This window comes from Heteronotia binoei, chromosome 13 (genome assembly GCF_032191835.1).
Source record: "Heteronotia binoei isolate CCM8104 ecotype False Entrance Well chromosome 13, APGP_CSIRO_Hbin_v1, whole genome shotgun sequence".
Classification (NCBI taxonomy): Eukaryota; Metazoa; Chordata; class Lepidosauria; order Squamata; family Gekkonidae; genus Heteronotia; species Heteronotia binoei.
The window spans coordinates 74536968-74605771 of NC_083235.1; the positions used below are offsets into that span (position 1 = coordinate 74536968).

General features: G+C 45.0%; 1 protein-coding gene across 1 annotated transcript; it reads right to left on the reverse strand.

Moving 5' to 3' along the window:
* Positions 1-17108: 17108 nt before the first annotated feature.
* On the reverse strand, positions 17109-44850 carry GSG1L2 (GSG1 like 2). The gene is made up of 5 exons (XM_060252600.1): positions 44422-44850; positions 29908-29955; positions 27110-27262; positions 22885-22996; positions 17109-17403 (listed from the first exon to the last, which is right to left on the reverse strand). The coding sequence occupies exons 1-5, from the start codon at positions 44801-44803 to the stop codon at positions 17112-17114; spliced, it is 987 nt and encodes a 328-aa protein (XP_060108583.1). The 5' UTR covers positions 44804-44850; the 3' UTR covers positions 17109-17111.
* Positions 44851-68804: the final 23954 nt, after the last annotated feature.

The following is a 68804-nucleotide window of genomic DNA, read 5'->3' on the forward strand; positions in this document are numbered from 1 at the left end:
CACCTGCAGATGTTTCCCAGAGGTTATCTGTCACCCTTCAGTGGTCACAGTTTGTTTGAAATGCAAAGCATTTGGTTAGTAGGCCTAGCTACAAGGATCTGGGATTAGTAAACAGTTACAATATGGGGTAGGTTAGGCTAATGTTACCAAGCTCAGCATACACAACAGATACAAGTTCTGACAGGCAGCAGCGTCCACAAACAAGAAGGAATTACAGGCTTTCTTGGGCCTCTTGAATTTCTACCACGCCTCCCTCCCCCACAAGCTGGCGGTAGCGGAGCCCCTTCACAGACTTCTGGACAAAAGGGCTCTGTGGGTTTGGGGTCGCCGGCAAGCCACTACCTTTCAGGCAGCAAAGGACATATTGATGTCAAACAGCTTGCTGGTGCATTTCAATGAGTGGCTGGCCAGCGACGCTTCCCTGTATGGGGTGGGCACCATCCCGGCCCACATGCTGCCAGACGGCAGGGTGGTTCCGGTTGCCTACTATTCCCGGACATTGCAAAAACCAGAGCACAATTATGCTCAGATCAACAAGGAGGGCCTGGCCATTGCAGTGGGGGGTAAAAAAATTTCATGATTATCTGTATGGCCAACCCTTCACCATCCAGACAGACCACAAGCCCCTTCTAGGCCTGTTTGCCACCGACCACCAAACCCCACAAATGCTCTCCCCACGGGTCTTGCACTGGTCCATTTTCCTCGCAGGGTACCAGTATGACCTCCAATGCCACCCTGGGATATGCTGATGCTCTGAGTCGCCTGCCGCTGCCTTCAATGGACTCTGATCTGGCCCCCGCACACCTGATCATGGCATTGGATTCCTTGCCAGACCACCCAGTGCATGCCAAGGACATTGCCTATTGCTCTAGGAAGGACAAAATCCTCTCCCGCATTTTGGACTGGGTGTGGAGGGGGTGGCCCTTGGACCAGGTGGGGTCGGAATTTGTTGCTTTTGCATCCCAAAGTGACAAACTGTCAGTCCATAAAGGGTGTCTGTTGTGGGGGAACAGGGTGGTGGTGCCCCCAATACTGCAGCAGCGAGTCCTCACAGCACTGCATGAGACCTATCCGGGGATCATGTGCATGAAGGCGCTGGCCTGCAGTTACGTATGGTGGCCAGGGATGGATGAGGTTATTGAGTCCTGCGTTGCCTGCTGTCAACCATGCCAGGAGACCCATCTGGCTCCACCCCGAGCACAAGCACAACAATGAGAGTCCACACGTAACCTCTGGTCCCACCTGCACCTCGACTTTGTGGGCCCTTCCAGAGACAAATATTTTTTCTCATAGTGGACTCCTACTCAAAATGGCTCAAGGTCATACCCATAGCGTCCATGTCCTCCAAAGCTGCGACAGGGGCCCTATACAGGGTATTCACCACTCATGGTCTGCCTGACACACTGGTATCAGATAATGGAATGGCATTCACATCAGCAGAGTTCCAGGATTTCTGTGGCTGAAACTGGGCAGGAGTCTGTTGCTTGGGCAGTCCCTCCTCCAGCTGATGTTGCTTGGCCTCAGCAGCTGAAGGAGGGACAGCAAGACATTCCTCCTTGGAGCTGAGCTTTGGGGACAGTTTTCTGTCCACATTAATCATCCCAAAGAGGATGCAAAGTGTTGTGGAGAAGCTGGAGAAGAAGCTGGCTGCAGACCAGCCCTTTCTTCAGTTCCTTCAGGCACCAGCAGGCCTTCTGGGGATTGCCAGGTAAGGGAGGCCACAGGGGGTGGAGGAGGAAGAGATGGAGACACACAAGGTGCCTCCATCTCAGCCCCCTTCCCCCCAATGGTCAGCTCCTCTTGCCATCCCAAGACATGGTATGTCTGTCCTGAGCGCCTCACAGGAGGCAGCTGGTCAGCATGAGCATCCATTCACCTCCGCAGTCTGGAAGCACTTCTGACTGATGGAGGGTCCTCGCCATGCACAGTGCCAGCTGCGCAGGGCCTGGATCAGTCATGAGCGGGACCCTGCCCACCTGAGTCTGGTGGGGAAGTGAAACCACCTGCAGAAGCACCACCAGGTGGTGCTTCTTCAGAGGGAGAGACAGGCTGCCACTGGGGTGCCCAAGCAGGCACCACGACCCAGCCAGGAGCAGAGTCCTGCTGCGAAAACCTCCAGAGTTCTCCAGGAGAGTTCCGTAACAGGGCAGGGACACCAGGCATTTCTGCCTAAGATGTTTGGTGGGAGTGGCACTGTTGTGTCAAGAGGGGGAATCAGGTACGGCAGGAGGGTGCTCACCTTGAGCTTTGCCAGAATGGTCGCCCATGGGCTTCCCTTTACAGTGGCTGAGAATCCTGGGATGCTTGAGTACCTGGCGCCCTGGTATGAGGTCCCTGCTGGAAGCACCGTTAGCAGGACTGTTGTACCATCTGTTTACAGGGTGACCAGATCTGTGGTGAAGGAGCATTTGTCCCATGCTGCCTGTGGGGGGGGGGGGGGACTGTTCACTTCACTTTGGATCTCTGGAGCTTCCCACATGAGCTTGAAGGGTATCTCTCCCCGACTGCGCATTGGTGGCAACCCAGTGAGCTTCAGGGTGGGGGGTGGCACTAGCGGTAGGCAGGGACTGGGCCGCTGGGCCAGCCATCACTGCCCTTTGCTGCACGCCAAAGCAGTTGACACATTGCACATAGCGGACAAACTTGGAGCCATCATCTCATGCAGTTAGAGGGCTGGGTAGGCAGGGATGTCTGTTTGTGGTAACAGATGGTGGCACCAACATCAAGGCAGCGCAGGAGACTTCCAGCTGAGCGGGGACCGGCACAGACGCCTTCCAAAGAACTCCGGGAGTTTTATTATTTATTATCTGATTAGATTTTATTGCTGTTTTGGTAACAGCAAACATCGTACAGTTCATCCAGCTCCTTCAGTACTTGAGGTTAATTCAGTTTGTTGGAAAGTGCTGTTAAACATTCTTTTAACCTGTTGCTATCTTTGGAGATTCCTCCCACAAGCTACAAGCCAATTAAGGCAGAAAATCTCGCTGCCTCCTATTGCAGAGAAGTAGACTTTTGGCTGGGCTTGATTTAGAGAGTGCAAGAACTTGTATTGTTCTGAAATGTTTAGACGGTTGTTGTTTGAAGTTGAGTAAGAACTGGGACCTGCGCTTTAGGAGAGACAACAGCTCCAAGCATTAAGTTTGCTAAGCCTTTTTAAAATCAAGTTTATAGCTTGTTTGCTACTTGGAATCCTGCTCTAAGTGTCCACTGTTATTTTAGTAATCAATTTAACCTGCATGTAAGCCCATAATGGTGCCACTTAAATGTCCAAGGGAACCGGAAGAACTCCTCCCCCCTCATGCCTAAACAATTGAAGATAGGAGACTATTTTTCCATCCAAATAAGGACAGGAGGGACGGTGGCTCAGTGGTAGAGCATCTGCTTGGTAAGCAGAAGGTCCCAAGTTCAATCCCTGGCATCTCCAAAAAAGGGTCCTGGCAAGTAGGCGTGAAAATCCTCAGCTTGAGACCCTGGAGAGCTGCTGCCAGTCTGAGAAGACAATACTGACTTTGATGGACCAAGGGTCTGATTCAGTATAAGGCAGCTTCATATGTTCATATGTTCAGATACCTGCTTGCAACAGATTCTCTGCTTTGGCAGATCTCTCTGATTCCCCTTCTGCAATCAGAGCTTCATCTGCTGCAATTTGCATTTCAGCTGCTGGTTCTGAGGAGCTACTCAGATCAAAGGTTTGCTCAGTTTGTTAATTTTACTATTCTGTAAGTGAATCTTATATTTGTACCATTTTACTGTCTAAATCACTGCCTACCAGATAATTTTACTTCACTGTCATTGGTTCTTAAATCTATACCATTTTGCATTCTGGGTCACTGCCTACCAGCTAGGTATGGCTGTGCTCACTGTGCCAGATTCCTCATCTGATTAAGTGTGCTTAGAGAGCACACGAAAGCTTACGTTCTGAATAAAACTAAGTTGGTCTTAAAGGGGGAATCGACTCCTATTTTGTTGTAATGACGGAAGTGACTGCAGTAACAGAGACCTCAACTACAGCTCAAATTCCTTTGGGTGCAAGGGAGTGCCTGTTCAAGCAGCAAGGTCTTACCATGCAAATGATTCTGATAAAGCTTCCAGCTGTACCTTGGCTGATTTCTGTGCTCTCATGGCAAGAACTACAGAGCATACTTATGGTAAACTAACTTTTCTGCATTCCAAACTGGACCACTTAATTTGCCAAAGCCAGAGTCATAAAAATGCAGTGGAGAAAAATACCCTTGTACACCAGCATTGTGTAAGGTCTGGGAACTACCTTCAATAACAACGATTCTCCATGAGTTTAGGATAAGCGTTTATTGTAAGATCTCTCTCTCTCTCTCGGCTTGGCTTCGCGAACGAAGATTTAAGAAGGGTGCAGTAGTCCACGTCTGCTGCAGGCTCGCTGGTGGCTGACAAGACCAATGCGGGACAGGCAGGTCTGGCCACAGTGGCTGCAGGGAAAAGTCTGATTTGGGGTTGGTGCTGGTGCTGTAAGATAGTATTGAGATAGTAAGATAGTATTGTAAGACAGTATTGAGGAAACTGCCTGAGCCAGTGTCAGAACTGGGATACTGTTGTAATACAGATCCCTTTAAAAAGTTTAAAAACAGTTAGAAACACCAAATGTTTGTCCAAGACAGAAGAAACAAGTAGACTTTAGACAAATCAACAACCGTCAACCCTTACCTAAACTCCAAACAGGGCATAGAAACACCTAGCCCTCCCCCCGCCCCCCCCCACACAAATGTAAAGCATTAACCAGACAGTCATCACTAAAAAAAGGAAGAATAACCTAACGAAGAAATGGGCAATTAATATCAATGACTAACATCAGCCCTATAAAAACTAATAACCACAATTATGGGCTAGAATCTGCAGAGGCATTGTTTACCTCCATCGGAGAGTCAGTAAACCACAATGAGCTTTTAGGGAGCTTTTCAGCCGAAGTCGATGATAACAGTCTACATTTAATGGAGCTACGATCTTTATCTGTAGAAATATGAAGGGCTTGTGTGAAGTCACCACATCTTGCAATAATGAGACTCTTTGTATTTTCAAATGTTCATTTATTGTAGGAGAGTATGACATCTCGTAGACACTATTAGTGTGAAGATTGGCTAGCAATAGCAGAGCAAGGATTATATAGATAGCTGATGGCCGTTAACATTCCATACTACTAATATTCCAAACTGCTAAAGGTTACAGGGTTAAACTAATACAACTACATCACTAAAAATACTGTGAGGCATGCAGGAACTGATAAGGTGAGGAAGGAGCTGGGTATGAAAAGGGAGTATCAGAGACATTCTTAAGAACATAAGAGAAGCCATGTTGGATCAGGCCAACGACACACACACACTGTGGCTAATAGCCACTGATGGACCTCTGCTCCATATTTTTATCTAACCCCCTCTTGAAGCTGGCTATGCCTATACCTCCTTTGGCAGTGAATTCCACATGTTAATCACCCTTTGGGTGAAGAAGTACCTCCTTTTATCCGTTCTGACCCGACTGCTCAGCAATTTCATTGAATGCCCATGAGTTCTTATATTGTGAGAAAGGGAGAAAAGTACTTGGACCTCTGCTCCATATTTTTATCTAAACCCCTCTTGAAGGTGGCCATGCTTGTGGCCGCCACCACCTCCTGTGGCAGTGAATTCCACATGTTAATCACCCTTTGGGAGAAGAAGTACTTCCTTTTATCCATTTTAACCTGTCTGCTCAGCAATTTCATTGAATGCCCACGAGTTCTTGTATTGTGAGAAAGGGAGAAAAGTACCTCTTTCTCTACTTTCTCCATCCCATGCATTATCTTGTAAACCTCTATCATGTCACCCCACAGTCGACGTTTCTCCAAGCTAAAGAGCCCCAAGCGTTTCAACCTTTCTTCATAGGAAAAGTGTTCCAGCCCTTTAATCATTCTAGTTGCCCTTTTCTGCACTTTTTCCAATGCTATAATATCCTTTTTGAGGTGCGGCGACCAGAACTGCACACAGTACTCCAAATGAGACCACCCCATCGATTTATACAGGGGCATTATGATACTGGCTGATTTATTTTCAATTCCCTTCCTAATAATTCCCAGCATGGCATTGGCCTTTTTTTGGTAGTTTTGGGGTGTCCAGAATTAAGAATGTTTACAGACATAACATGAATTTGACCAGACTTAGGAGGATGGTGGAAGACAGGAGGGCCTGGCATGACTTGATCTATGGGGTTGCAAAGAGTCGGATTCGACTGTGCGACTGAACAACAACAACAACAGACATACCACACTGCACAAGCACTTCATTGGATTGGACACGTTTATTGGACTGGACATTTTTCAATATATAGGAATTTTTTGTATCTTGAAGGTTCAATTGTTATAAGCATCTGTTATATTGCATGAATGATTTTCAATACATTATGAATAACTGTTAATTGACCACAGCCTTCTTTGTAATTATATATCTGTGGTCTCTCTTCTGTATTGTGTGATTGAGAGAGCCTGGCAAAGCAAGCTCTCTTGCTCTGTAGCTCCTGTGTTATTGAGAGAGCCTGGCAAAGCAACTTGAGATGCAGAAGGATGCCTGTTAAGAGACCTGTGGAACTCCGATGTTTGACATCACAGGCTGCTCAAGATTCCTGATGCCTCTGCTCAAGATTCCCGATGCAATTCCTCTTAATGTGGCCTGGCTTTCCACAAAGGTGATCCCACCTTTATTATTTACATCCCAAGCCATCTGATCAACGTTCAGTTTAATTTCTCTGTCAGACTTTTCAAATCGTCTGTGTTTGTATGTTTCCTCCATCTGATTTATAACTTCTGTTATAGACAGATTACTTTTAGATTCAATCTGAGACACTATATTGTATATAATTCTGGTATGGTTATTAATAGTAACACAATCCCATCTTGATTGGAAATTTCTTTTCCTGAACTTTTCAGTTGCTCAGCCAATCCAAGCATCTCATCCATATGATATAAATTAACCCCCTTTCATATTTTTAATACTGAAAAGTTTCTTTTGTAGATAAAGCTGGCTCTTTAACAAGGAATTTACATGCAGCCTTTCCAGCTCACACCATGCAGCTTTGGCCATTGGCATTTGTGTTACTCTTAACACATTTCTGTCAGTTAAACCTTTGATTATGGCCCCGCTTGCCTTTTCATTGTTGGAGTCCCAGGTTCTCTGTTTTGCCAGATCGTCATCTCTTGGTTAGGCATCCTGGATAATGTCCCATAATCCTGCTTCAAGAAGGTGACTCTTCGTTCTCTCTGAATTAGATAATTGTTCTCTGTGAGCCTATCTAATGTGACCATGCTATGCACCACTAGGTCGCCATCTTTGTTCTCAACTGTTTGTGCCAAGAGCCTTTGGTGATCTTTCTACATTTATTCAGAGATGTGCTTAATCTGAGCCACCATAACCCCTGTTGGCAGAGAAATTAACACAGCAGTGGTACACGACTGGATTAACCAGAAGATAAAGGTTTATTTAGGAATTAACATACTTGATAGGAAAGAGGAAAGACAGAAATAGGTTTGTAACTACATCTCTAGCTGAGAGAGAGAGTAAAACTGAGTGTGGGAAATTGCCCTGAGAGTAGCAATCTGGAGACAGACAAGAAATGGCACTTAAAAGGGGAGAAGGTGCTGACCTCACTAGCCTATCTGATTGTCTTCTTGCTGCCCCCTGCAGGGTCTTCTTATTTGTACATCGGCAGGCCTCTGATTCAGCAGGAGCTCACAGGAGTGCAGCTCCTGAACCTTTTTGACGGTTCCCTCTCCTCCTCCCCACCTACCTTGTCCATTGAATAGTAGGTGCAGCTGCATCCCTGGATTAGGAGAGTGAGCAGCCCACCAGCCCTCATTAATCCCTGGAGCAGCCCACACCAGCCTTTCTCCACTTATGTGATTTTGGTGGTGGATGGCTTGCTGGCTTTTTGACTGGGTGGGGTGACCCAGGAGAGCCCCAGGCAAGTGAGGCCTTCTTGGGCTGGCTAGATCTCTAGCCAGCCCAAGGAGGCCTCCCTTGCCCAGGGCTCTCTTTTCTTGCATCAGGTTGCTTTTGGCTGGGGGGGCAATATGCTAATGAGAGCTCTGCCACCTATTTTTCTACAAAATGACCCCTGACACCAGGTATTGCCTTTTCGAACAGTTAATTCATGGCAGAAGCAATGTTTGAACCACAAGCATCCCCTCTTACAATCAGTTTTTAAAATAGTGAACTATTCTGTCTGCTGTGTAGCATATGGACAATAAGACTGGCCTATTTTGAAGACCTCTTATAAGGATTATCGGAGGAGAGTTGGATTTATACCTTGCCTTTCACTTGAAGTCTCAGATGGCTTACAATCTCCTTCCCTTCCTCTTCCCGCAGCAGACACCTTGTGAGGTAGGTGGGGTTGAGAGAGGTCTGAGAGAACAGCTCTGAGAGAATGGTAACTGATCCAAGGTCACCCAGCTGGCTGCATGTGGAGGAGTGGTGAATCAAACATGGTTCTCCGGATTAGAGGCCACCACTCTTAACCACTACTCCAAAGTGGCTCTTGAGGTGTAAAGTCCTTTGAACACCCGAATCACAAAATACATGCTAAGCAGAATATTAATTCCTTTCCTACAAGTAGCCCAGCAATGATTACTAACTTGGTGTCCTGCTGTCTATTTCAGGGGTGGCCAACGGTAGCTCTCCAGATTTTTTTTGCCTACAACTCCCATCAGCCCCAGCCATTGGCCATGCTGGCTGGGGCTGATGGGAGTTGTAGGCAAAAAACATCTGGAGAGCTACCATTGGCCACCCCTGGTCTATTTGTATGGCCTACTTATAAAGATAGCAAAAGACTGTTGGGAGGCTGGGGACAATTACAAACTCTGTTCCATGCAATGGTAAAATCAGTGATCTCTCTAGGCACCATCTTCCAAGTCTCCATGAATTTCCCAGCCTGGAGTTGGCAACCTAGATGTTCCCTGGCTAGTGGTAGAGGCAGCCCTGCCTAGATGCTAAGAACTGTGTATAATCAGAATCAAAACTCTTATACTTGTATATAATGGTTCTAGGAAAAAAGCACAAAGGAAAAATGCCCAAAGAAAAAAACCCATGGACATAAATGCTCACAGGAAAAAATCCCCCATGGAAACATGCCCACATGGAAAGAAGCCCACACGGAATAGGGTTGCCAAGTCCAATTCAAGAAATATCTGGGAACTTTGGGGGTGGAGCCAGGAGACTTTGGGGTGGAGCCAGGAGCAAGGTTGTGACAAGCACAATTGAACTCCAAAGGGAGTTCTGGCCATCACAACTAAAGGGAGCACCCTCCTTTTAAATGCCTTCCCTCCATAGGAAATAATGAAGGATAGGGGCACCTTCTTTTGGGGCTCATAGAATTGGACCCCCTGGTCCAATCCTTTTGAAACTTGGAGGGTATTTTGGGGAGAGGCACTGGATGCTATGCTGCAAATTTGGTGCCTCTTCCTCAAAAAACAGCCCCCCCACAGAGCCCAAAATGCCTGTAGATCAGTTCTCCATTATACCATTTTTTTATTAATTCCAACTATGTTTATTGATTTCTTCCTTGCAGATACTTGCCAGAGTCAGTCCTGCTTAGCTTCTTAGATCTATGAGGCCTTAATGACTTCTGCTATTTAAGAAAGAGAAGCGATCACAGAGCAGGCAGTAATTTGCCTAACCCAAAAACCATACATTTTGACATTCCTGAAAAGTATAGGCAACTGATACTTCACGATTCTGGTGTGGAAAAATCCAGACAGAATTCTGGTTTTAGGTGATAGAGATCTTATGCTTGAATTAAACAAAAGATACCATCTATGGAGATGGCACCTTTGATAAAGCGCCAAATATGTTTTACCATCTGTACACATGGCATGGCAAGGTGGGTAATTCATATCCACCATGTATTTACATTTCTCTTCAAAAAAAGAACACGGACACCTATAATAGAATGTTTGAAATAATGAATCTATTGATTCAATATCTGTCACCTCTAAAGGTTTTAGTGCATTTTGAGAAGGCTTGTATGAATGCAGTGAGGATTGCCTTTCCACACGCTGAGGTCAAAGGGTGTTATTTTCACCTGTGTCAGAGTCTCATTAGGAAAATCAACCGTGTTGGCTTGAAGACTGAATATGAAACTAATCTCTCTTTCTCTTCTCTCTCTCTTGGCTTGGCTTCGCGAACGAAGATTTAAGAAGGGTGCAATAGTCCACGTCTGCTGCAGGCTATATGAACATAAAAATTACACTGAAATCTCTTGCTGCATTAGCCTTTGTCCCAATCAATGATGTGAGAACTGGTTTTGATGAGCTTGCTGCCACATTTCCAGATTAAGACAGCGACAACGCAGTGCTCATGTACTTCTTTTCGTCATATATTGAAGGTGCAGCAGGTAGAGATCCTCAGTTTCCTATAAGAATATGGATCATCATGATGCAACCCTGGAACGGATACCAAAGACTATAAACTGTTGTGAGGGATTGCAAAATGCTCTTAATTCCTTGTTCCATTTCAGTCATCCCAGTGCGTGGTCTCTATTCGATGGACTGCAGAGGGACCTGGCTTGTCACAAACTAACATTGGCTAATGCACAGGCAGGTTGCCTAGAGGTGAAAAAGAGGAAATATGAGGCACTACATGACATGGTTGCCACTTCTGTGCAGCAATATGAGCAGGTGGAAGATAAACTTAGCTGTTTAAAGAGATTGGCTATTTTGCAGTGAAGAATTATATCTGAGTTGTTATTATTGTTGTTAAATAATTGTTGCTTTTACTATTAGGATTAGATAGTCTTTTGTCGTGGTCACTGAGTGTACCACAATGTATTAACATTAAAAAGTTTGACAAATTGTAAATTAATAAAGTTAAAGTATTTAATTTTATTTAAATATATTTCTATGTAGAGTTTAATTTCTGTTATTATTGTTTTTTCTTCTTAATAAAGTTCATTGATAATAAAATGGTCACTTCTTGTTGCATGTGAATATGACTTATTTTAATCCTAAAATAACAACAAAATATTATTAATGGTTATCCACAATTATAAACATTTATGGCGCTTTACATATTTTTCCATGGGGGCTTTCTTCCTGTGCACATTTATGTCCGTGGTTTTTTTTCTTTGGACTTTTTTCCTTTGTGTTTTTTCCCGGTTACCGTATATAACACTTATTAACAATACAGAATGCTAGTACTTCCAAAAATTGAAATGGTGTATTATTTAAACAAAATGAATGGCACAACTCTGTATGCATAAGCAACTAGAAAGAGGCTGTGAGAGCCTAACATACTTTACACAATATAAATCAAATATACAAAGAACAAAATAAGCAAAAGTCCAATCTCATGGGTTATACCAGTTTGTATTTTAAAGTTCATAGGACTTCACAGGATGCTGAGACAAACTGAAGTTTGAAAGACTACAGGGACCAGTGTTCCCTCTAAGCTGAGTTAGCATGAGCTAGCTCACAGTTTTTTAGCCTCTGGCTTACACATTTTTGTCTTAGCTCAGGAAAAATGGCCCCAGAGCAAACCAATTTATGCAGTAGTTCACAATTTTAATGCCAGTAGCTCACAAAGTAGAATTTTTGCTCACAAGACTCCACGGCTTAGAGGGAGTATTGAAAGGGACTGGTCAAAAATCCTGTTTCATGCGTCTTCTTGCGGTCTTGCAGCTACAGATATCAAAGATTACAAATATAGAAGTCAAATCCATGAACTAATGCAGACAGATGTACAGTTTTTCTAATTCAATTTCAACAAGTGTCATGAAGCTGGCATCATTTACAAAACTGAAATAATCGCCAATCTAACATATGTATGTGGTACTAAACCTAAAGAAATTCACAGCTGGCTTAGATTCTAAACCATGTACATTCATTTGCAGAGTTCAGCTGTACGTAGCTTCATTTTAAAGTTCTCTGGAACAATCAAATCAATAATTTCACCACCTTTACCTTAAAAAAGTACAGAAAGTGATCTTGATGAAGACTGTAATACTAGTAATAATAATTAGACATCCCTACACTTTAAAGATACACTTTTAAACTGACAGTCAGTTGAACTCTGAAAGAAAGTGGGAAAGGGTGCTGCCGAAGGGGTGAGTGTTTGCCTTTTCTTAACTGCTGAGGAGAATTAGCTCAGTGCTACTGTGTGCAAGGAGAGAGTTTGAGTTTGTGTGCTTGCTGGGGAAAGAAGAACTGCTGTTTCGGTTTGTCTGTTTTGACTGGGCTGTAGCTGCATCAGGTGATAGTTGCTTATTGGAAGTGTCTGTGTTACCTGGGGCTGATTGCTGGTGAGAGCTAAAGGGCTCTCGGCCTGTGGCTCTTAGTCGAGGGCAGGGGTGTGAAACATGTGGCCCATGGGCCGGACCAGGCCCCCAGAGGGCTCCTATCAGGCCCACAAGCAACTCACCGCTGCCTGCTTCTTTCTCTCTCTCTTGCTTCTTCTGCATCACAGCTTGCTTTGCCAGGCTCACTCAAGCTACAGAGCAAAGTCTCTATTTTCTCCATTGGCTGACCAGCACATGAAGCAACTTATGAACAAAAGCTTGCAATGCCCAGCCATTTCATGTTTTCTTCTGGCTCATACTCAAAGCATTGACCATGAGAATTCTGTAATGAATATCAGTAAATCAAAAGTAGGTTTGTAACTTACAGACACACACCTGAGCAACATCTGAACAGCATACTCAAGCTTGCTACAGCACAGACATTGTCTCCAGATTTTGATGCAATAATTCAGAGCAAAAGGTGTCAAGTTATCAGGGACTATTAAATAAACAAAATATTGCAAGAGTGCTAATGTTTTGAGCATGTTTTATTTAAAGGTTGTCTATGTCTTTTATAGTTTCTATCTCGGCTACCTGGCATTACATTTTATGACACACGTAGCTCGGTCTGACAAGGTCTCCTTTATGTCAGATCCAGCCCTCATAACAAATGAGTTCGACACCTCTGGTATAGGGGCTCTGAAAAAAGACCAAGAAGCCAGGAAGAAAAAGAAGAAGATATTGGATTTATATCCCGCCCTCCACTCCGAAGAGTCTCAGAGCGGCTCACAATCTCCTTTACCTTCCTCCCCCACAACAGACACCCTGTGAGGTAGATGGAAGATATTGGATTTATATCCCGCCCTCCACTCCGAAGAGTCTCGGAGCGGCTCACAATCTCCTTTACCTTCCTCCCCCACAACAGACACCCTGTGAGGTAGATGGAAGATATTGGATTTATATCCCGCCCTCCACTCCGAAGAATCTCAGAGCGGCTCACAATCTCCTTTACCTTCCTCCCCCACAACAGACACCCTGTGAGGTAGATGAAGATATTGGATTTATATCCCACCCTCCACTCCGAAGAGTCTCAGAACAGCTCACAATCTCCTTTACTTTCCTCCCCCACAACAGACACCCTGTGAGGTAGATGAAGATATTGGATTTATATCCTGCCCTCCACTCCGAAGAGTCTCAGAGTGGCTCACAATCTCCTTTACCTTCCTCCCCCACAACAGACACCCTGTGAGGTGGGTGGGGCTGGAGGGGGCTCTCACAGCAGCTGCCTTTCAAGGACAACCTCTGCCAGAGCTATGGCTGACCCAAGGCCATGCTAGCAGGTGCAAGTGGAGGAGTGGGGAATCAAACCCGGTTCTCCCAGATAAGAGTCCACACACTTAACCACTACACCAAACTGGCTCTCCTAGCCTTCTTGTGTTCCCAATAAGGTAAATAGACTTCCACAAAGAGAGCCATATAAACATGAAGGGTATTAAAAGGGAGTGTGTGTGAGTGTACATATATAGTAACAAATTTAAAAAAGTAATTATGAAGGCAGAAAGCCAGTAGGGGGCTACCCAGTGTTTAGCACTGAGTGTCACATGTACGACTATCTACCTCCTGGAGAGAATCCTTGTGGGTATGCTTGATGCAAGGAGCTCCTGGTTCTCGGGGAATGAGTTTGCAGCCTTGAGGCTGAGGTGGCTGACCTGGAGAAGCAGAGACAGTTAGGCACATGGAAAAGACTCTAGGGCCGAGGTCAGATGCACATAAACTGACGAGATGGGCATGGATGAAAGCCACATGCATGTCGGATTTTATGCAGTTGTCCAAACATCAGCATCCGGCAATGGTCGTTGGCTCGTTCGTGTCCCGCACTGCCACGACTGGGACACGGACTTTTTTGATAGTACATTAAATCCGGACCAAGAATGCTTCCAACGACTCCTGCGCATACTTTCTATGTTTGAACGCTCCATTGTAGCCGACTTGTCGCAAGCGCACATCTGCTTCCCTGCGAGAGCCCACTCCAAATGATATCATTGCGCCAGTAATCGTTGACTCAGCCTTCCAACCTTCTGAGGTCGGTAAAATGAGTACCTAGCTTGCTGGGGGGAAAGTGTAATGACTGGGGAAGGCAATGGCAAATCACCCCGTAAAAGGTCTGTCATGAAAACTTTGTGAAAGCAGCGTCACCCCAGAGTCGAAAACGACTGGTGCTTGCACAGGGGACCTTTCCTAAATGGGGTGGGGGGCGGCAGATCACCCACCTTTGCTGTCTCCCCGCCAGGCAGGGAGATGGCAAAGGCAGTTCCCGGGCTCCCCCCACCCCGCTTTTAAACCCAAGTGCAAAGTAATGCAAATTGGGGTCAAAAATCCTAACTATAAATACATATTGATGGGGTCCAAACTGTCAAAGACCAACCAAGAGAGAGATCTTGGAGTCATGGACCTCACTAAAAATGTTGAGGCAGTGTGCCACTGCAATAAAAAAGGCCAACAGTATGCTGGGGATTATTAGGGAGGGAATTAAAAACAAATCAGCCAGTATCATAATGCCCCTGTATAAATCGATGGTGCGGTCTCATTTGGAATACTGTGTTCAATTCTGGTCACCACACCTCAAAAATATAGCATTGGAAAAGTGCAGAAAAGGGCAATTAGAATGATTAAGGGTTGGAACACTTTCCCTATGAAGAAAGATCAAAGCGCTTGGGGCTCTTTAGCTTGGAGAAACGTTGACTGAGGGATGACATGATAGAGGTTTACAAGATTATGGATGAGATAGAGAAGGGAAAGAAAGTAGTACTTTTCTCCCTTTCCCACAATGCAAGAACTTGTGGGCGCTCAATGAAATTGCTGAGCAGTCGGGTTAGAACAGATAAGAGGAAGTACTTCTTCACCAAAAGGGTGATTAACACATGGAATTCACTGCCACAAGAAGTTTTGGCAGCTACAAGCATGGCCAGCTTCAAGAGGGGATTGGATAAACATATGGAGCAGAGGTCCATCAGTAGCTATTAGCCGCAAGGTATAGATGGAACTCTCTGCTTGAGTCAAGTGATGCTCTGCATTCTTGGTACTTGGGGGGCAGCAGTGGGAGGGCTTCTAGTGTCCTGGCCCCTCTGGTGGATCTCCTGATGACACGTTGGGGTTTTTTGGCCACTGTGTGACAGATTGGTGGACAGGATGGGCCACTGGCTTCCTTTATGTTCTTAGATATCTTCTAGTCAAAGTTACTCATTTCAGTGTGAGAATGAAAAAGCTTTGCTTAACTTTGGCTCTATCGTGCTCTCAAGAGAGAAGCAAAAGGAAAGAGAAAACAAGGAGGAAGTGTCTCCTTGGCTTTCTCATTGTGAGTTTTGTAGTTAGAACAGGGGTGTCGAACTCATTTGTTATGAGGGATGGATCTGATATAAGTGGGTCTTTGTGGGGCTGGGCCATGCATGTCATAAAATGTAATGCTAGGTAGTGGAGATATACATTTTATAAAGGATACAAACACAATGGAAATATTATTTTTAACTTAAAATACAAAGATGCTTAAAACTCTTGCGGTATTTTGTTTTAAATAGAAATGTGGGGGAGGAGTAAGATTTGGCAATGCAATTTTAAAAATAAAACGTCAAGAAGAAGCACAAGGATCACAGGAGAAACGAAAAATATAAAATGCTCTGAGCCTAGGGAAACAACGAAACGGCATTGCAAGCTTCTCCCCTGACCTCCCAGGTCGACTCAGATTGGCTATGGCTCTCCAATGTAATATTCCCATTTAGTTGTGGGTTCCCAGGTTACAGTATTCACGAGGCACCAGTTCTCAGTTCCAATCAGCAGAAACAAGCTGGCTCAAAGCATCAACCCTATATTTGCAAGGAGACAACTCCAGCAAGCAAGCTGGCCATACAAATGCTGGAAAGTGAAACTTCTCAAGCTCCGGTCCATTTAAATATATTGCAGCTGAGACAACGTTGCAAGGGAAATGTAGAATAGATTTTCCATTAAAGTCTCTGGGTTCAGATAGATTACTCCGGGAATAGTCTATCTGGGTGCAGAGACCTTAATTGAAAGTCAGTTCTGCATTTTCTTTGCAGCTTTGCAAGCCCAGAAGAGCTTCCTACTGAAGCAGACAGAGACAAGGCAGAAAGAACTGGGAACTTTGGCAGCCTCAGAATTTCAAAGAGTGAGGACAGGAGGGGGAAGAGGGGGCCTGATTAAAGACCTGGGTGGGCTGGTTGTATCCCACAAGCCGTACGTTTGAAACCCCTGCTTTAGAATGTCAATCCTTGCCAAAGAAAACAAAGCATTAAAAAGTACACATGGACAATTTCCAAAAAATTGTATCATATAATAATAATAATAAATTTTTATTTATACCCTGCCCTCCCCGCCGAGGCAGGCTCAGGGCGGCTTACAGGACATGGTACATACCATGATACAACAATAGAATCAAACAATAACAATATAAAACTGTTCATACATTAATTAAATTACATAAATAGTCTAAAATCCAGTAAAACTTAACGGTGCTACAAACTCAGTATATATAAAGATGGCTTGAAGTTACTGCTAAGATCAACTTAAAAGGCTAGTTGAAAGAGAACTAAAGAGAACTTAAAAGGCTAGTTGTAACTAGAACTGGTTAAAATCCCGCAGGGCCCGCACCTCCTCTGGCAGCTGGTTCCACCATTGGGGTGCCATTATCGAGAAGGCCTGCTCCCTAGTTGTTTTTAACTTAACCTCCTTTGGCCCAGGGATTTTCAGAAGATTTTGTGAACTAGATCTCAGTGCTCTCTGGGGAACATATGGAGAGAGACGGTCCCTAAGGTAGACAGGTCTTCAGCCATATACATTTAGCAATATTCTTCACAGTGTGTCACAGGAATATTATTTAACTCTGCAAATGCTGTAGGATTGGCCAAATTGTGTACATCGGTCAGCTGACGCATGTAGTCCTCAGTTGTGGTGTTAACAGTATCAATGTACATTTTCCATGTTTTTTCTGGAGCAGGATTCATGGGTTTAGCCTTTAAACTTCTCTCCAGCCTTTTCTGTCTATATTTAAATTCCAAGATCGTTTTTGTGTATCTGTTCATTGTTGTCACAGAGGAAGCCATGCAACAAGCAAAGGAGCCCCACGCAAGACTGTAAAGACAAAAAAAAAATCTGGCAGAAAAGGCATACAAACACACAGCTTTTTAAAATGCCTCTTTATAGCCTGCATTGGACTTCAAAGAACTTTTGTGTAGTTCGTGGATATCTCCTCTAGTTCCAAGACTTTAACTTTCATTTTTTAAAAAAGTTTCTGTCTCTCATGGCCATGGTGAACATTCTGAAAAAACAGGAGCAGACCTGATGCAGCAATTAGCATTAGTAAAAGCAATTACTATTAGAATGGTTTAGTATTTACATTTTCCTGGAGCTGCACCAATGTTTCCATGTGAACATTTTTAATATGAATTGTGTGTTTTTAGGAGGCACAGTGTTCCTCCTAAACTCTCCTAATAGTCCAGCTATTCATGTTCCACATTCACGGGAGAAGTGCTATAACTTCAGCACCACTATCACTTCCTTGTTACTTGGTCATCTTACTTTTTCCCTAAATGATCCCAAATAATCAGAAATCACATACAGAATCTGATGACATTATGGAGGGCAGAGGAAGTCGATTGGTCTTATGGGCTATCTCAATCAACTGGGCCACCAATTGCCCTTAAATTCTAAAGCGGCTACAAAGGGAACCAGTTTTCCCCTTCCCCCTGTATATTCCCAAATAACTGCCAGAAGGGAAGGGCTTTTTGCTGTCCTTCAACATGTTTGCAAAATATCCCTTTGGTTTCAAGTAAATCATCAATATTTCTAAGCCCATTTCAAATTTTTAAAGGATGAAGGTAAATATAATGTTTCTAGCTCCAACAATATCCAACAAGGCCTTTGTAGTTAACAAGAGAGTGAGGGAGGCAGCAATGGGATACAATCTCAAAAATGACAGAATGATCTCAGTCCGTATCCAAGGCAAACCATTCAGTATCACAGTAATACAAGTCTATGCCCCAACTACCGATGCAGAAGAGGCTGAAGTGGACCAGTTCTATGAAGATCTACAACACCTTCTAGAATTAACACCAAAAAAAGATGTCCTCCTCATCACAGGGGACTGGAATGACAAAGTAGGAAGTCAAAAGGTAACCGGAACAACTGACAAGTTTGGCCTTGGAGAACAAAATGAAGCTGGGCAAACGCTAATAGAGTTTTGTCAAGCTGGTCATAGTGAACACCCTCTTCCAACAACCTAAAAGGCGACTCTACATGTGGACATCACCTGATGAGCAACACAGAAATCAGATTGATTATATACTCTGCAGTCAAAGATGGAGAAGCTCCTTACAGTCATCAAAACAAGACCTGGAGCTGACTGTGGATCAGATCATGAGCTACTCATTGCAAAATTCAGGCTTAAACTGAAGAAAACTGGGGAAGCCATTAGGCCATTCAGGTTTGACCTTGATCGCATCTGTGACGGAAAGCTAGGGGTTAACCAGAAACTGAAGACGCACAGGGCTGCGTCAGGTGACCTGAGGGTGGGGGCAAAGTGCTCGGAGCTCTCAGGGAGGGAAAGTGGTTGAGTGACAGAAGCTGCTGAGGCAGTCGTTCAGTCAGTTGGTGTCTGACAGAGTTGGTGCCTGTCAGAAGTCTGTCAGTGTTGGGGCCTGACAGAGACTGAGTGGGTCAGTTCGTGCCTGACCGAGGCTGGGAGGGCAGCTGATCCTGTGAAGGAGCTTGAGACAGTGGCAGGAAAGACTTCCAGAGGCTGCAAGCTCGACAACACCAGCCAAGAGGGCTGTGTGTGTGAGTCAGTCAAGACCTGAACGGTCACAGACACCTATAGACAACTCTGAAGATCTAGTGAGGTGGTTGAGGGAGCAGATGTGGGTCTGAGACACCAGAAGGACTGGTAGGAGAGAGACTCCAATCGTGGGGTGAGACTTGGCACATCATTCCCAAGAGGCCAGACCTTGGCTAGCGGTGGAGAGAGCAAGTTATAGGGAAACTGTGAACTGTGTAACTGAGAAACTCAAGGGAAGAATAAGTTAATGTAAAGCCTGAAACAACTGAGCAACGTGTTAGCCTGTGTAAATATCTCCCATATCCCCAGTTTAAGACTTTGTGTTATAATAAATCTGTGGTTTGAGTTAAAGTTCTCGAGAGCCTATATTTTTGGGAGAAAGTAACAAAGCTGCTGTGATCTCCTATGAAGTGAATTATATTTTCATCAGATAATAAAGTAAAATACCCCGAAGAGACTGAGAAAAAGAGATCCAGTGAAGCCGTGAGGCGGGCGCTGCTATAACATCCCTTATGAATATACAGTGGAGGTGAAGAATAGGTTTAAGGAACTAGAGTTGATAGACAGAGTGCCTGAAGAACTATGGACAGAGGTCCGTGATATTGTACAGAAGGCAGCAATCAGCACCATCCCAAAAAAAAAGAAATGCAAGAAAGCAAAGTGGCTGTCTGATGAGGCTTTACAAATAGCTGAGGAAACAAGGAAAGCGAAAGGCAAAGGTGAAAAGGAAAGATTCACCCAACTGAATGCAGATTTCCAGAGAACAGTAAGGAGAGATAAGGAGGCCTTCTTGAAGGAACAATGCAAAGCAATAGAGGAAAATAATAGAATGGGAAGAAAATTGGAGAAATCAAGGGAACGTTTCATGCAAAGATGGCCATGATAAAGGACAGAAGCAGAAGAGATCAGGAAGAGGTGGCAAGAATACAAAGAAGAATTATACAAGAAGGATCTCAATGTTCCGGACAACCATGACAGTGAAATCGATGACCTTGAGCCAGACATCCTGGAGAGTGAAGTCGAATGGGCTTTAGAAAGCATTACTAACAACAAAGCGAGCGGAAATGATGGTATCCCAGTTGAGCTATTCAAAGTCCTAAAAGATGATGCTGTTAAAGTGATGCATACATTATGTCAACAAATTTGGAAAACACAACCGTGGCCATAGGATTGGAAAAGATCGGTTTATATTCCAATTCCAAAGAAGAGTAATGCCAAGGAATGTTCAAACTATCGCACCATTGCACTCATCTCACATGCCAGCAAGATCATGTTAAAGATCCTGCAAGCTAGGCTTCAGCAGTATGTCAATCGAGAACTACCAGAAGTTCAAGCTGGGTTTCGGAGAGGTAGAGGAACTAGAGATCAAATTGCCAACATTCGCTGGATTATGAAGAAAGCATGGGAGTATCAAAAAAGCGTCTATTTCTGCTTCATTGACTAAGCTAAAGCCTTTGACTGTGTGGATCACAACAAACTGTGGCAAGTCCTTAAAGAGATGGGAGTACCAGACCACCTCACATGTCTCCTGAGAAACCTGTATAAGGGTCAAGAAGCAACAGTCAGAACGGAATATGGAACAACTGATTGGTTTAAATAGGAAAAGGAGTTCAACAAGGATATATATTGTCACCCTGCTTATTTAATTATATGCAGAGTACATAATACGGAATGCTGGCCTGGATGAAGCACAAACCAGAATTAAGATTGCCAGGAAAAACATCAACAACCTCAGATATGCAGATGACACTACTCTAATGGCAGAAAGTGAGGAGGACCTAAAGAACCTCTTGTTGAAGGTGAAAGAGGAGAGCACAAAAGTAGGCTTGAAACTCAACATCAAAAATACTAAGATCATGGCATCCGGCCCCATCACACCTTGGCAAATAGAAGGGGAAGACATGGAAGTAGTGACAGACTTCACATTCCTGGGATCCAAGATCACTGCAGATGGTGACTGTAGCCATGAAATTAAAAGACGTTTGCTCCTTGGGTGGACAGCTATGGTGAACCTGGCAGTATAATAAAAAGAAGAGACATCAGCCTGCCAACAAAAGTCCATATAGACAAAGCGATGGTATTCCTAGTAGTAATGTATGGCTGTGAGAGCTGGACCATAAGGAAGGCCGAGCGCAGAAGAACTGATGCTTTTGAGCTGTGGTGCTGGAGAAGAATCTTGAGAGTCCCTTGGACTGCAAGAAGATCAAATCAGTCAGTCCTAAGGAAATCAACCCTGACTGTTCCCTGGAAGGTCAGATGCTGAAGCTGAAGCTCAGATACTTTGGCCACCAAATGAGAAGGGAGCACTCACTGGAGAAGATCCTGATGTTAGGAAAGACAGAAGACAAAAGACAAAAGACAGAAGACAAAAGAAGAAGGGGACGGCAAAAGATGAGATGGCTGGACAGTGTTACTGATGTAAAAAACATGAATTTGAGCAGACTTCAGAGGATGGTAGAAGACAGGAGGGCCTGGCGAGACTTTGTCCATGGGATCGCAAAGAGTTGGACTTGACTGTGCAACTGAACAACAACAAAAGCTCCAACAATAAAAAATTTACTGTCAGTTTGGCCCTTCCTTCAGAGTTCAAATACTTTGTATTTAATTGCCACAGATTAGGGTTGCCAAGTCCAATTCAAGAAATATCTGGGGACTTTGGGGGTGGAGCCAGGAGACTTTGGGGGTGGAGCCAGGAGACATTACGGGAGGAGCCAGGAGACATTAGGGGTGGAGCCAAGATCAAGGCTGTGACAAGCATAATTAAACTCCAAAGGGAGTTCTGGCCATCACATTGAAAGGGACGGCACACCTTTTCAATTCCTTCCTTCCATAGGAAATAATGAAGGATAGGGGCACCTTCTTTGGGGGCTCATAGAATTGGACCCCCTGGTCCAATCTTTTTGAAACTTGTGGGGTATTTTGGGGAGAGGCACTAGATGCTATACTGAAAATTTGGTGCCTCTACCCCAAAAAACAGCACCCCCAGCGCTCCAGATACCCACGGATCAATTCTCCATGATTTTCCATGGGAATAAATCTCCATAGGGAATAACAGAGTTTCCAGAAGACATTTCCCTCCCCTACTCCCGCTTTCTGATGACCCTGAAGCGGGGGAAGGGCCTCCAAACCGGGGGATCCCCTGCCCCCACCTGGGGATTGGCAACCCTACCACAGATGGATTCCCCACAGAGTCACCGCCTAACCTCTACCAACTAGGGTATTTTGTGACTGAGGAATGTGATATATGGGCCTAAACAGAATAGCAGAAGATTAGGAAGGAGTGTGCCCACAGTACCATATGAAGCCACTGGGAGACTCTCTTTGTTCATGGGAAAGTCACAGAGGATGAAATTATTCATTTCCTGTTTGCAAACTACAAGAGTTCATGTCATTTTTAACCTGGAATACAACAGTCCTTTTCATTTTAGGATATCTGGGACCACTAGTTATTTTAAATGAATAAATTAAAATGATTAATTCATCCCTATCTCTTGACATACCTCATAGTTTAAGTAGAAAGATAATTTTACAATTGTCTCTACTAGGAATAGTGTTAGATGGTTCCCCAGGTATTTGGTGATCTCCATATAATTGTTGCTGATAACTTGTTGGTGCTCCGAAGTAGTAATTCATTTGAGAAGCAAACATACATAATGTAGCAAAAGGCCTTCAGACATGTCGGCTTGTGCAGACCCTCCTCTCTTGCCAAAATAGCTCTAAACCAACAAATAAGAATAACTTCTGAACTATATAAATTCTTTATTATTTTAAAAAATTACCAGTAGGACCAGCCATAATCCCAGGTCTGTGGACGCCAGTCTTCTGGACCAAGATTGACAGTCATTTGAAACACAGTTGTGTACATCATGTGAGCAACCATTCCCAGGAGGCCTGAAATGTTAGAAAATATAAAAGTAGTAGGGTTGCCAAGTCCAATTCAAGAAATATCTGGGGACTTTGGGGGTGGAGCCAAGAGACATTGTGGGCGGAGCCAGGAACAAGGATGTGACAAGCATAATTGAACTCCAAGGGAGTTCTGGGCATCACACCTTTTTAAATGTCTCCCTTCCATAGGACATAATGAAGGATAGGGGCACCTTCGTTTGGACTCATAGAATTGGACCCCCTGGTCCAATCATTTTGAAACTTGGGGGGTACTTTGGGGAGAGGCACTAGATACTATACTGAAAGTCTGGTGCCTCTACCTCAAAAAACAGCTCCCCCAGAGCCCCCGAAACCTCCAGATCAATTCCCCATGATACCCTATGAGAATCGATCTCCACATAGGGAATAATGAAGTGCTCAGCAGACGTTTCCCTCCCCACCCCGTTTCTGGCAACTCTGAAGTGAGGGATTGGCCTCTCTACTCACGAGTTGCTGCCAATTTCTTCAAAGTAACACAGACACACCATCCCAAGAGGAAGCCTTTCAATCGCACACTGAAGCCTCCAGAGGTGAAAAGGCACATGGTCCTCTGGGGGCGGGGCTTCCCCCTGCCGACCAGCTGACTGGGGGTGGGAAGGAGCCTGGGAAAGCAGAAGAACCCCTGCTGGGACTTTCTAATTTAGTCTTCCAGTTTATCAGCTTTCCAATTTAGTCTTTATCTAAAAATTTGTGGATTATTGGATGAAATTCCCAGAAAAAACTAAAATATTACTCATGTCTTGGTTTATGGATTTATACTAAGTAGTTTATGGGATCTAACTCCTCTTTATGGCTTACGTTTAACTGACTGAAGAGGCATAGGCCTTGGTGGTTTATCCATGATGAGATAAGGAAGATAAATCTCATACTAAAACAGGAATGTGGTGGGAGGGGGTTACATTTAATCCACCTGAGACACGCAGATGAAAGTTGTTTTGTTTTTTTAAAGGAGTGGAGAAATTCTGGCCTGAAGGTACATTTGCGAAGGATGTTGTGACAGACTGCACTTTTTAAGAGGCTTAAAAGTGCTGTACATAAAACTGGACTGTGAAGGGTTAATACTTCACAGAGCCGGAGATCCTTGAGTGACAGGTTGCTCCAGGCAATCTGATTGGTTGGCATCAGCTAAGAATAAAAAGTCTTGTGAGAGCTGGATGCCGAGGAGAGGATATTCATATTCCTGCCTTAATTGTGACAAGACATGTGTGGAGATCGTCTTAGTCTAGACCTGACAGAAAAAGTAATGACAAAGTCAGAAGTCACTAATGACTTAATATAGTCTTAATTCAGAGCAGGGCTTTTTTTGTAGCAGGAAGTCCTTTGCATATTAGGCCACACACCCCTAATGTAGCCAATCCTCCTGGAGCTTACGGTAGTCCCTATACGAAGAGCCCTGTAAGCTCTTGGAGGATTGGCTACATCAGGGGTGTGTGGCCTAATATGCAAGGGAGTTCCTGCTACAAAAAAAGCCCTTATTCAGAGTCTTAATTCAGCATGAGTTCAGGCAGTGATGTGGGGAAAATTTTGGCAAGGAGATTTTCGTAGAATAAGAAGTCTCGCATTTGGGTCAAAAGGAATAGGAGATATATCTTTTATGGCAAGAATAAGAATTGCCATAATGAGGGAATTATTAAAGAGGGAGTAGAGATTCCTTGGTTTAGTGTGATTGGATACTGATTGTGGAGACTTTGAAAGCCAGTTAACAACTCCAGAAGAATAGTGGTGTTCCAAGAGAAGGGGTTTAGATATTGGGAGAGAATTCCAGCCTCCTGGACACCAAAAGTCTTGTATCATGGCAAATTGTGAATTAGGTGATGTCCGCTTATTGATCTGTTTGGTTATTATCTCCTGGTCCGTTAGGGTCAAAAAGCCTGTGCAGTCTCACTTCCTCTGCTGGTTGTTGACTGTTAGTTTTTGTTCAAACAGAGGCCAGGAAAGGCCCTGCTTTTGTTCCAATAAAACTTTCAATAGTTATGACATGGCGTGCTTGTGGAATTATTACAAAAAGAGTCTGCTGTTATACAAATAAAGTGAACTGGAGTGGTCTTGGAAAACCCAGGAACAAAAGCCTCTCAGAATAAAGAACCATAGTAACTGTGAATAATTCAATAAACTCTCACTAGCCTGATCTATAAGAATCCGGCCCCTTCCCACCCGCACCGACTTCAGGCGGCTTTAGGGCGGGGGCCGAGTTTGCCTCCCCGGATGGAGCGAGGCAACGGCCTCTTCATCCGGGGAAGCGTCGGGCATGGTCTGGGGGCTTTATAAGCCCGGCCACGCCCGAGGCCACGCAGTTCTGCTGGCCGTTTTGGCCCACCCTCCCTCCCAGTAATAGTACAGGCTCCTCCGGTCGCCGTATTTTCAGGGCCAGGTAGGAATTTTTTCATCTCAACTATTTGGCCAAGGTTGGGATGTTTTTCGCCTGCCTTGTACTGTTGCTTTTAGTTTGGGTTATTTTTTAGGTAACTTTATTTGGCGGGACTTGAAGTCAGGTTTGTATTTGGTGGGCACCCACGGTTTTCCCGGTTTAAGGGAAGTAGCGGAGGGCGGACGGCAGCGGGGCTGTACGGCTCTCTGCTGTCTTTCCCGCTACAGGGTTACCTCATCTGGCAGGCCATTCCTGGGTGGGCGGCATGGCCAGTAGAGTGGATACCCGGCCGCTGCCGGCCTGGTAGCAGCTGTTTTCACACCGGCTGCTGCTGAGGGCCGGGTGGCTCGCCCCATCTGGACAGGGAAGGGATTGGGTGTTGTCCCTTTGCCTGTCCGGTTAGTTGTTAGGTTGCCCCAGGCTGTCGGTTCAATAAAGTTGCCCTGTTTTATATCCATATACCTGTGTTGTCTCGTTCTTCCGACTGGGGGGCAATAAGAGTTTATGTTAATACTATTTTACCTCAGTATTTTTAACCTCCGATTTTACCTAACCTTTTCCCTTGATGTTAAATAAACCCTTGGTTTATTTTTTTTTCTGTCATTTAAGTTAAAGTGAAACCCTAACCTTTCCCTCAGGTCCTGGGATGAGGAAATAACCACTACATATTACTGACACAGGGTGGGACTGCTGAAGCTACATGCTACCAGGGCTGCTCAGTTAGTAAAGGAACACAGAAAGAAAAATGGAGGGGAAATCTTGCCTCAAAGGGAGGTAAGTGGATAGGGTCTGTCATTTTCAGGAACTGATGGATGGTATCATCATAGGCACCTCCTCATAGTAATTTCCATTCCTATTGAAATACATAGAACCATTTCTTACATAGAAGCACCATGTATGATGATACCATCATCAGATGTCTGTAAGTGATATTCATTCACGGAAGATAAAGAAACTTCTCATGTCATGAGGAATTAGTGTGAGAAGTTGTGCCATACAGGGCTGCTGAGAGCCACTATGGACCCCCAGACAAAGATTCCACTTGCCCCTCCATACGACCATGATCCAAATTTTATATTTGTACACATGCATATTTGTGTACCAAAACAAGACACACTTCTTGTATTTGATGAAGCGGGCTATAGTTCAGAAAAAACTACATGTCAAATCTGCAGTAAGAAAATAAGTTAAAAATATGTTTCAGTTTGCCTTTGTACCTTTACCTAGTACAAAAGCAAAACAGGTTGATTGTGTAGAACGGCTGGATAAGAAGTATTGGGATAATTAGAACTGATTTTGTTGACATTTTTTCTTAGACTATTGTGTCACTTGTTATATAACATGAAGCTTACTGCTGATATTACAGCATGCATGGAATGAAAAGTTATTACCACCAGGCGACCATCATGGAGAACAGGTGATAGGTAGAGCAGCCCAGTTTCAGCACATCCAGTTTCCATAGCCACTAGGAGGCTTGAGCTGAGCCTGTAGTGGTCTACTTTTCAGTTGACAGATAAGTGAAACCTCCCAAAAATTGCTTACTCAAATTGTTTCTTACATTTGTATATATCAATAGTCTGGGCTTTTTTTGAGCGGGAACACAGTTACAGCTGGCTTGGTGTCAGGGGCGTGTGGCCTAATATGCAAATGAGTTCCTGCTGGGCTTTTTCTACTAAAAAAGCCTTGTCAACAGAGCTAGTACCAAGCTATACCTGCTAAAACAGTGAATATTGCTGCAAATGCATTGAGCTTCAACCCATCCAGGATGCTGATGGAATGGCAGATTTCAATTAGCATGAGAGTGACACCCATCAGAAGAAAAGTAATGTAGAGGAGCTCTGCAGCAATTGACAGCCATAGAACGCCTGAAAAACAAAGGTAAAAAAAACAGTGAGCATCCCAGCTTCTACAAGTCCAGTTTTATATTTCCTGTATACAAATATTTGGTTTTTCGGGATAATCTGATAATAATTTTTTTTTCCACAAGTGGAAGTGAAGGAGTCAGATTTCTGTCATAACTTTTATTTTCTCTCTTTTTTTCTTCCTTTCATTTCCTGGCTCTGTTTCTGCACCTTTATTTAGCTGGCAAAGCTTTTCCTGCGGTTTATCTCCATACAATGAGAAGCTGCTCCATCTCTGAATGTTAAAGCTGTCAGTAAAAGCACAGGAAAAGAACCTCTAGTAGCTAGAATACTTCTTAACTCTAGATTAAAGAGAGAGAGAGAGAGGCAAGCAGACAGGCAGGCAGATATGTGTGCGGATAGGTATGTGTGTAGCTACAATGCAACAAAGTCACAGTCTAATGGCGCTACAGCAGCATTGTGAACTTGGGAATGCTGTGAATGAAGGATTTTGTACTTGCATTTGGGTTTAATTGGATCTATTTAGGAATAAGACTTCTGCTCGGACCTATATGATATATGAGATCATTTATAGGAGCTCACTGAATTTTGGGATGCATATTGAAGCCCATCAGGCTTAGAGCAGTGGGGCTGGTGAATGGGGTGTTAAACCTCCCCCTGTGTTGCTTTATCAATCCAAATCACCCTCCTGAAGTTTTATTAGCCCAGGGACCTACAGAGATTGAGCACTCAATTAAATAAGGTTGGAAGCAGCCCCCACCCAGGCATTCTTGTAGCCAAGCTTGCCCAAGTGTCTTTTATGTCTATCACAGGGCTCGCCAAACTTGCTTAATGGAAGAGCCTCAGAGAATAAACATCAGATGTTTCGTTTGAGAGCCACAAGAAGAGAACATATATTACACACACTTCTGTATTAAAACAGATAGATAAAATACATATGTATGCAGTCTATAACGCAACCATGCTAGGAGGAGACTAAAAAAAAACAAAAGCAGGGAATAACAGTTCACATAAGACCAGCATAAGGAAAGGTTAGGGAATTTTTTTTTTTGCACAAATGGGAGAAGGAAACACACACCATATAAAGCACTGACCACAGTTTGCATCATTATGCATCGCTCTCTGCCTAGACACCAAAGTTAGTGAATACAGCTGCTACAAGAGCTAGGAAACTAAGGGGGAACCCTGTTCCATCCTCCTTAATTCCATCCTTCCTTCCAGTGGCTCCCTCAGTTCCCTTCCCCCACTTTAGGTCTCCAGGCGACCTCTGCAGTGGAGGAGAAGAGCTTGCAAGCCTGCCTATTTCCCCTCTGTTGCACACATAGCAGAAATAGTTGCTTATCTAGGGGTCAGTGCTTAGAGTAAGGTTGCCAATCCCTAGGTGGGGGCAGGGAATCCCCCGGTTTGGAGGTCTTTCCCTCGCTTCAGGGTCATCAGAAAGTAGGGGGAGGGTAACGTCTGCTGGGCACTCCATTATTCTCTAGGGAGACCGATTCCCATAGGGTATAATGGTGAATTGTTCTGTGGGTATCTGGGGCATGGGGGGGGGGCTTTTCTGAGATAGAGGCACCAATTTTTAGCATAGCATCTGGTGCCTCGCCTCAAAACACCCTCCGAGTTTCAAAAAGATTACACCAGGAGGTTCAATTTTATGAGCCCCAAAAGAAGGTGCCCATTATTTACAATGAAGGGAAGGCACTGAAAAGGTGTGCCGTCCCTTTAAATGTGATGGCCAGAACTCCCTTTGGAGTTCAATCATGCCTGTCACACCCTTGCTCCTGGCTCCACCCCCAATGTCTCCTGGCCCCACCCCCAAAGTCTCTTGGCTCCGCCTCCAAAGTCCCCAGATATTTCTTGAATTGGACTTGGCAACCCTAGCTTAGAGGCTAACTGATGCCCCAATGCTAAGCATGCTTACTTGAGAGTAGGCCTGCATTGAGAATCTCCTCACCCTCTGGGAGCTGCTCAATATGCGAAAGAGTCGCATGTGGCTCCTGAGCTGCTGTTTGGCCGCCCCAGGTCTATCATGTGTTTATCCTATCCTTTCTTAAAGGCTTTCCAGGTGGCACACATGGTTTTCCTCTCACCTGTTTCATCCTTCCAACAACCCTATGTGATACCTCATGGTTCAAGATAGAGCCACTGGCTCAAGGCACTTACTGAGCTTCATGACCAAGTGGGGATTTGAGCGCAAGTCTCCTTACTCCTGAATGGGGCAGAAGCTTTCAAAATGAGGTCTGAGACACAGGGACATTGCACCAGGTACTGCCAACTTTTTATTCAGTGGGGCTTACTCCTAGAAAAGTGTGCTTAGGTTTGCAGCCCAGAGCCAGCTTCAAGAAAGAGGATAGGAACCCGCATGTACCTCTCCTGGTAGGTCGTAAACATGCTCAGCATTATTTTTTTTTTTTTGCTTTTCCCAAGGCTCCTTTTGGCTTTTGATATGAGATCCAAATTGGGCTGTTGTGGGCTCTACCCAAAATTATATTCCCTGGAGCTAAAATGAGAGGGTCCCGCTACCGGTCAAAATTCAACAAAAAAAAGTTATCAGAATTTATATTTGAATCATGGAGCTATTTTTTTAAGACCATGATTCAGAAATCAAAAATAAAGGAGCAGAAACCCAAAATATGGCAGTATATAATTACCTCGATCCGCCGGGGGCGTCAGGCTGATAAAACTTCTACATTTCTCACCTATAAGGCATATAAAGTATATACTTTCAATCATCATCATTTAAAAAAAAAAAAACTGAATGTCTCATCAGTCACCGTACCCTTCTCTCTTTTCTATGCTTACAAGAACACAGATTTCCACAAGCAGCAAGAAGGGAGCTGAAAACAGGTGTGGGAGGGAGACCAGAGACATTGAAGTAAAAAATTCTAGTGTTATTTCAAATGTAAAGGAGAGAAATTAAAAGAATATTCACTTATCTTTACAATGCAAAAGAAAGTTTGGGCTGCTTCACAAATGCACACATGTGGCATTAAGTATAAAGTCTACACTGTAATTTGTCAATTATTTCCCATTTCAAAAACACAAGGGAGGAGCTCTGATCTTTTCACACAACTTCTCCCATATATTTTAAAGGGGTAAACAAAACAACAACACCCACATATGGAGATCTCTCAGAATACTCATATTTTATGTATCTGTATCATACAATTGCAAAGTTATTTCACATGAAGGTCCCTGAAGGAATGTATGTAATATTTAACAGCTTTTAATATTTAACAGCCATTGGCCTGATCCAACATGGCTTCTCTTATGTTGGGGCAGTGATGCTCTGTATTCTTGGTGCTTGCAGGGGGGCACAGTGGGAGAGCTTATAGTGTCCTGGCCCCACTGGTGGACCTCCCGATGACACCTGGTTTTTTTGGCCACTGTGTGACATAGAGTGTTGGACTGGATGGGCCATTGGCCTGATCCAACAGGGCTTCTCTTATGTTCTTATGTCTGAGGCAGTGATGCTCTGTATTCTTGGTGCTTGCGGGGGCAACAGTGGGAGGGCTTTTAGTGTCCTGGCCCCACTGGTGGACCTCCTGATGGCACCTGGGTTTTCTAGCCACTGTGAGACACAGAGTGTTGGACTGGAGGGGCCACTGGCCTGATCCAACATGGCTTCTCTTATGTTCTTATGTGACACAGAGTGTTGGACTGGATGGGCCATTGGCCTGATCCAACATGGCTTCTCTTATGTTTTTATGTTCTTAAAATCTTCAGCTTAATGATCAAATGGTGATTCATGAAAACATAAAACCAAGCTTGACTCACTCACAGTCTTTAAGACCACAATTCTATAGACAAATATCTAGCTGCCACACCTGTCAAAATTGTTCATTGGCTCCGTTCTTGGAACTTAACTTTTGTAATGTTATTGGTATAATGAAGTTCTCCTTCCATCAACATCCAGTCTTTTCAATGTCTCCAAAATGTACCTTTTCACCCTGACTCATTCCAATTCTAGTGAAATCACAAAACTGTGTGATTGCAAACTCTTTATCTTGGCTGCTTTATGTGTGTGTGTTTACTTTCATTTAGTGGAAGCACAGCAGCTGGGGGATGAGAAAAATGAAGATTGTATTCAGGGGAACTTCACTGGCTCTTCACTGTGGAGAGCCAGTTTGGTGTAGTGGTTAAGTGTGCGAACTCATATCTGGGAGAACCGGGTTTGATTCCCCACTCCTCCACTTGCACCTGCTGGAATGGCCTTGGGTCAGCCATAGCTCTGGCAGATGTTCCTTGACAGGGCAGCTGCTGTGAGAGCCCTCTCCAGCCCCACCCACCTCACAGGGTGTCTGTTGTGGGGGAGGAAGGTAAAGGAGATTGTGAGCCGCTCTGAGACTCTTCGGAGTGGAGGGCGGGATATAAATCCAATATCTTCATCTACCTCACAGGGTGTCTGTTGTGGGGGAGGAAGGGAAAGGAGATTGTGAGCCGCTCTGAGACTCTTCGGAGTGGAGGGCGGGATATAAATCCAATATCTTCATCTACCTCACAGGGTGTCTGTTTTGGGGGGGAAGGTAAAGGAGATTGTGAGCCGCTCTGAGACTCTTCGGAGTGGAGGGTGGGATATAAATCCAATATCTTCTTATCTTCTTCTTCATCTTCAAAGGTCAGCAAAATTGGCCACCCATTGAGGTCAACCAGAGCCTCCATTATCACCACTTGCTGAAAATATATGAAACGGGGAAGAAGGGCCTGGAACTAGGGTGCTGTGTGTAGGCTAATCAAATGTACTGACACTGGGGCCACTTGTCTTTCAAGTTGGCCATTGGTAATAACCAGAAGAAGATGAGCTGGAGTAGCTGCAGCATTGTCAAGAGCAAGATGCATCTTCAGCCTTATGCTCTAATATCAAACTCACCACACTTCCCTTGGGTGAGGGATCTTTTCCTTCTGCCTGTTCCAGAGAGCTCTCCTTCTCTTAGGGTTGCCAAGTCCAACTCCAGAAATATCTGGGGACTTTGGGGGTGGAGCCAGGAGACTTTGGGGATGGAGCCAGGAGACACTGGGGTGGAGCTAGAGGGGAAACAGCGCCGGGGAGCATGGCGAGCCGCCCCATCTCGCTGCGCAGCTGCCGCCTCTTCTCCGCTCGCCGTGGCTGCTCCTCCGAGATGGGCTCAGCCTGGGCCCATCTCAGAGGAGCAGCTGCGGTGGGCGGGGAGGGGATGGCAGCGGCGCGGCGGCGTCGCCCACTCCGGGATGGGGCGGCTTGCCATGCTCCTTGGTGCCGTTTCTCCCCTCCCCCTGCTTCCGTTTTTTTGGGGCGCGAGGGAAGAGGCTGGAAATCCTGGGGTCCCCCGCCAGGGTGGGAGGGTTGGGAAGCCTACCTTCTCTGTCTGCAGCTTCTCAGAGAACCTCTCTGCCTGCAGCCTCTCCAGAAAGAACACACCCTCCCTGTGCTTGGCCCTTTTTATGCTCTCCGTCCAGGTCCCACCCCTCTCTGGACTAGTTTCCCTCCAAAACCTTGCCATCCAATCAGATGGATAGAGGGGATCCTGGGAAATGTAGGCTTTCTCCAGTAACTCCTATGCAGGCTTCTCTAGAGCCTGTAGGCCTCACTAGGTCCAGGATCATGACAGGTGGCTTGGCATCTTTTAGGTGACTCTTCATCTTTTGCTCTCGTCACAAGCTGGAGGCTGGAGGCAGCTGAGAGGACGGAGTGTGCAGTCTGGGAGTGTATGTATGCTAGTGCTTTCCCTCTGCCGGAGATCTTTTTTTGAGCCGGAGCCCTGGCCAAGCCAGCCAGAACTGCATTCCCAAGCGTTCCTGCACATTCCTGCTCAAAAAAAGCCCTGGCGGTTCCTTTGCAACTTGCAACAGATGGTCTTTTTAAAGTGTGCTGTGCTGAGATGGGGTTTTTTTAGTGCATGGATGGACGCTCCTCTTGCCCTCAAACTCTGGAAGCCAACCACATGAATGCACACATGTGTGCATGCACACACACACACATCAGTTGCAGAAACTTCCGTGGAAGCAGATGAAGTCTAAACTCAGCTCAGCCTCAGCCCAGCCTGAAATAATTCCCAGCAGTGGAGAATGGTGACAGATACAACAGGCTGGCTTGACCTCAGCACTTCCCATATCTACCCATCAGCCAGTCCTGTCAAGGGATCCATCTTACATCTCTGAGGACTTTTAAAACCCTGGTGCTGGCTCAGCCCTCTCTGAATCCTGCCTTGCCTCAGGTCCCTTCTCGCTTTGGCAGTCTTCCTTCTGTCTCTCTCCCAGATCACCTTGAGTTCACTCGTCTTCTGTCCATCCACTTTTTCATCGTTAAATGCTGAAAGCTTATTCCCCTAAGCCTTTTCTGTGAGCCCCCCCTGAATCTGAGGCCTGGTATTTAATAATTCCCATATCTCTTTTTAGTTAAGCCAAGTGTTTTGTAACAATGATCATGCATATCCTCATAATTATAACTATGTCAAAGTTGCCCCCTCCCCAGTTTTTAGACTATGGAGAAGGACTCCTCGCTCATTTCCTCTCATGCTGTTTTCTCAGTTTGGTCTAGTGGTCAACTGTAATCTGGAGAACTGGGTTTGATCCCCTACTTCTCCACATGAAGTCAGCTGAATGACCTTGGGTCAATCACAGTTCTCTCAGAGCTCTCTCAACCCTATGTAGGCCACATGGTGTCTTTCGCAGGGAGAGGAAGGGAAGGTGATTTTAAGCTTGTCTGAGACTCCTTCAGGTAGTGAAAAGCAGGGTATAAAAACCAATTCCTCCTCCTCCTTTTTAGAGAGCTACATTTTTTTCTGAAAGTTCTTGTGTGACTGACAAAATCAGTTTCTCTCTTCATCATTTTCAATATGAAAAAGCTCTAAAAGTAACGGTGGTATTTATGAAGACTAATGTCATTGCATAAATGTCATCTCAATAGTTCACTGAGAGACCTGAGGGCATGAGCTTGTGGCTACTGTTTGTCCTCTTCAGGAAATTAAGTTCCTGGTTCAGAAGGAGGAATAGTTGTTTCCCTTTTTAGAAAACATTCATTTATAAAAGGCAGAAAACTGAATGGACTTTCTGTGGATGGAGGATGAATAAATAAAACCTGGAGGACTAAAATAACAGAAACTACTTGTTAGGAAAGATTTCAGGTTTTCATGGCTGGTAACATCATTAGGGTTTGTAGAATCTTTCGGGATCAAGTGCTGTGTTCTACTGGAGAAAGTTTTCCTTCCAGACGTTTTGTTCTCAGCTGCGGAGAACATCCTCTGAAACATCTGGAAGGAAAACTTTCTCCAGTAGAACACGGCACTTGATCCCGAAAGATTCTACAAACCCTAATACTTGTTAGGAGTATGTTAGTTTGAGCAACAACATGGCAAAAAAAAAGGAAAAGCAGAGAAGATAGACTTTTTCCACATGTGGTGGATATATCAACAGGCAACAGATTATTGGAAACAAGTGATGGAAATAGCAATCGAAGAGAAAGATTCTCTTTAAGCTACAGATCATACTGTTAAATTACTTAGTTGATTTGCATAAAATCTGCAAGCAGTAAATTGATGTATGATTACTACAGCCAGATAAGCCTTTGCTAGAATTTTTTTTTTTTGGGGGGGGGGGAGATCTAAAATTCATTACCAGCTAATGAAAGTAAAAGAGACTTACATATAGGCAGGGGTTTTTTTGTAGCAGGAACTCCTTTGCATTTTAGGCCACACACCCCTGATGCAGCCAATCTTCCAAGAGCTTACAGGGCTCTTAGTACAAGGCCTACTGTAAGCTCCAGGAGGATTGGCTACATCAGGGGTATGTGGCCTAATATGCAAATAAGTTCCTGCTACAAAAAAGTCCTGCATATAGGGGGAACTAATGACATCAACAATATAGAGAAAATTTCAGATTTGCCTCATTAAAGTTGAGGGTTATGCAAAGAATAAAATTCACAGCTAAATGTGAGAATCAAAATAATTAATTTCAAAGAATTCTTAATTGCCATGCCCGGCAACCAACAGGAGACTGAGAAGTGTGGGGAACATGGTGAGGTGGCCATCAGTGATGGCACAACATCTCTTCCAGGAACCCCTAGAAGTGATGTCCCTGCTCCATAGGAACTGCTGGAAACTCTATGGTACAATGATGGCATTTCCAGTGATTCCTAGAGATGACTGATATCACTTCTGGGTTTCCTGGAAGTGGCATTATGCTGTAGACCCAGTGACTGTTAACAAACCCAAAACCAATCCTTGCCACTGTTCCAAACAGCAGCAGGAAACAAGAGCAAGGGACAAGGTATTTCATCCCCCCTTTGGGGCAGTGTAAACTCTGATTTTGCAGAGGTTTTATGGTTTGAGTATACACATGATCCTTGTACCTATTGTGTATACTATTTTTATTATGTGTTTTTATTGTACTGAATAAATAATTTTTTAAATGACAGATGGGCTTCCAGTCTTTTTTTTTTTGAGATTCAGTGGTATAATTCAAATTTACACAACCGCACCCTTACATGGAAGTAATATGAACCATTCATTCAGCAAATTTCAAGTGCTCAAAGCATTTCTGTGACATTATCTCCAGACAGTGCTTAACAACCCTGTAAGGCAGGCCATTAATAGGACATGATTGCACATTATTGAGATTTGTAATTAGATCTCCCGACATATACTTTAAGAATAAAAAGCAACTGCAGAGAGAAGAACTAATTTGAATCAAGACTACAGAAATGAAGAACAGAGTTAACCCTTTCCCTTCCTTCCCTGCAGAGATCCTAGTAGTCCTGGAAGTGAAAAAAGGCAAGTGCCATATGGATTATTTTATTTTAAGTTAAAGTACATTCCTGGAGATCACAGATAGTCATCATAATGTGTAGTTTGGCTTTTATTCTCACCTGATTGTGAAGGGGGACCCCTGAATAATTTATGAATACCCCTATGATAATGAATAAAAGCATGCTTTTGCCTTCAGAACTAGGATGTCTGATGCAACCCTTCGTTAGAAGCACAGACAGCCGCAAGTGGGTGTGAATTCAAGGTTTTATATTAGATAAAGAGACAGTGACTTCATTGAGGCCTCTGGATGTGCATTAGATAACAAAGGGGCCTCAGAGACGCTTCTTGCTGGAACTGATAAAGCATGGAGACAGGAGGAATGAAAAAGTACTAGAAAGAGTTACAAGGGGGTGGGGAATATTGAATCAGATATGCCTATGTACCTGCGCTGTTGGGTATCTGTGTAAATAAAACTGTCTGTATGTTGAATGATTTTAACGTAGTCATTTTGGGGGTCCATGGCTGATTAAGTTCTGCTCTTGGTACCAAAAGTAAACCTCGTTTCATACCAGTAATGTGTGCAGACCTCGTTATTTCTCTGCTTCAGTTGATGGCTGAGTGGTGGTGGCTAGCCAAAGGCCACCTAGAAAGCTTATAAATGAGGCAAGATTTTAACTAAGGATTCAGCATTCTCCCCTCCTTTTTATCTTTACAACATCCACCATATAAGGGTGTACTTAGTGCAAGCGACTGTCAAGTCTGTGTATAACTCTGGCTCAATCAAAGAGCATTCTGGGTAGAACCAAAGTATATTCAAATGCTGCTAGCTCAAACTCTCCCTACCCCCCTTTCCTTTATTATGTAGTGTTGCTTTGAAATGGAGAGATGTGAAAGCCTTATCTGAGCCTTCTCAGGCCTGGCTCGGAAGGGAGTCAGGAGGCTGTTGCGACTAAGGCCAAGCAGGCCTGAGAACGAATTGGTAACATCAATGTATGAATGTTCCCTGCATAATCCCCCCCCCCTTAGGAATTCCTTTGAAGTATCCCTTATATGCTTGTATCTACTGTATGTTTTTCAGTCTTTCAATACTGGCCTAGCCTCAAGTAACAGTATCAATAAACTAGTTTCTTTGTATCAACAACGACTCGTTATTGAACCTGCAGACTTGACAGTGACTGGCTGAGGCTCCAATGTTACCCAGCAAATGTGCATGGCAGAATGGCTATTTGAATCATGGTCTTCCAAATCCAAGTTTGACACCAAACTATGCCTCACTAGCTCTCCTCACATGATTTTGCAAGTATGGGAGGGGAAGGAGTGAGTGAGTGCTGCTCACCTTGATCCATTTCAAGGTGTTGGTACCAAATACCTGGAACAGCCAGGGACCAACCTCTCCCCATATGTGCCCTGCCGAGCCTTGCACTCATTAGACCAACATTTACTGATGATCCTTGGCCCAAAGGATGTCTGACTAGCCTCAACCAGGGTCAGCTGATCAAAGCCACCAAGTATTACACTGTCTTTAAGTTTGCAAAAATATATTATAAGGACTGTGTACAACACATAACAGACAATATAATAATGGTAGAGGCTGGCAGTGCTAAGGCCTTTTAAAGTAACAGAAAACCCCAAGGGGCCAAAAAACCCTGTCTCCAAATGAAAAGATATGTCCAAACTTGGAAACAGTCCAACTGAAATTAACAAGGTGGGTGCTCCTGAGGAGTGTAGCTTCAACACGGCCGCTTTCTTAAAAAGACGTCTCTCTAGATTTTGATGATTTCAATTCTTTCTTCAGTTTGATGGCTTAATTATTTAGGAACTACAATGATAATAATAATTACCAACCAAGGCTTAAACAAAAAAAATATAAATTATACTTTAACATATCAGAACAATAATTATATGCAAAAGCTTACCCCTGTTCTACATTCCCTAATCACAGCATTAAGCTTCTCATTTCAGTGTGAACATCAGGCTCTTTCATTATGGAGCCTACCCCACCTTATTTGCTGCTGCTTACCAGGTGTAGCCAATGAAATTTAGATAAATGCTGTGTATTCTATCTCCTTGTTAAGACCATAAGGTTCATGTTTTAAGTCTAAATATAAATTTTGCCTCCATCCGTAATAGAATCTTTTTCACATTCTCTTTTTTGTATTCTTTGTTTTTATACACATAAATTACACAGAATCTCATGTCCTCTGGGCTATGTCCCATGCTGATGCAATGATCTTTCATTGGGGCATTTTCCACTCCCCTGGAAATTCTGGCCCGATGTTTCAAGACTCGTATATTTACTGCTCTTGTGGACATGCCTGTGTATTGCATCCCACATTTGCAAAAAGCCTGATATATAATGTTCCGTGTTTTACATCCTGCAAAGAAATCACATTGGATATTAAGTTCCTTCATTTTATTAAAAAATGCTGTCCCCTCCAGAAAGTATTTAAAAAGTCATGCAATTTTTGCATTGAAAAAAACCTATTGGTCTATTAGCTGGCTGTAATGGTCTAACAATATCAGCTCTGACCAGCGGATTTTAAAGATTTCTCTCCCTTCTCCAACCTTTCTCTGGTGGTTGATTGCATCCTGACAAATGTGCCACAATTTGCCAATGTTTTCTAATTATTCCACTAATTTTGTTAGAAAAGTGAGAGTATTGAAAAGCACAAGTTAATTTCTTCTTTTTCTCCTTCTGTTTATATTCCAAAAGTTGTCTATTTAGAATGCCTGCCCTATTTTTTGCCATTATAATGCAATCAGAAATATATCTGCTTTCTTTGAGTTGGCAAGCTAAAGCTTGTGACTCCCTTTTATAGTCTTAGGCCGCATTTCGCTTTAAGTGCAGAAATTGCCCATAGGGAAGATTATATTTCAAATGCCATGGATGGAATGAGGTATAGTCTAAAAATGAATTTTTATCTGTCTCTTTGTGAAAGGGTTTTACTGCTAAGTTCCCCCTTTCATCTATGAATACAGCTGTGTCTAAAAAAATTAACCGTTTTTTCATTGGCTGTCATTTCAAACTTGATGGTGTCATGTCTACTGTTTAGCCAGTCAAAAAATCCCTGCAATTTTTCCTTATTGTTATATAAAATAAAGATGTCATCCAAAAATCTTTTGAAGATCCTGATGTGTTTAACAAAAGGATTTGTTGATACATTTAGGATAATCCTATTTTCAAATTGATTCATAAACAAATTTGCAAGGTTTGGGGCCACCGAATTCTCCATCGCAATTCCATGTCTTTGCATATAAAAAGTTTTGTCAAACCTGAAGTAATTTTGTTCCAGGAGAATATCCAAGAGCTCAATTAAGAAATGTGTGGGTGGCTCTTCATTTATTCTGCTTGCCAACACAACCTCAGTTATTGATCTGAGCTCCCCCTGTGGTATATTAGTGTACAAAGCTTTGACGTCAAGTGTTACTAATATGTCATTTTTATTCACCTTCAATCCTTCCACTTGCTTGATAAAAAAGTGGTATCCTTTATATAGGAAGACATAGTAGGTATAAAGGGTTGTAAAAAGAAATCTAAATATTTGGTCAAAGGTTCTAGCACTGGTCCTATGGCTGAAACTATGGGGCGCCCCAGAGGTGGTATTCCCTTTTTGTGCACCTTGGGCAAAACTGGCACTTTTGGGAATTCAGTTGCCAGGAACCTTTTTGTTTTATCTGAAATATATCCTATGTTGTTTGCCTCCACTAAGGTAATCTCAAGTAGTCCAGCTATGTGTGCAGTAGGGTCATTTTGAATTGGTATGTAGTGGTTCGTTTCATTTAAAAAATTATAGACCATAGTTTTATAATCCCATGTGTCTAAAATGACCACTGCCTCACCCTTATCAGTCTCTTTAATAACTATATCCTGGTCATCAGCTAGCTCTTTAACCGCCTGCTTGGCTTCCTTTGTGAGGTTAGAGTAGAATCTGCTCTTGACAACTGCATTCCTAAGAGTGACAGTTTTGTATGTTTTGCCCAAGGTGCAAAACATACAAATGAGAGAGCTCCAGAGAGACGTCTTTTTTAAAAAGCGGCTGTGTTGAAGCTACAGTCCTCAGGAGCACCCACCTTGGGAATTTCAGTCGGACTATTTCCTTATCACCACCCTTCCAGGAAGCCCCACCAAACAATGGGTGCATTCACAAACCAATTGCCCTCTCATCACACCCCCTCCAGCCTAGAAATAGCAGCTCTCCAGCAGCCCTGGCCTCACTCAATGCACAGCAGCCAAGAAGGTCAGAGCGCCTGCTCCGGCTGCAATGCCACTGAGGATGTTCTCCGCAGCTGAGAATGCAACGTCTGGAAAAAAAACTTTCTCCAGTAGAACACGGCACTTGAGCCCGAAAGATTCTACAAACCCTAAGGACTATTTCCAAGTTTGGACATATCTTTTCATTTGGAGACAGGGTTTTTTGGCCCTTTAGGTTTTTCTGTTACTTTAAAGGGCCCTAGCACCGCCAGCCTCTATCATTATTGTATTGTCTATTATGTGTTGTACACAATCCTTATAATGTATTTTTGCAAACTGAAAGACGGTGTAATACTTTGTGGCTTTGATCAGTTGGCTACACCAAGTGCCCTTCAAGCAGCAACCAGGGTGAGGGCATTTTTAGTCCTGGCCCCAGCCTGGTGGAATGAGCTCCACATTGAGATTATTATTATTTATTACATTTGATGAATTATCCTATCCCAGCTAGCGCCAGGCTCAGGGTGATGTACATATATAAAATCAGTTACATTAAAAAATTACAAACCCTGATGGTGTCTTTAAAATGCTCTTATTTGGTCATTACATCACATCAGGGATGGGGAGATCCCCCCAAGACGAGGTGGAGAGGGAAAAGGTGCCAGCACGGCAACCGTCACTGTCCTCATGCAAAGGCTTGGCGGAACATCTCTGCCTTACAGGCCCTGGAAAACTGTAAAAGATCCCGCAGGGCCCTGATGTCTTCTGGCAGAGCGTTCCACCAAGTCGGGGCCAGGACTGAAAAAGCCCTGGCCCTTGTTGAGGACAGCCGGACCTCTTTCAGCCAGGGATCACCAGCAGATTTTGACCAGTGGAGCGCAACGCCCTTCCAGGGACATAGTGGAGGAGGCGGTCCCATAAATACATCGGTCCTAGACCACTTAAGGCCTTAAAGGTCATAACCAAAACCTTGAATCTAACCTGGTACTCAACCAGCAACCAGTGTAGCTGGTGCAGCACAGGTAAAATATGTGCTGTCCATGGTGTTCTTGTCAGGACTTGCATTGCCGCATTCTGGACCCGTTGGAGTTTCCAGATCAGACTCAAGGGTAGGCCAGCATAGGACGAGTTGCAGTAGTCTAGTGTGGAGGTGACCATCGCATGGATTACTGTGGCTAGGTCTGAGTGAGATAGGAGGGGAGATAGCTGCCAGGCTTGACGAAGATGAAAAAATGCCACCTTGGCAATATGCATTAAACCCACTATATCAGGGGTTGCCAACGGTAGCTCTCCAGATGTTTTTTGCCTACCACTCCCATCAGCCCCAGCCAGCATGGCCAATGGCTGGGGCTGATGGGAATTGTAGGCAAAAAACATCTGGAGAGCTACTGTTGGCCACCCTTGCACTATATTATAGTGGTGACGAGGATGGGATTCTGTTGAGTGAGCCCCAGCAACCGGCACCGCACCGAGCATCGCTGCCCTCCGTGTTCCAGCTCCGCGCATCGCATTGCCACTGCTGACTGGAATAGCTACCACTCCAGGATCATTGCCCGAGTTTGATCCGGCTCACCAGGAGATGTGGGCGAAGAGGCTCAAATACTACCTCGTGGCCCAAAAGCTCAGAGGTGGGGAAGAAGACGGGGAGATGAAGAAGGCCTTGCTGCTTAGTTCTTGCAGAATCACCACCCTGAGGCTAGCTGAGAGTCTGGTAGCACCAGCCACGGTCGAGACCTCCACCTACGAACAAATCATCACAGCGCTGACCGACCACTTCTCCCCACAGCTGACCAGGATGACCCGGAGGCTACAATTCTATGATCAGCACCAGAAGCCAAATGATTCCACTGCCAACTACCTCCTTGCAGGAGCTCGCCGTGAAAGGAGACTTTGCACGACTTGAAGAGGTCCTGTTCGACCGCTTCATGCATGGCCTCCATAAAGAGGGGGCCCACCAGAAAATAGTCAAAATGGATGACCCAATACTCCAGAAGGCCCTCAAGATTGCCACTGCAGCAGAGAAGATGAACAAGGAGAAAAGCCGGCATTCGGAAACCCGCGCTCATCAGCTCTCTACCTCAGCATCTGAAGACTCAAATGGCAATGTTGCTCTCTAGCTGCACCATGCGGCCCAGAGACACCTGCCATCACGTGCAACAGAGACTGCACCATCCCTGGGCTTCTGCCAGCTGCGAGGAGTTGCATGAGTGCCACTCATGCAAATTCAGAGATGCTATCTGCCACCAATGCAGGAAGATGGAACATCTTGCATGAGTCTGCCGGTCTAAACTGCCTAGGTCCAAACCAACCGGAACGCCCCATCACAGACATGGCCATCAAGAAAGGCCCACCAGTTTCGAAGAGCTATACTTCCTTGAGGCCTACACTCCCAGGTATGCCAGCTCTCCATGCCCTCTTTGGAGAAACTCAAGACCACTGTGGTCATCAAGAATGCTCCATGTAAAATGGAGATAGAATAGGTAGCCACCTTTTCGGTGATCTCAGCACAGACCCTACAAAGACTGTGCCCAAATGGGGGACCCCACCTGCACCTATCCCCAGTGGTCATGAGAGACTTTCAAAAACAGGAAGTCACGGTGCATGGGTGGGTTTCTTTAGGGTTAAACATGGACAATTTGAGGGCCCTCTCTTCGCGGAGGCCGTGCATGAAGCGGTCAAGCAGGACCTCTTCAAGTTGCACTGTTGTCATATTTATGGAGACATCATTTAAAAGCCAAGCAGAACAGTAAAAAGCTTTTTACTTACCAGCAGTGTTCCCTCTAAGCTGTATTAGTGTGAGCTAGCTCATAGGTTTTTTAGCCTCCAGCTCACACATTTTTGTCTTAGCTCAGGAAGGATAGCTCCAGAGCAAACTAATTTATGCAGTAGTCAAATTGCTCACTCAAAACTTTAATGCCAGTAGCTCACAAAGTAGAATTTTTGGTCACAACACTCCACAGCTTACAAGAGGGGTGTCAAATGTCCATCCTGAGGACCAGAACCAGCCTGCCCAGAGCTTTAATCAGGTCCACAGGGCTCTTTTCTCCCCCCTCCTCCTACTCCTGTCCTCACCTTTTGAAACTCCAAGGCCGATGAAGTTCCCAGCTCCCTCTGTCTTGTCTTTCAGCTGCAGCAGGAAGCAAAGCTTCAAGGAAAATGTGGAATGGATTTTCCATTAAGGTCCCTGTGCCCAGATAGATAGGACCCAGAGACCTTAATGAAAAATCCATTCCACATTTTCCTTCAACTTTGTGCTGCAATGTGTTTCAATGGAGTGGAGGTCTGTTTCATTTTCAGTGTCCCTATAGTATAGCCAGCTGAAGCTCACGCTTCCTGGAGTTGTGTCTTTGCAAATAAAGGGTTGATGCTTTGAGCCAGCTTGTCTCTGCCGGGTCTCTGAACTTCTTCTGAGTAAGTAAAAAAATGTCACTCTCTCTAGGATAAAATCAAATTTTAATACTGCTTTTTGTCATGAGTGGGGATCCACAAACCACTTATTATAATGTGGCTCCTTCTGTATAAGAGTTTGTTTTAAGGGTATTAACTAAAGTTAATAATTTATTCCGGTTTCTAAAGGCTGGTTTCAACTTCTTTGCAGCCTCTGTTGTAATCCAAGGTGTCGTCTTATATAAGGAAAGTCACTGTTCAAGGTGGGTGCTAAGAAATCTCTCTAGAAGATCCTCTGACAAAGCTCATAGCAAAATGCATAGGGATCCATAAGAGTTAAATAAACTCTCTACCTTGCACCGTGTTCCTTTTTGTTTTCCTTGTATTCTTATATGAGACTATAGAGGAGTGTGGGATGGTCAGTTATGGGATGTTATTAACAACAATTTTTCAATAATACCATGTTAAAGATGCTATACCTCACTGCATCCTCCTCTGTAGTCCTTATTTTGCAGTTCCAGAGGGTTGCAGTCTTATTTTGCAGTCCGTGAGAATAGTATTTTAGAACCAGTATTCTATTAATGCTCATAAAAACCATCAAGTGTGAACTATTGTTGCCATTTTACAGAATTGAAAGTGAGGCCAAAAGAGCCTTGCCAAGGCAACAACATAAGTCTGTGGCAGAGCAAGGATTTGAATGTGGGTTTTCTGAGTACAAGCCCGTAACTTGGGACTATTGCAGCTGTTGTGTCTTGTCTTTCTCCCAACCCTTTGTGAGAAACCACATAATAGTCATTCATACACACATACGCACATGCACATATGCACACAAGGTCTAAGAAACTTCTGAAGTGAGTGCTACTCACCTTCTCCACTGAGAATCTCTTCACAAGAATACCAGATGCCTGCATGAAACTTTCGGTCAACAAACTTGTCATCGCCTGTCTCCCAGACGTATTGAACCATGCTGCTGTCATTTGCACCGGAGCTATTGAAGCGGATGCAATGGCTACCACCCTGGAGTTCACTGCAGAAAGGCTTGGCTACTTTCCTGGTTCCTTCGCACCAGTAGCTGCTGCTGAATGCTGTGATAGAAAAGATTAAAGAGAGAAAGCTGAGAGAGAGTGCTGCTGAGGCTCTCTGCTGCCTGTCCACCCCCATTGCCTGAGATCTGCCTACTTGTGGAGCCAGCCGCAGCCTTAAAAGATGCTGGAAACACCCACTGCTGATGCTTTCTTTTCTCAGCATCTACTGAAAACCATCTCTTTAGTACAGTACCGGATTCCACACTAGGAAGCAAGTCTTGGCAGCTCTAAAGTTAAAATGAGTAGTTCAAGAGAAATACTTGGGCAGAGATATTAAAATATTTGACTGGAGCCAGAATTTACCAGAGATACAAAAACCTGTTCCTTTTGCCTCCAGAGCTATTGACCCAACAATGCCAGGGCTCAGACCATGGGTATTTTTCAAAATGGAAAGAATGTCTCTGAGCATATAGATTGCATTTCTTTCTCAGTGAGTAACCACAGCCCACCTTCTCCCCTCCGATACAAGAGGGATTTAGAAAGCAGGCATTCCTGGTCAGAGGTTATTTGCTCCAGAAAGAAATCAAAGATATCAAGAAATCATTGCTATAAATCTTTGCTGAGGGGGGTGGGGAGAGGGAGGGGGGGAGAGAGAGAGAGAGAGAGAGAATGGGGCATAGGTCTGCCTGGCAGGGCTAGGAGAAGATTATAAAGCACAGGAAAACATACAAGCAAAGAACATAAGCACATCTGTTGCTACCTAGGGATTAGATTAAATCCCAGGTAGATTCAGGAGATGCAGACGGATTTCCTGACTAGGGCTGCATCAGGTCCTTGTGCTGTCATGAAACTGTAGCAAACACTTGCAACTGAATTTATTTGTGCAGACAATCCAATTGCAAATTACACTAGAGTGCAATATTTAATGTTGTACAGATGCAGTCCAGGTTCTAGGGGGGGGGGGGGGAAAGGAAGTACTATTTTTAGAATTTGGAATTTAGCACAGTCTTTATAGACTTCTGTAGGGCAAGACAAGAAGCCCAGGAAATGTCCCGGAGGAAAGCAGGGGCTTCCCCCCCCCACAAAAGCTCCCCTTTATTTTCTCCCTGTTAGCTGCAATCAGGTGGTCGCCCAGTGGCCTCAACATAAGGCAGGGCGTTAAATCGAACTGACCCATAAGGCACCCCAGTTGGAAGAGAGTAGCCTCATCTGTCCCAAGAGCGAAACTTCCACAGGAAGTAAGCCCCCTGACTGCAGCTCCAAAGACCCTGAGAAGAGATTTGTCCCATTCCCCACTTCCAGGGCTGGGAACAAATTGGCACCTGTGATCCAGGGCTGGTAGGAGCCGAAGCAAGAGACCTTGAGGCAGCTGCATGACTCCAGGGTTCCCATGGCCAAGGCAGCCCTTGTTGTGTAGAAGCCAGCTTACCTGCCTCCTTGGGAGGGGGGGAGGGCATGATAGCCACAGCCTCAGCTTCTGCTGGATGACTTTATTCACTCATCTCCATCTGGCTTGATTCAACCTGGCTCCCTGCCACGGTGTCATTCCCTCCACGAAGACATGAACCAGACCTGGCCTTCAAAGCCAACAGTCAAGCCAGAATATTTTCTTTAAATTGCATGGATCCAGCCTTTCTGGTGACCCTCAGAATTCCAACCCTACTGTGAGGAACCTGGTCAGAGGCTTTACTCAGGAGGTGACCACTTTAAATTTCTCCCCGGTCACCTTCCCTCAGTCAGACTCACAGAAATCCTGTCAGAACTAGTAATAATTGGCACCAGATGGTTTTAATGTTAACAACCACAAAATATTTATTAGGTAACAAAAGGCAAGGAGGGGGATGAAATAATATTGATTAAAAAGCAAATCAGTGGGCAGCTGGTTGACAGAATAAAATAATTACAGAGTAGAGACTTTTTCAAGCCGAGGTAAAAATATAACAAGACTTTGGCAGAAGATCTTAAAAATAAACCATAAACCAGGCAAGTTTCAGAATCCCACTGGATTCTACTTCACACAGGCTGTGCCTTCTGGGCACTCAGAATGCTGTTCCTTCAGTTGTTTTAGCCCTAGCTTCGGCGGCACCAAATCATATAAATAACAAACTTCAATCACTCTTCCACACATATAGGGCGTTTTCGCACTGACCTTAATCGGCAGCGACGCCCCTCTTCACCGCGCAGGATCTGCGCAGATTTCGCACTAATTGCCGCGGAGCACCCGGAAGAGCCGGAAAGTCCCACGGCTTTTGCGGCGCAAATGGAAACTGGTTTTTGGCGGTTTCCGTTTGCGCCGCAAAAGCCGCAGGACTTTCCAACTCTTCCGGGTGCTCCGCAGCAATTAGTGCGAAATCCGCGCAGATCCTGCGCGGTGAAGAGGGGTGTCGCTACCGATTAAGGTCAGTGCGAAATGCGAAAACGCCCATAGAGAACTCCTGACTGGTGTCAGTATTCTCCCTCAAAGACCCTTTCACACTAGCTATCTTCCAGGACTCGCACCCCTCAATTCCGATGTGTCTCAGCCCCACAGCTAGTCCTCTGGTCTGAGTCTTGGGCAACCCTGCTGACCCACAGAATCCAGTTCTCCCCTCAGTGTGTATTTGTGTGATCTAGTTTGTATTTGGAGATTGCCTGATGCACTGGCAAAATCTCCCTCAGAGTTTCAAACTGTCTGAAAACTCCCTCTTCCAGACAGAGTCCACTCAGCTCTGTCTCCCACAAGGAGCTCAGCCACTCTGGCCACTCTTAGCCCCTCGTCCAGTTGGTTTTACAACTGCCCGGCCTAAGCCCACTGTCTTCACTTCAGACTGGTATACTGAAGACTTCTCTCGAAGACCTCCTGGCTCCGACTAAAAATCGTGAGGTGATTTTATGCTGAGCAAACCTCCAAAAGGATACTTTTCCATTGCTTGGGCAATGTTCCAGCCAATCGCTGCAAGCCTGTTTCTTAGCTGCTCAGGCTAAGGGCCTGAGTCCGTCACACCTACCTCTGGCCTCTTGAACTCCTGGCTGTCCAGTCGGTTGATGATTCCCACCTCTGCCTCCCAGCCCTCATCTGGGGCAGGGTGCCAACATCTCCATTTGCTGCAGATGTGGGCACACCCCTGCTGCTCTGCATTACCTAGCACCAACACTTCCCAAATTGTTTGAGTGGACTGGGGGGGGTGCTGTCAAGGGTCACCATATGACGGCTGCCCTGTGCTCTGCACTGTTCCCTGCCTGCTCTGAGCCGTGAGTGTGGTCTGTGGGTGGGCACTCTGCCTGGGGGATCAGGTGGGCTCTCTTTCTCTTCACTTTGGATGACGGCCTTGCCTCTGCTGTGGAAGAGATAAGGGTGGTCTGCAGGGACATTGGGAGAGGGTTTGGGGGGACACCTTGACTGGTCTTGGACATCTTTGAAGATGTGGGGCGTGATGTGGCACAATGTGGGTAGCCAGTAGGCTTAAGTGGTTTTAATAAATACACTGATGGTTCTCATTGTTGTGTTGAGTTGGACATCAAGTTTGTGGATATAGGAGCTATTGTACCACTAGTGTATTCAGAGGCGGCCTGACGCCCCATTGCGCTCTAGGCAGACTCGCTGACTGATGCCCTCCCCAAGTGCCCCCGTGCCTCCCCCCCATGGCTCTGTGCCTCCCCCCTCCCCGCCACGCCTCCTCCTCCTCCCTCCCTTCAAACCCTTCCCCACCCCATATCAATTTCAATGCCGGAATCGGCTCTAGCACTGCGTTCTGGCTATCTAAAGCCCCTGCCTTCCCTGGCCAATCACTCAATCGTGGTAAAACCGCGCCACGGGGCCGGGAGGGGCTTACAGTCTGTCAGGACCAGTGTTCTGAAAGTGCGACCCCACTGCCGCTGACTCCTCCCCTCCCCACTTCCTGGATGGGAGAGGAGTCAGTGGCAGTGGGGTCGCGCTTTCAGGACACTGATCCTGACAGACTGTAAGTGCCTCCTGGCCCCGTGGCACAGTTTTACTCGCAACTGAGTGATTGGCCGGGGAGGGGAGGGCTTTAGATAGCCAGAGCGCGGTGCTAGAGCTGGTTCTGGTATTGAAATTGACATGGGGTGGGGGAGGGTCTAAAGGGAGGGAGGAGGAGAAGGCGCGGCAGGGGGGGTGTCGAGCTGCAGGGGGGGAGGCAAAGGGAAGGGAATGGAGGGATGGGCGGTGGCAGCAGTGGTGACGGCTGGCGGTAGCAGCCGGCAGTAGCAGCCGGCGGTAGCAGCCGGCGGGCGGAGGAGGCAGGCAAACTAGGTGCTTGCCTGGGGCATCGGGAGGGGGGTGGGGAATCCAATTTGGTGCCCCCACCCTCCCAGTGCCCTAGGCAACTACCTAGTTTGCCTAGTGGGTGAGCCAGCCCTGCATGTATTAATTTATTTTCTTATGGCAGAATTACATACAGAAAGCATATAATAATATAAAATATGTAACCAACTGAAGCACCTTCATCTGCAGTACTATACAACAACCCCAAAGCTGAGAATCTAAATGTTGTAGTAGATGCACCCCGAGCTGTACTACTAAATTTTTGTTGATTGTGGTAAGGCACAAATCAGCTAAAAGAACTGAAGAAATACTGGCTACGGACTTAGAAATTTTGGCTTACTACTGAAAATGTCAGCTTAACCCAAGTCCAGGAAAAACAGAATGCTCCTGTTTCCATCTCAATAACAATCTTGCCACCTGTGAACTGAATGCCTACCTTAATAGCACCCAGCTTACACATAGCCATACACCTAAGTAGCTTGGCATTACTCTTGACAGGACCTTGAACTATAAACACCATCTTACCAATGAAGCAGCAAAAATATACATGTGAAAGGACACGGCTATGGGACTCCTAGGGAAGTCAAGGCATGGAGGGGGGCAGTTTAACTGCCTCCCCCCCCCCCCAGATCAGCTTCTCCAGGTGCTCTATGGCTGTGGGGTGCCTGGTGAACCTGATCGAGGGAGGGAAGGCAATTTAAACTGCCTCCCCTTGTCTTCCCCAAGCACCCTGTGGCTTTGGGGTGCCTAGGGAAGCCAATCCTGGGAGAGAAGGCAATTTAAACTGCCTTACCTTGGCTTCCCCCAGAGCCCTGCAGCTGCAGGTTGCCTGGGGAAGCCAAGCTTCAGAGGGAAGTTATGAACTCTTCCCAAACCTAACAAACCTCCATGGGAGTTATGGAAAGATCAGGAAGGTTCATGGGAAGAACTTTCTCCCAAACTGGTTTGAAACAATTGATCTAATAATAGGGTCCTGTAGGACCAGAATAATCATTTTTTTTAATCCCCTGAGATATTCTATGTACTTGATTTGTATTTATAATACAACTGTAACATTTGGGGGGATTTTGTGACACTTTGTATAATTTCTACACGAAGTAATCTTTGCTAATTGTTTAGCATCTTATGACAACTTTCCTTTTTACTGTAGTTACGCAGCAATGGCTTAGATCCAGGGCTGGGAAACTTGCTTAACGTAAGAGTCACACCGAATAAATGTGAGATGTTTGAGAGCTGCAAAACAAGAACGTTAGAGAAGGAAGGAAGGAAGGAAGGAAGGAAGGAAATAGATGGGGAAGGAAGGAGGGAGAGGTAGAAAGAAAGTTACTTTAACTTTAAATGAATTCTTCTAGCCACCAGCTAGCTTGGCTTAGAGAAGTGATTTAAAGAGAGAAATGCCTTTTCCAAGCCAGCCAACAGGGCAGCCGGTGAGGGCTTCAAGAGCCACACAATATGTGTGAAAGAGCCACATGTGACTCCCGAGCCACAGTTTGGCCACCCCTGGCTTAGACCCACAACCAAAAACAAATTATAGACTTTATAGAAGTTATGAGATATTATTGAAATTTACTTCAGAGTTCATTTCCATTGTAACTCCATTGTGTGAACTTACCAAGAAAAGCTTACCAAACAGGGTAAAATGGACTCCTGAATGCCAAACTGCCTATGAGGACCTCAAACAGATATTAATTACAGAGCTAGTCTTGAAGACTCCTGACTTTATGAAGCCATTTACTATATATACTAATGCTTCCAATATTGAATAGTGATCAAGGTATCTCCCCTGCCACTCACTAGAAGTTTCCCAGAATAAATTTACAGGTAGGCTTCTAGCGGTTCCCCCCTCTACACCTTCGCCAATGACTAGACTGGACCTATCCCTCCCTCATGTTAGAATTTCAGTCCATAAATTGGCTGTTAACTTCTGGCTGAAAATTATTTTCCGTATGGCATCGGAACTGCTAATTTTGGCATATGGGGAAATGAAGGATAGATCGTGGCGTAGTTTTATTTTAGAAATAGTGGCTAAGCTTGGGTTTTCAGTTGATTCCCTGGGCTCCCTTGGGTTTGATATGGCTAAATCCTTGGTTAAGCAAAGGTTGATAGATCAATCTATCCAAGCCGACAGGGGAATTATAGGTGAACTGAAAACTTCTGTGATCTATAGCCAGCTGCCCTTGTCGCCTCCATTACCTCTTCCATATTTTGTAAGCTGACGAATTTAAAGCACCGGAAAGCCTTCACGAGGGCTTGCTTTGATTTACTGCCATTGTTGGCCAATGAAGGCAGATTTAGGCAGATTCCTTTTCAGGAAAGAGTCTGCACTTGTGACTTAACATCCATCGAGGACCTCTACCATTCCCTGTTTTACTGTCCTGATTTTATCATTGAACGGAATAGGTTTCTGGATCGTATTTTGTCTTCTCTTTTTGGTATGTCAAATCAGGAGAAGCTAGTCTTCTTGCTGTCTGACAGAGATAGACACATTACCCTCCAAGTTGCAAGATATATGACGGGTATTATGGAAAAGAAAATGAAGACTGTAACTCGTTAATTGTTCATTTTGGGTAGTTTTTTTTCCCTTTTTCTCTGATGTTTTAAATTTTATATTTGGTTTTTAAAATTGGGTTTTAATGTATCTTATTGTATTAAGGCATGAGGTATTCTGTTTTTTTCCCCTTGTACCTCTGTTTTATTGTTGAATTTGGTTGTTTGATGCTATGGCAGTATGTGCTAATGCAATAAATTGATTGATTCAGATTCTGATTCAGAATAGGGGCCATGCTAAACCAGATTGAGGAAGATGGAATCCAACACCCCATCCTTTATTTTAGTAGGAATTTAGTGGAGAGAATGGCACTTCTCAGTCATAGAAAAAGAATGTTTGGCAATAGTGTGGACTTTGAGGAAGCTTAAATCATATGTCTGGGGGAAGAAATTCTTGTATGCTGACCATTCCCCATTATGTTGGTTGAACCAGGTAAAAAGTACCAATAGCAAATTAATTAGACAGAGTATTCTATTACAAGATTTCAACTTTGACATTGTGCATGTAAGAGAAAAAGGGAAAGCAACTGCTGATGTACTCTCCAGAAACAACTAAAGGTGTAGTTTGTAAAACTGTGAATTATTTATGGTTTTACCTGTTGCAATTTTGAGAATGTAAACTGTGAATACATGATATACTTCATTGTACAGGAGAAACTTGAAAGAGCCTCCTCCGGGCAATGAGGAAAAGGGTGGGGCATGTTATGACATTTACTGTCGTCTATGGTTAATGCTGTGACCTACTCTGGGAACCTTTAGTGACGGGATTGAAATGGAATTCTTCAGTTGAGAGTAGAACTGACACTCAAATGGGAAGGAAGGCTAAGGGAGTGAGTCAATCAAGTTTCCCATTCAAGCCTGAGGGAAATAGCTCCTAGAGAAGGGGGGTCATCTCTATACAGTCTGAGGGAAATAGCTCCTAAGGAAGTGGGGGGATGATCCCTAATATACATCTAAATGGCAGGGTGGGACAGCCAGAGAAAAACAAAGAACAAGAAAGAGAAAAAGAGGCTGCTCAGCCAAAAGAAGATAAAGGAAAACCCTGTAAGAGAGGGCAAAATTATCATAGTACAACTTGTCAGCCATACAGTCTATTAAAGAATAATGTTAGAAAATGCACTCTGTAGGGTCTGGCCCAGAAAGATCAGGATTGCTAGAATAGTGCTTCAGATCCTTGGAGTCAGAGCTAATGACAAGTGCTGGCAAGATGCCTCTGCAAAGGAACCCCTGGTTTCAACACCACTGTTGTTTTTTTCTCATGGGTCAGCGATGGAAAGAACTGCATTCTTCTTCCAGGGTTTTTTGAAGAGTTGGCCATGTATTTCACTGAGGAGTGGATTCTGCTGAGCCCAGCTCCCAGAGGAAGTCATGCTGGAGAAGTCATGTTGGAGAATTTTGGAAATATTGTCTCTCTGGATAAGGCTCCCTATCTCCTTGTCTCTCTCCTCGAAGTATGACTCCTTCTCTGTTTACTGTAAGGAAGTCACTGTTGAAAAGGAACATGGTTAGGTCCTTTTGGTAAGCTCTGCCACCTATCTACAGCTTTGGTCAGGGTCAGGACCATAGCCAGAAAATTTTGAGTGGAGGTGCCCCCAAGGTAAGAGATTTGGTGGGAGGGGGGCAGTGCCGGATTTAGGACAAGTGAGACCCTGTGCTAGTTAAGTTATGAGGCCCCTTACTTGGGCCCTGAAGGAGGTAGGCCCGGCATGCCTACAAAGGCAGTCCAGCATACATGCTCAGAAAATTTAGGAGTAGTTAAAATATTGCATGTTACCTGATCAATCATTATTTTCAACGTTTTAGGCAAATTTTTGAGTTATCACGGCTCAGCCTCATGGAATGTTTTTTGAGAGTTTTATGGCTAAATTCAGGTCTAGACTTTATGGGCTATAGGTCAGGTATGTACATTACAACAAACTTGGAAGCTATTATATATTAACCAAAGCTCCAACCCGCCCAACACTGTCTTACACAGGTCACATGATGAAATAGTCAAACTTGATGAAAAGAGAACAGACAGACCAGTCATTATAGTCAACATCATGTAATTAAATCTAAACATTATGTAACATTTTAACCTTTGAAGATTGACAAAAATTTTAATCTTAAACTTCATTGAAAATAACAATCTTAAATCATACAGTGATGACGGATGAAGGGGTTTATTGCTTACACAAAACAGTCAGATTATCAAATTGCCATGTTTTTGTATTATCCTGTTAAGGCTATTTACAATAGGTAATTTAATGTCAAAAGATCTCTTCCTTCGAGCTTTCCTGACTGCAAACTCATGAATGATTACATCCAAATCAATAAGTCACAGTTTATCATTCTCTATACAGAGAATACTCAGACCAGACAGCTGCTCTTGTGACATGGTTGAACGAAGGTCACTTTTGATCCTTTTCAGCCTGGAAAATGATCTCTTTCCAGAACAGTTAGTTACCATCAAACACAGGAACAATCTGAAAATTGTTTCCACATTTCGAAAAGCAGCCTGGATTTTTTTCCTGTTTTATTATCTGGTACATGTCTTGGTGGCTGAAACTTTCTTTTTGTGCATGAGCCTGTTTGACATACAAGTGGAAAGTCAAGAGCTCATCAACAAGATTGAGATCAACATCCTTTGGATATTCTTGTTCTAGTCTCTTGACACCATGGAGAATTTGTTCCCTCGTTGCTTGCAGATCAGTTAAAAACGAAAAATTGTCAGCAACACTCCTGTACACAGTAGCTCTTCTCTCCAAATTTGAGTGAAGAGCATCAATTACAGGGATAAATGAATGTATCCTAAACTTATCTCTTGGAGGAATTTCATCCAAGGTTTCAGTTGCACTGCCATCATTGTGTTGTCATTTTCGCACTCTATGCCTTCTTTGGAGAGTTTTGTACTCTACATCAGGTAGAGTAGTTTTTGCTTGCTCCTCAATTTCATCAAAATTTTCCCGTATGCTGGAAACAAATTGCAGAAGTGAACTGTATAGGTTTGCACATGTGGCCAATGAAATCTGGAATGGGCCTCCCATCTTGTGTCAGATAAATGTTGCAAAACTTTTGACTCTGGTGGCAAGAAGTTTTTCAGCACTGCCCACCATCTTGTAGAGGCAGAGAAAAAGCAATGAAGTTCATTTACCACGGCAAAGAAATTCACTGCATCCAGGCAAGAGTCAACTGCAGCTCTTCCAACCAGATTTAGGGAATGTCCAGCACAGGGAATAAATTTTGCAAATGTATTCTTTTCTAGAATTTTTTGTTGAACGCTATTATACTTTCCAGCCATGTTAGCTGCATTGTCATATGATAGACCCCTGCATTTACTGAAATCAATTTCAAGTTCTTCAAAGAAGTTCAGTATCAGTTCAGCCATTCCTTGACCTGGGTGATTCTTCAGTTCAACAAATGCCAAAAATCGTTCAACCGGTATTCCATCAAGGGGAGAAAGATATCTAACAATTACGGTGAGTTGATCAACCTTGGAAACATCAGGTGTTGAATCAACTGATACACTAAAATACTCTGCTTCTTTGATATCTTTCACTATTTCTTCAAGAACTTTTCTAGCCATTAGCTGGGTAACTTCACATATGGTCTTGGATAGGTACAATGGATGGCCAGATCCTTTATTTCCATACCGATTTATGTGGGCATGTAAGAAGGCATCAAGTTTGGCAATCAATTCCAGCAAACCAAGAAAGTTTCCATTTTTTGGAGAGCTGATGGTTTTACCTCTAAAAGCGAATCCACGTTCTGCCAACAGACAAATCACTGCCATCACTCGCTGAAGTACATGCCTCCAGTATTCCTATTCTGCTTTGATTTGCTCATCAAGCTTTGTTGCAAGCGTCTGACCAAGTTTTCTTGTTAAGTAGGTCAACATAGAGTCCATATGACTTCTTGAATTTCCATGGGTCTTAATAATTTGAGGATGAGACCAGTTATCAAATCCTGAGGAAGCTAGAACTGTAGTTGAAGAAACATTCTTAGAGAATTTTGAGAAAAGTTTGCACACAAAACAGTAAACTTTTCCTTTTATTGGAGAATATACTAGCCATTCCCGAGGGTAGGTTTCTCCATTTATTTTAGTGGAAAAGAATAAACTTCTTGAGCAAAAATGAGTTTGGTTTTTGTAGGTTCTCTTTAAAGTTGTGAAAGGTCCATCCCAGTGTTGTGTTTTAACAATTTATTAATAACATATGGTTACAATATTTAATTATCTCTTTTGGGTCCATCCCCGTGTTGACATTCCAAAGGACCTTTCTCTATCCAGTATGAAATTTCTTCATCGCTCAATGTGGTCCATAAATCTACATCATTCTTGACAATGAAATCAGTAGAAGAGCAAACACTCACTTCTGTACATTTGGTGGGGGAAACTAAAGCTACTGTGTCTGTGGATCTACCGGTACTTGGATTTACAGACAAAGGCTCTGGGGTGCCACTGGTACTTGGAGTTATTAAAAAATGTTCCTGGGTGCCACTGGTACTAAGTGTTACTGACAAATGTTCTTGGGTGCCAAGTAATGCATCTGAATCTTCTGCAACTGCAGTTGAACTTTTTTGTTTCGGATATGCAAAGCCAAAGGATGTGATTGGCTTTAAATTTTGACTATACCTTTTTGTTCTTTTTGACATTTTCTTTTACTTGTACCACTGTCATATCGTCTACTCATTGTTAGGATTAAAAAGCTGGAGGAGTAATATCAATTGTCTGGATTCGATTCTGGAAAGGGAGAGTTGGTGTTTAATGCCTCAGCACCTAAGCAGGTAATATCAAGGCAAACTATGGTATGGAAGCTCTAAAATACGGAAAGTTCTAAAGTATGTAATAATAAAGCTAACTAAAAATTAACCCATAAATAAATATATATGAGTGTATGTATACACTCAATATATGTAAGTGCAACGCTCGCGTCTTTGTTTTCTGATATTGCTAGAATTCATAGCTCATCTAAGTGGAGGTCCTGTTCAATTCACATCGCATGAACAGCATGTTTTCACCAACTGATAGAACGTACCATACGCACAACTTTCCAACACACATACATAACTCATTGTACGTTATTGTAATCGGGGTGATCTACTTGAAGTTTTCAGATATAACGAATTTGTGTAGACCACAGACAAATCCATGTGCGTATACAAACACTGCATGGACATGCACACACACATAGAGAACAGAACACACACACAAATAGATAGAGGGAGAGAGAGGAAGATAGAGGAGAGAGGCACACACTCACCTGTTCAAGAAAACTGCTCGAAAACTGTTGCTAAGGCACATAACCGGAAGTATTCACATGCACACGTGCTCACAGGCACACATACTCTCCCTTACCCTCTGTATCCCCCTACCACCGAATGATATCGCCGCTCACACTAGGCAACAGGATAACATCACACATGGCGGACTGCATTTATGAATTGAATGCTGCTAGCCGCTAAACTTGAGATTTTCACCAATACAACAATATTTTTAATATGAACATATGAAGCTGCCTTATACTGAATCAGACCCTTGGTCCATCAAAGTCAGTATTGTCTACTCAGACTGCCAGCGGCTCTCCAGGTTCTCAAGCTGAGGTTTTTCGCACCTACTTGCCTGGACCCTTTTTTAGTTGGAGATGCTGAGGATTGAAACTGGGACCTTCTGCTTCCCAAGCAGATGCTCTACCACTGAGCCACCATGCCTCCCCTGATATTGTTAGAATTCATAGCTCATCTTAGTGGAGCAAAATATGTTATATTGTGTAAAATTTTATGTTGAATCGTTCAATGCCTTTTCTGATATTGAATGACGAGCTTTTCTTGTTTAAAAACTGCAATTGTTTTCACCATTTGCTATCAAGTTACGCATATGGAGCAGCTTTTAAATTTGTTATATCTGAAAAGTTTAAGTAGTTCAACCTGATTTTAGGTTACTAATACGTGCAAAAGCTTATGCTGAATCGATGGAGATATATTTTAATGCATTTCAGCAGGATTTTGAAATTTTTTTGGAAGGAAGATGGGGTCCCCCTGGCCAACGGGGCTCTGTGCTTAAGCACACCTAAGCACAATGGTAAATCCGGCACTGTGGGGGGGCCAGAGGGCCAGATTGCCCAGTTTGCACCAAAGGCTCCTCTTGAGGAGCCCTTCGTGCAAACTCTACCCTCGCTGGGCTTTCCCATGGCCCATTTGCACCAAGGTCGTGTAAATGCCAACCCCGCTGAGCAACAGCAGCCTTGGAGGCCCTCTAATGGAGGGGCCCTACAGGGGGAAGGGGGGTTTAATAGAGGGGCCATGCCTCCCCCATGGCTACTGGCCTTCTTACATAGAGGGGGGGGCCCTGCCCAGCAGTCCTTTGAGCACTGAAGAGGGCATCAAAAAGAGGCCCCAAGATATGCCTTGGAGTTGGATCACCTGAAAAGGGCTGGGTGAGATCTATTAATTTAATGAGGTTATTTGTAGTACATCTTTTTTTCACAGGGACTCAAGTTTGGTGTAGTGGTTAAGAGCGCAGACTCTAATCTTGGAGAACCAGGTTTGATTCCCCACGCCTCCACTTGCAGCTGCTGGTGTGACCTTGGGTCAGTCACACGTTCTCTCAGAACTGTTCTCTCAAGAGCAGATTTCAAAAGAGCTCTCTCACAGGGTGTCTGTTGTGGAGAGGGGAAGGGAAAGGAGATTGTAAGCCACTCTGTGACTCCAAGTGAAGGGTGGGGGATAAATCCAACCTCCTCCTCCCCCCCACCTCCCGGCCTCAGCACCAAGGCTGGAGTAACGTAGTCCCAGGTTCAAATTTCAGCGTACCTATGAGTTCACTGGGTGGCTTTAGACCAGGCCCATAGCTGAGGCTCATGGGGTTCGGCCCCCCTGACTTAGTACCAAGGCCTCCAACTTTACATCCATGGCACCATCATGGCTGTTCCACTCCCCGCACATGCCCATCCTCACATGGGCACTGCCATGGGCCACCTGCACCCAGCCACGGCCTGCATGGGCCATCCCCTACTGTCATCACTTCAGCTGGCATCTATATCTTGGTGGTGGCTGCCCACAGCCTGGCCTCCTGCCTCAGTGATGTGGAGTTTGTTATACAAGGCACGGCCGGTGTCCATGTCTCAGCATCCCAGCAGCTGCTCACCCTTCTCTCCTTTGCCCTCCTCTTCCTGGGCTTCAACTCTTGCTTTCCTTGTTGGGGCCACAATCTGCATTCTTCGGTTACCATTGATCTCTGAGGTCTTCCCTATCCTTTGATGGTGATGTTCGTTTCCCCAACGTGTTCCTTGTGTGCTCATATTTAGCACCATCCTTCTATAGAAATCCAGGTGAGCCCTCTGCTCTTTGCTAGCAGGTGCCTCTAGGTTTCTGAAGCCAGCCACTGCTAAAACTTTCAAGAGGACACTGGCAAAGTATTGTGTCACCCCCTACCTGCTGCGCTAGTTTGAAACCCAGTCACTAACGAAGGCGGGGAGGAAATAAATGTGAATGCTGAAAGACCAGCTTTCCTTTTGCAGTGTCCAAGGACGCCCTGGCACTCCACCCAACCCTCCCGTCCTGTGCTGCGTTCTCTGAGCAATCTGTGCCTGCCTGACTTCTCTCAGCCCTTGCCTGCCCTGCTCTGCCATTCACACTCGGGGGCAGCGGGAGGGACAGGGCTGCCACATGTGCTGGACACGTGCAAGACCGTATTGGAACTGTGTCCACCACATGTGTCACCATCTCCTCCTCCTGGCCAAGGTGGCTGGAGAAGGGGGAAGTGAGTATTTTTTGTACTTGTATTTTTAATTTTGTCAGCCCTGCCAGTTCCCCAGCGTCACCCAACCGGAAAAATCCTGGCTATATCCCTGCTTTAGACATGCTATTGTCTCTCACCTCAAATTTTCCCTACTGGCAGTATGGATATAATAGTACTGCGCCGCATAGAATAGTACTTGCAGGGCTGTTGTTAGGAATTGCGATGACATTCACCTACAGCAACACAGGAACTGCTTTCCCATGGTATAAGCCCACACATGTTTTTCATGACATCTGTATGAGAAAACCACATTGACGGGGCCAGTATCAACATTCTGTCTTTTATACATATGTTGCTGGAGTCATACCTTGACAAAAAAGCTCACAATGCCCCTGAGGATAAGTATAACATAGACTTAGGACAGGCTATATTAAATGTTTCTGAAGACTAAAATAAAAGTGCTACAAGCATGCTAAATGTAGATGTGTTACAGATGACATGGTCATTTTCCTAAGGGTTACACCTGCACAGGTTCTTTTGTAGGTTCCCTACTGAATTACAAAGTAATGAGGGACCATCACAGACAACTCTCCCAACGCACTTCTAGTTTCCAGGATTTGTGCTCAAACTGATGTAAGTCTAGTAGGCACTTTGAGAACATCTATACCAGAAGTGACCAAACTTGCTTACTGTAAGAGCCACATAGAATAAACTCTAGATGTTTGAGAGCCGCAAGACATGAACAAGTATTATACACATTAAAACATACATATGTATGAACTTTACAACACAACCATGCTAGAAGATTTTTTTTAAAAAAAAAAAAAACAAAAGCTGGGAATAACAGTCCACATAAGACCAACATAGGAAAAGGATGGGGAATTGTTAATGAGAGAAGGAAATACACATGTACCATATAAACCACTGACTACCATTTGTATCATTATGCATCCCTCTTTGCCTTCACACCAAGGTTAGTAAACACAGCTCCTACAAGAGCTATGAAACTAAGGGGGAACCCTGTGCCACCCCCTTTAATTCCATCATTCCTTCCAGTAGCTCCCTTGGCACTTGAGTTCTTTTCCCTTGCTTTGGGTCTCCAGGTGACCTGTGCGGTGAAGAGCTTGCAAGTCTACCTATTTTCCCTACCTTCTCTGCTTCACACATGGCAGAAATAGTCACTTACCTAGGGGTCAGTGCTTAAAGGCTGACTGAAGTCCTGATGCTAAGCAGGCTTACTTGAGAGTAAGCCTGCATTGTTCCTCCTCAACCTCTGGTAGGGTGACCATAATGTCTGAAGGCCAGCCAGGGACACTGTGGGGTGGGTGGGTGGGTAGGGGTGGAAACAGGAAGTGACGTCACTTCCGGTGACGGCACTTCCGGTGACGTCATGCCACCACCGGAAACAGGAAGTGGCATCACTTCCTGTGACATCATTTCCCCCCGCGTCACCTGCCGGAAACGGGAAGTGACATCACTTCCTGTGACATCATTTCCCCCAAGTGACATCATTTTCCCCAAATGCCACTGCCGGAAACAGGAAGTGACTTCACAGCACTTCCTGTGACGTCCCCAAAAATCCCCCAAATATCACCGCCGGAAACAATTTTGTTCTCAAATCCTGTATATACTTCATCAGTATATGGGATAAGGCACTTTCTCAACTGTGCTGCATAATGCAGCCTATTTATTTTGTCCTGTTGGCTCTGTTGGCTCTATCTGCGCCACCTTCATCACTTTCGGGGTGTGGATCCCCCAGTGGGGTGGTCTCCCGACTCCCTCCGCCGACTGTTTCTGATAGCCCTGCGCCCCCTCTTTCATTTGATATGTGTCCCGTGCGGGTGCCACCCTCCCGCCGGGAGATGCCGCAAAATGAGCCCCCTTGAGGCTTATGGCGGCAGGGCTCGGGGGAAGCGAGCTAGACTGCTGTTCTTTTGAGGGGTTATAGAGTGTTTCGAGCCCGTCCCTGTGGCATTGGTCCCATCGTTGTGGGGCCCAGGGGGCCGGCGCAGCGGCACGCCGAAGCAGCCTGTCACTAATAACACCGGTCGAGATGCAGGACAGGAACCCGGAAGTGACCGACAGGCTGCTTCAGCGTGCCGCTGCGCCGGCCCCCTGGGCCCCACAATGATGGGACCGATGCCACAGGGACGGGCTCGAAACACTCTATAACCCCTCAAAAGAACAGCAGTCTAGCTCGCTTCCCCCGAGCCCTGCCGCCATAAGCCTCAAGGGGGCTCATTTTGCGGCATCTCCCGGCGGGAGGGTGGCACCCGCACGGGACACATATCAAATGAAAGAGGGGGCGCAGGGCTATCAGAAACAGCCGGCGGAGGGAGTCGGGAGACCACCCCACTGGGGGATCCACACCCCGAAAGTGATGAAGGTGGCGCAGATAGAGCCAACAGGACAAAATAAATAGGCTGCATTATGCAGCACAGTTGAGAAAGTGCCTTATCCCATATACTGATGAAGTAAATACAGGATCTGAGAACAAAATTGCACTAGAAGACACAAACAGAAAGCTCCCTTACACTGAATCAGTGCTTGGGTCCACCAAAGTCAGTATTGTCTACTCCAGTCACAAACACAAAGCTCTCTTACACTGAATCAGTGCTTGGGTCCACCAAAGTCAGTATTGTCACATAAGAGAAGCCCTGTTGGATCAGGCCAGTGGCCCATCCAGTCCAACACTCTGCGTCACATAACAACATAAGAGAAGCCCTGTTGGATCAGGCCAGTGGCCCATCCAGTCCAACACTCTGCGTCACATAAGAACATAAGAGAAGCCCTGTTGGATCAGGCCAGTGGCCCATCCAGTCCAACACTCTGCGTCACATAAGAACATAAGAGAAGCCCTGTTGGATCAGGCCAGTGGCCCATCCAGTCCAACACTCTGGGTCACATAAGAACATAAGAGAAGCCCTGTTGGATCAGGCCAGTGGCCCATCCAGTCCAACACTCTGGGTCACATAAGAACATAAGAGAAGCCCTGTTGGATCAGGCCAGTGGCCCCTCCAGTCCAACACTCTGCGTCACATAAGAACATAAGGAGGGAGGGAGGGAGGGAGGGAAGGAAGGAAGGGAGGAAGGGAGGGAGGGAGGAAGGAAGGAGGGAAGGAAGGAAGAAAGGAAGAAAGGAGGGAGGGAAGGAAGGAAGGAAGAAAGGAAGGAGGGAAGGAAGAAAGGAAGAAAGGAGGGAGGGAAGGAAGGAAGGAAGAAAGGAAGAAAGGAGGGAGGGAAGGAAGGAAGGCCACCCCCTCCCGCCAGCCCCCCCCGGCCCCCTTACCTGCGGCGAGTCCGGCGGCGGCGGAGAGGCCTTTCCGACGCCCTCCCGGGCGGAGGAGAACGGGGGGGGGGAATGCTAGAGGCCCGGGAAGCCTCGGAAAGGCCCGCGGTGGTCGCTGGAGGGCCTCCAGCGACCACCGCGGGCCTTTCCGACGCCCTCCCGGGCGGAGGAGAAGGGGGGGGAATGCTAGAGGCCCGGGAAGCGTCGGAAAGGCCCGCGGTGGTCGCTGGAGGCCCTCCAGCGACCACCGCGGGCCTTTCCGACGCCCTCCCGGGCGGAGGAGAAGGGGGGGGAATGCTAGAGGCCCGGGAAGCGTCGGAAAGGCCCGCGGTGGTCGCTGGAGGGCCTCCAGCGACCACCGCGGGCCTTTCCGACGCCCTCCCGGGCGGAGGAGAAGGGGGGGGGAATGCTAGAGGCCCGGGAAGCGTCGGAAAGGCCCGCGGTGGTCGCTGGAGGGCCTCCAGCGACCACCGCGGGCCTTTCCGACGCCCTCCCGGGCGGAGGAGAAGGGGGGGGAATGCTAGAGGCCCGGGAAGCGTCGGAAAGGCCCGCGGTGGTCGCTGGAGGCCCTCCAGCGACCACCGCGGGCCTTTCCGACGCCCTCCCGGGCCTCCGCCGCCACCGCCGGGCCCCGTGCGCGGGCGGGGAAGGCGGCGAGTGAGGGAGGGAGCGTCCCTGCGCGTGCGCAGGGCGATCTGTGCACGCACAGGGTCGCTCACTTGCCGCCTTCCCCGCGCGCGGCCCCCAGCTCTCTGGCTGGCTAAACCGGGACCTCTAATGGTCCTGGTATACCCAGCCCGGGAGCCGGGAATTGGGGGCCAGAATCGGGAAAGTCCCGGGAGACCGGGACGGTCTGGCCACCCTAACCTCTGGGGGCTGCACAATATGTATGAAAGAGTGAAATATGTATGAAATATGGCTCCCGAGCCGCAGTTTGGTCACCCCTGATCTACACTTTATAGAAACTATCTCCCTCTCCCTGACTTTTTCAGCATATTTTACCTATGTAAGGAATTGCAGGTACGCTTAGATATTTTACCACTTGCCATCTTGGAAGGCCATTTTAATGGCATCCCATGTAAGACAAGAGCCTGCTCCTGTGATCAAAGTCTATCGAGGATCTGGTCCACATCGCATTCCAGTGTCCAAGATATAAGGCTGAATGTAATAGGTTTTTGCTGATCAGGAAGGTTAGCTAATGAGAAATCTCATTATTTCTCATTATATATACAATAATATAGTCATATTATTGACAGTCAGGGACAAATTCATTACTTTCTAAATGGCAAGATTTGCTGCTGCCATCATAAAGCATAAAAAAATGATGGAGTGTGCTGACCAAAGTATGTCTGACCTGTGACTGCTCCACTCTGGGTCACTTGTCATTTGTAATGCATGGGCTCCTTTTCTTATCATTACTTTAACAATGACGTTGTATTTAAATTTTTTTCTGTAAAAATGTCCAATTCTTTATTTTTATTATTTTTCAGATTTTATCTTGTTGGTCCATTTTTATTGTTGCTATGACCTTTGTTTTTTTGCTAATGTTATAACAATTGATTGTTTGACTGAATAAATGTGCATTGTCATCTGCATGAGGAAGCCCTGATTATCAAACCTAATATCAGGTCTGGTCAAACAGGCTGGTTATGGAGCTGTGTTTCCTCTCAGCTCTCAGGTCAGGTATTTTATATGCTTATGTTGCCAAAATAATTTGCTGCTGAGCAATTCGGTCATGGGAATTCTGTTGTACATAAATCACTTTTGACCATGTATATGAGCAAAATAATGTTCTTGTACAGAAGGAAGAGGGAATTGTTGATACTGCAAATCATATTGCTGTTTTGTGTCAGTAGATGATTGGTGGGGCCAGAACTTGCAAGGTTATGTGAATAGCTGGAATGCATGGTGGAGAAATGTGCTAATAATGAAAGAATCCATATATATTATCAGCCCACAAAGGTTTTCAGAAGTTATTTGCTCGTGATCTATGGGAGCTTATTGCAGCCACTGAGGAGATGAGGAACTCATATTTTGAAGAAAGCAATGATCACCTTGTCCTTGATACAAGAGATTGTTCCTTAATCTGTTGTTGCCACTACGCAGAAGATTGAAGTCTTGGGGCAGGCGAGAGAACAACCTGATCATCAAAGTCTTGAAGAGCACATAGTGCCATTACCAGGTCTCTTAAAAGAAACAGACCGATTCCTCACCAGTCTTGTTCCAGTCTTGTTGCTGCTTTTCCCATGGTGCTTCTGCTGGATTTTGCACAAGCTGCCCTGGAGTGGCAAGTTGCCCTGCCTCATTTCAACTTCCCTCCGCAGCAGACAGGATCCTCTGAAAGCTGGTTCTGCCTGCCATGGAGGGAACTTGAAAAGAGGCGGGGCAAATCCAGCAGAAGTGCCATGGGAAAAGGAGCAACTAGACCGGAACAAGGCTAGTGGGGAATCGGTCACAAACTTCCACAGCTTTCTCCTCTGCAAAAGTACCATGCAGCATCCAACTTGCAGGTGAACAGCATCCAACTTGTTCTTTCAGTCATGCAACAGAGGATGCTGGTGACTTTTTCAGAATGAGAACCGGCCTTCTTTCCTTCACTGTCCAAGCTGGGAAAACTGTGTAATGGAACCAAATTTGCCCTTCTTGCCTGCTTAGATACTTAGAACACAAGAAAGCCAGTTTTGTGTAGTGGTTAGGAGTGCTGGACTAGAATCTGGGAGATTCAAGCTCAAATCCCCACTTGTTGTGGAAGCACAAGAGTGCTTGGGTCAGTCACACTCTCTCAGTCTAATCTACCATGGCAGACCAGACCTGCATCAGCTGGTGGGTCCCAGCTCTGCCCACACCTTCCTGGTATGCTGACCTTAAGGGGACATCCTTTGCACTTCCTCCAAGAATTGCTGCAGCCACTGTCCGTCTTGGGATCTGGTTAGGAGGGACAGCCTCCTAACCTATCTCCCATGTCACTAGGAACCTACCTCAGGGCTTCCCAGATATCTTTGGGGCTTCCCGGAAAGTTGGCAACTGGCTGTTTTGCCACCTTTGTCCACCCTAGGGATTCCTTGACCTTCTCCTAGTGTTCCCAAGTGTTTGTACTCAATCTCTTAACATTCAAAAGATTTATTTAAAGATTGTAACTATATACAAGGCCAGGCATATACATAAGTGAACAGAAGAATTAAATCTAAGTTGGCAAAAATGTTCCATCTCTCTCCCTGTTTAAACTCATGCCCTAATTAGATGGTATGCAGGCCAGCCGTCTTACTTAGCTACTCAGGAACAGATGGTCAAACATGCCCTCCAAAATTACTCTGGGTCTCTGGCCCTGGCTCACCCTCCTGCAGCATTCTGGAACAGACCTCTGATAGACTTCCTGTCCTCTCAGATTACTGGTTACACACAGGAGGGGAGGGGGGATGAGGAGGAGACTAGACCAAGGCCTACCTCCAGTTCGGTAGTTCCTCCCCATCCCACTCACAGTTAAACACAAGCAAAATGGTGTTTCTTCACACCTACCTCACAGGTTTGTTGTGAGGGTAAAATGGAGGAGAGGAGAATGATGTAAGCCACTTTGGCTCTCCACTGGGAGAAAGGCCGTGTATAAATGAATGAATTAAAATAATAAATACATAAGAAGATCCTAGCTGCATCAGTCCAGCGGTCCATCTAATCTAGCATGTCATCTCAAATAGTGTCCAACCAGTTCCTCTAGAGGTCCAACCACAGGGCATAGGGTCCAAAGTTATCTATCTATCTATCTATCTATCTATCTATCTATCTATCTATCTATCTATCTATCTATCTATCTATCTATCTATCTATCTATCTATCTATCTATCTATCTATCTATCTATCTATCTATCTATCTATCTATATCATCTATCTATCATCCCCTATGGTAGTGACCAAATGGAGCTCTCCCATTCCATGAAGTTGACAAATAATTGGCCCATCATGCATCAGTCATCACCTCTGGGTTCCCACTGACTGACTCCCCTGTCCCTCAACTGCTGCAGACCCAGGAACACTGAACAAACCACCAAAACAGTTTTACCTCAGAGACAGACACATCTCAGATGTTTCTCTGTGTCCTTTCCATCAACCCACCTCAGAAAGGACTGCTGCTCCACTGCAGTCTCGTGAAGTGTTTCCTCAGAGGCCATGGCTGCCTCTTTCCTGTTCCTCCCTCCTCCCCTCAGCCTCACCCCAGAACAGACAAGGACTGACGCACTGGAAAAGCTGCTAGGCAGAGGCTGTTGCTAGGCAGTAAAGGGAGAGTCCTCAGCAGAATACAATGTCACAGAGTCCACTCTCCAATGCAGTTATTTTCTCTAGGGGGAGAGAGAGATGTTGTCTGGAGTTCAGTTGTGATCCCAGGAGATCTTCAGGCTCCACCTGGAGGTTGGCTACCCTAGGCCTGGCAGCACCCTCTGAGTGACTTGATGCCACCTGACTGGCATGACTTAACTAGGCCTGGCTGCTTGCTTCTGTTCAGCAGCAACCCCCCTATGACAACCAGTGTGACTTAGCAGTTGCCAACTCCAGGCTGGGAAATTACTGGAGATTTCAGGAGTCTGGAAAGCTGGAGTCTGGAAAGAGTAGGGTTTGATGAGGGGTGGAACCTCAGACAGGTACAATGCCATAGACTCCACCCTCCAAACCAGTCAATTCCTCCTGGGGAACCACTGTTGCCAATCTCCAGCTCTCCAGATGACAGAGATCAGCTCCCCTTGAGGTGGGGGAGTAAATGCCTTCACTTGGGTAGGTGGGAAGTCAGCAAGGATGGGGGGACACTCACCCAGAGCCTCTTTCTAGAGCCCATTTTATATTTCTTCACAACGGGCCTTATTCCTAGTAATTTTATAAACCTCTATCATTTTATAAACCTGTAAATCATTTCTTTTCTAAACTGAAAAGTCCCAGACTCTTCAGCTTCTCTTCATAGGAAAGGTGCTCCATCTCCCTAATCATCTTTCTTTGTCCTCTTCTGTACTTTTTCTCAGCCTGCAATGTCCTTTTTGAGAAGAGGTGGCCAGAACTGAATACAGTACTCCAAAGGAGGCTGCACAATAGATCTATACACGAGCATTATAATATTGACTGTTTTATTCTCAATCCCTTTCCTAATAATTCCTAATGTAGAGTTTGCCTTTTTCACTGCTGCAGCATACTTGGTTGACACTTTAATTGAGCTATCTACTATGACTCCAAGGATTTTCCTGCACTCAGTCACAGTGAGTTCAAACTAGGGGTGTGTGTGTGTTAAAATTCGGTTCTGGGTTGATTAAACAAACAAAAAAATCATTATTCGCTTGGAAAGCCAAATCTCATATTAGGTAAAGGAAAAAAACTGGAAAAAAATTGATATTCTGGATATTGAATTACAAAAACTTCACAGTGCCGCTAATAAAATTTGTTCGCCTGTGAGTCTAGGGTTCTCGTTTGATGTTGGCCATATGGCCTCCTATCTCTACTCTTTGCAAAACCCTCAACAGCGTAGGGCCTTCTCATTGGCAAGATTCGATGTTATGCCATCAGCAGTTTTATATGGTAGATATCACAACATATCCTATGCGGCCAGACTGTGTCCGTGTAAGTCTGGATCTATTGAAACTATTTCACATATTCTTCTGTACTGTCCCTTTTATGTAAGTATTCGTTGTCGATTTCTGGATCCTATTCTTCTAAATAAGATGGGTCTGGCTGATCCAGAGAAGGTGCAGTTTCTTTTGAAGGATGTTACTCCTGACATAACCGTGAATACTGCCTTATTCCTGTACTGGGCCAAAAAGACTCGTCAAGACAAGGAACAGTCGTGTTGTTTCATTTAACTGTGATCTTATGTATTTGTGCTCTAATCCTGAGGTTCAGTATTTTAACCTATTCTCTGTTTCTCAACCCATTGTTCTCCTTAACCTGTTTTTATATGCCATTAAAGGTTGATTGATTGATTGATTGATTGATTGATTGACTTCAAGGATTTTCCTGCACTCAGTCACAGTGAGTTCAAACTAGGGGTGTGTGTGTGTTAAAATTCGGTTCTGGGTTGATTAAACAAACAAAAAAATCATTATTCGCTTGGAAAGCCAAATCTCAAATTAGGTAAAGGAAAAAAACTGAAAAAAAAATGATATTCCCATTTTTTTCTGGTTCCATTATACTCTATGGGCCATTTTAGTCAATGGCAAAATCCCATAGAGTACATTCCATGGGCTAGGGGAAAGGGGGTTTGAGTGGGATGCACCAAATTTGCTGTGTACCTGCTGGAGCCTCTCTCCAAAAGAACTCCCAAGTTTCAAAAAGATTGGACGAGGGGGTCCAATCCTATGGGCACCCAAAGAGGGTGCTGCTATCCCAATTGAAATCAATGGCTGCAAAAACTCCATTAGTTTCAATTGTGGGGGGAA

Coding starts and splice junctions, on each gene's coding strand:
- GSG1L2 (XM_060252600.1), bottom strand. CDS start 44,803: ATGCTGAGAAAAGAAAGCATCAGCAGTGGGTGTTTCCAGCATCTTTTA. Junction 29,956..44,421: donor AGAGATTCTCAGTGGAGAAG/GTGAGTAGCACT, acceptor TATGCCTTATAG/GTGAGAAATGTAGAAGTTTT. Junction 27,263..29,907: donor GACGCCCCCGGCGGATCGAG/GTAATTATATAC, acceptor TTTGTTTTTCAG/GCGTTCTATGGCTGTCAATT.